Raw genomic sequence first — 72,089 nt, 5'->3', positions numbered from 1 at the left:
GAACTGGCGGCACTGGTGCCGACCGCTAGGTTAATTTGGTCACAGCTGCTTCAACGATGCACTTGGAGGGGTAGCCCTTGCCCAGCTGCCACCGAACGAGTGAGGAAGCGGATTAACTCCGCTGCGAGTAAGCTGGTGGTCGATTTGGGCGGGTGCGTGATCCCTCACCCTCTTATTTCATTCCGGGCGGTTGGATTTTATAGGGATGACGGGGTTCATCTCTCGCCAGTTGGGAATGATGTGTGGTTGGATGCGATGGTGTCCAGGCTGAGGGTGTGGCTTAATTTGTGAGTGGTTGGCGGCGAGCGTAAGGGCTCGAATGGCGGTTAGGCATTGGTTAAAATTGATTGGTGGAGGGGTATGGATTGGCTGTGCCTGCCCCTCCAATGCTGCTGCTGACGGGTATTCCGTTAAAGGAATTCTGAAGCTTACCATCCCCTTTGTCCAAACCCTGACGGCAGGGTGCGGGCCGCGTAAGCTTCAAGGAACATGCGCGGAGTAGCTGAGGGCCTGTGACGCAGCTCCAGCTGACTCTGTCCCGTGTTCCTCCGGGACTGACTAGGGAGTCAGTGCTGTCCCCCATGGCGGGGGGTGACAGATAGTCATAACCAATGCCTAAGCAACCACTCTCAATTTGTATGCAAATAAAGTTGTGGCCAAAAATTATGCCAAAAACCTTAAACAAAAATTACGTGTGATGTGTGAGTTATTGGGGAAGGGGTTTTGGGGGACCTCAACACGCAAATAGCACACATATATCAGTTTCGGTGTGCCGCTAAGAATCTTAAAATCCAGTCTGCTGCCATTTCTTTTTTTAGCAAACCCTGCTTGCCCAAGATCCGTGTGCAGCTTTTGTGCTCTGGTAGGCTCTGGAGGGCTGGCATAGACTTCAATCATCTTTTGGTGTTGGCCGCAGGCCTGTCACCTTTGAGCTATTATGTAAAATTCACAAAAAAACTAAGATCTGTTTGCTGGTCCTGGTATGAGGCATGGTTGTTCTCTTCCAATTATTCTATCACAATAGAATGGGTGAGGTTGTTTTTAAGGAGGTCCATGGGAGAGTTCCTAGGGGTCTGCACTTAGAGGACATATCTTTGGGAGAGGCGGAATTGGTGGTCCAGATTAGTCAGTTCAAAAGTGGTAAGAGGGCCCTGCTTAAGTTGCCTGCAACGGTGCATGGAGGTTCCTGATCTGTAAAAGACACCAGGAGGTATTTACAGATTAGGCCTCCTAGAGTTTATCCGTTCTTGATACATGAGGATAGAAACCCTTTAGCAAGGCATCAATTCACTAGGGTTACGTGGAAGGCTATTACGGCCTGTGGCTTGCCAGCACTGGAATTTGCTGCCCATTCTTTCAGGATTGGTGCCGCTACGACGGCAGTTCATTGGGGCCTTTCAGTGGACAGGATAAAAAACTTGGGCTGGTGGAAGTCCAATGCCTATAAGGGATACATCCAGAAAAGCAAGTAGCATGTTGTCCACCTCCTAACATGTTTTGTCTTTTCCTTTTTTTCAGTGCTGCCAGAGTTGCACGTGTGGATCGTGGGTCACAGCATCATGCACTGGGCCAGTGTGTGAGCAGTGGAGACTGGCTTTGGGTGCCAGCTCGGCTTACCTACTCAAGTCAAGATTTCCTGGGTGTCCAGATGTGGGATGCACTGGAAAGAAGTTTTACCACTGGTGAAGGCTCGGGTGAACACTTGGGGTCCACCTTCTGCGTTGGTTGTGCAGCTGGGTGAAAATGACTTGCCACTGCTGAAGGGCATGGACTTGAGGACTTGCATTAAGAAGGACTTGGAGAAGCTGGCAGCAGTGCTCCCAGATACCACAATATTTTGGTTGCAGTTCCTGGTGTGTCAGGTTTGGCACAATAGTTCATGCCCAGCTGCCACCAACAGAACCAGGAAGCATGTTGACCCTGAGGTGTCAAACAAGGTGTTGGCGCTGGGTGGCAGAGTGATTCGCCACCCTGGTATTACCTTCAGTGATAGAGCCCTGTTTCGGGCTGATAGTATGCATCTTTCTGATGGCAGAAATGATGTGTAGATGGATGAGGTTGTTAGAGGCTTGAAGGATCGGTTACAGGTATGAGCGTATTGGCGGCGAGAGTGGGGCTCATGTGGCAGTTAGGCATTGGCTTATTGTGATGTGGTGGAAGGGAGGTGCGGCCATCATCATCTCCTGGAATACAAGGGTATTCCAGTAAAGAAATCTGCGGGTCTAGATCTCATCCGGAGTCCGCTTGAGGGGTTAGGGCCATGACAGGACCCAGCAGGAACCCCAGGGTGAGCATCAGTTGGTTGCCATTGACGGAGCTCCTTCGTTTGGTTGTTTACCCTTCCAGATTTCCTGCAAGGTGGGCAGGAGTCAGATATAGTTATTGCCAATGACTAAGCCAATACCACTCACATTGCTGTAATCAATAAAGTTTTGCCCTAAAGTTTTGCCCATTAACCTGAAACTAAAATTCTGTTTCAGTGTGTATTTATTTATCCTTGGGGGTGCTCTGGGGTCTTGATGCACAATTGGGATTAATTGGAAGCCTGAAGATAACTTCCTTTTGAGTTCCTAGCACAACTGGTCATTACTGGATTATCCTTTGTAAGCAGCAGTGTGAGTGAGCAGAGCTCAGGTGTATGCCAGCACCCCATTACGCTGTCCGCTGCTGGCTGATGTCTAAGTTTGAGCAGACCATGTACCTGTCAATCACCTGATCTTTTAATTTAAATTATTATCACTTTGGCTGTGAGAGTTTCCAGTAGGGAACAGACAGACACAACTAAAGAAAGCCTTTCAGGTGCAGGCTTCTTAACTCCTGCTAAACAGCAGTGATGCAATTGAGTGGAGGTCAATTGAGAGCCACTGCACTACTATAATGTCTATTACTGCCATTGGGTGCACCCAGTTCCACAACCTTCGTATGTAAGCTCTAATGCACATGATGGAAGAGCACACTTCATATGAAGGGCAACCTAAGTTCTTTCAGCTGAACACTTATGGAAGCTCAAAATAGAAGTTCATAATGAGAAAGTAAAAGTAGAAGTTCATGAGCAGAAAGAATTTGCCAGTGTTGCAAACAGATGAGGTGGGGGGAGAGGACAATAAAAATAGTTGTGATGTTACGTATATGAAATTTAGGTATGCACGACAAGAAAAAAAATGAAAAAGTATCTTTGCATACTAGAAGTCAATTAATTTTTGGAGCCTTTTTCATCTTCTTTGTACAATATTGTGCCTCAAGGGGCATCCTTCAGCAAATATGAATTAATTCAAGTGGCACCAACATGGGGAGAGCACAAACTTCCCTGGAGCAAAGATTCTCAAGAGATTTTGCAATGGCATCTTTGTTTGCATATCTGAGAACAAGTAAATCTGGGGAATGCAGTTTGCTGATATTATACTGGTGTGTGTGTTTTGGAGTTTTGTTGTCCATGAAACATTGCCACTTCTTTTCATTTACACATTGTGTACATTTCACTGGCAGAAATTAATGAATGAGACAACCTTAGCATACAAGGATTGGGTGGAAATACTCTGATGCGATATCACTATTCTCCTGATCATCTTGCTTTTCACATATATTGAGGATCAACTGGGGCAGAACTGGGCTGGCTAGGTTGAGTTTTTCATCTGCTCAGCTCCCTTTGTGTCCTTCGCTTTCTGGATTGATCCAGCAAGCTCTTATATTCTTATGCATATTAAAAGAACTAGTAGGGAAATGGACAACATTTGTTTTGCACAGCACCATGGGACTGGTATGTTCTCCAAAGAGAGAACCAGAAATAGCACAGGAAAGGAGGATGACATCACCTTCTCCACCTCCTCCTGACAAGCCATGCACCGTCAAATAAATATCACCGTCAAGCACATTGGCACTCTAATCTGAGAGAAACAGTGGTGAGTATAATCCTTATTGATCTCCTTAAAGCGAATGAAGGCTTGAGCTTTCAATTCTGAAAAGATTGCAAAATGACTGATGTAGTAGTTGGTGTAAAGTGGATTTTTCTTTTCTTTTTTTTAAGTATCATTTCTTTTATATATAGGAGAAGGCAACAGAAAACTTGGAAAAACTGTGCAGAGATATATTTCACGCTGGAATATGGACAACTGACATTTGACAACTGACAAGAAATATGATAATGGAGTAAGCTCAAGTGCTACCATAACTCTCTTTTGTTCACAGCAACAATGGTGGTAGGCAGATACTCCAGAATTCTTCAGTAACTATGGCATTTCTGACAATGGGAAGCTTTTAATGATTCAGGGTGCAGTCTTTATCTTGTCACCTCATTAGATTGGCTGGTTAAACAAATTACCCACTGCATATGACACAAATTAAGTGAGAGATGGATGCTTCTGGGTTATCTTTGCCAAAAAAATTAAATGAAATAAATTATAATATATGGTAATACGATCACTAGAATAGAAATTACTTATCCAAATGGAATTTGTCTTGTCTTTTTTGAATAGGATAGAAATTAATATGATTCTGCCTGCAAATTGAGAAGTATAGCCATTTTTTGAGTGTTTCCATGGGCCATGTTACTAGAAATAAATAAAATAATGTTTTGGATTTTTTTTCAATTCTCCTTGCAGGTTTTTTAAATCTTTGCTGTTTCAGTATTCTGGCAATCAGTCTTCATTCCTGAAACTTAATTCATTCAGATTAATTCTTCACTGCTCTTATTACCTAATGTGAATTGCTATGCTGTTGTTCAATTGAAAAAAATGGAGAGCAGCTTTCAAAACACATACACTTGCATGATAGTTTTTTGTCATATATTTCTGATGGAAAACCTCCAAATATTTGAAAACTGACAATTTTTTATTCCAATATACTTGAAGAAAGCTTCCATTTCCATGTTTTACATTACTAAAGTATTTAGCAAGAAATAGAAATGCCTCATTAAGAATACACATAATACAATCTTTCAAAATATCCACACTGATTTCATTTTTTGTTTTATATGAAATTTCAGATCAACTTCCTAGAATAGTGGTTCCTTTACCCCATCTAGTTAATTCAGTGTGATCTCTCTCTCTCTCTCTCTCTCTCTCTCTCTCTCTCTCTCTCTCTCTCTCTCTCTCTCTCCCCCCCCCCCCCAAATGTTACATGTTTCATAAAATGGTTTATGTACATTTGATGGCAAAATGGAAGACTTCTTTAAAAACGGCACCATTTACATCATGTAGCACATGGCTTAGAAAGTACCGGTATATGTATGCACCCAGTCTTTGTTGCCTTTCTCCCAGTCTTTGAGGGTGGATAAATCATATTAGCTGAAGATATGTGAGTGCACATACTATCCCCATTAGGCTTCATGTCATATCAGAATGAAAGAACACATCAGCAGTTAATAGTGTGCATGCATGGTTCTTGATGTGGATAAATGTGTAGTTGTGAACTAGCGCAATATCTAAGATGATATTTTTAAAAAATAGAATGTCCAAAAATTTGTAAGCTCCACTAACGCACAACTATTTAACTTCTATCTGCAGAATGACAGAAATGAGAGAAATGGCTAACCAATCTACTCCAACAGAGTTCCATCTCATGGGGTTTTCTGAAACTCGTGATATGCAGATTTTGCATTCTGCAATATTTCTCTTCATTTACTTAACAGCCTTAGTGGGAAATTCTCTCATCATCACAGCTGTTGCCCTAGACCACCACCTTCACAGCCCGATGTACTTCTTTTTGATCAACCTGTCATTGTTTGATGTTTGCTCCATTTCTACTACTGTGCCCAAATCCATCACCATTTCATTGACAAACAACAACATGATTTCTTTTGCCGGATGTGTCACACAGGTCTTCTTAGTGGTCACATTTGTTGGTGGCGAGCTTGCTTTGCTCACTGTTATGGCTTATGACCGTTTTGTAGCCATCTGTCACCCACTACAATATACCTTAATCATGAATTGGGATGCCTGCATGCAAATGGTAGCTGCTTCCTGGATAAGCAACCTGATTCATGCAGTATTGGAAACCAGTTTTACTTTCGTGCTAAATTTCTGTGGGACCAATATCATTGGGCAATATTTTTGTGACATTCCTCAATTGCAAAAGATTTCTTGCAGTGATACAAACGTGAATCAAATTCTGATTTTTGTCATTGGGTTTTTTATTGACTCTTTTTGTTTTGCATTCATCTTTGCTTCCTATGGCTACATCTTCTCTGCTGTGCTGAGGATCCCATCTGTCCAAGGCAGATATAAAGCTTTTTCTACCTGTACTCCTCACCTGACTGTCTTTTCTTTATTCATCATCACAGCTGTGTTTTCATACATGAGACCGAAAGCACTTTCTTCCCCCACAGTGGACTTGGTTTCTGCTGTATTATATACAGTTTTACCACCGGTTCTTAATCCCATTATTTATAGCCTCAGGAACAAGGACATCCAGCTGGCAGTCTGGAAAATACCCAGAAAATTAAAACAGCTTGTAGCATGATTAATCAGTTCCAAATTCTTTTTTTAAAAAATGTTAAACATGGAAACACTAAATGAGGATCTGAGGTCTGCCACGTAAACATAGATATACCCCTTTATATTTTGAAATAGGACCTTCCTCAATATTAACTATTCATCATACTGAATGGTTCTTTTGTCATTTCCATAGATTTTGTGAGACATTTTATATGTGTAAGTTCTATTAATTATTTATATATGGGACACTATTACAACTGTGAGAGAATTCTAGAACAATAACTTGGTGTTCTTTAGGTGAAGTTTAGACACTTAACAGGGGTTCTGTATTTAAACAAAAATACAAGAGTTTTCAGGAATCCTCTATTCTCCCAGGAGAGCTACAATTACCAGAGTTACCTGGGGAGAGGGATTGATTTTTAAACAATTCATGTATTGTTAAGGTGGGATAAGATGCAACAGAAGCATCCCTGGTTTACACTCCCCCATCCACCCACATACATGCACCATGAATTAACACTCGAACAAGGTTTATTGGAAAATACAGAAAAATAGATGTGATACAGAATATTTGATTTAGCAAAACAAAATGAAAACTACACAGCAAAAGACAATTCAGTTTTTAATCCCATATCAGCTCTTCTTTCAGCTCCAGCAGCTTTATTGGCCACCATTTACAATCAATGGAAAAATAAATTCCTCAAGATGGACACTGTACTTCACTGGGCATCCTGTACCATAAATGAATTAAATTCAAAAGGAAAATCTATGTCTTATGGTTTCATAACTAAACCCACACAACACAACAGAAACTTCTCCAGAGCAACAATTCCCAGAAGATTTTAGAAGGGGCTTTTTTTTCCTTAGGAGAAGAAACAAATCTTTGAACTGAAGGTGTATTCTTATGTATTATATAGATATTTTTGTGCTATGTGTGTGTTTTATATTATTCTTCACCATTGAGAATGTGATGCCATCTTTCTCCCTTCATACAGTGCACCTTTGAGTTGTATAAATAAATAAATGACTGAGATAACCATTAGCTTATTAAAGTTCTCAAATCATATTAACCATTTACCCATAACTGTTATACCTTGAGTCTTTTTTAAGAGTGTGATGGCAACCCCCCCATTTCCCTCCTTTCACATACATTGAGGAGGAACTGGGGCAGCAGTGAGCTGGCTAGGATGAAGGCCATCCATCCTCCTCCTCCTCCCAGCCCAACCATCTTCCTCTGTGTGCTTTGCTTTCTGGGCTATCCCCTGGTGACAGAATTGCATCCATTCCTCGCCAAGGCAATGATGGATTTTTTTTCAGTATTGTTACAAAACAAAGCAAAATTGATCCACACAAGTAAGATGGCGCTCCCGCCAAAACAAGATGGCGCTCCTGCCAAAAGATCCGGTACCCCTACAAGAAGAAGATACAAAATGGCAGTCGGGTCACTTTGTGGGGGAGGGGGCAAGTTTCCAGCCCAGAGCAATTCCCCACAGACCGTAAGCAGAATAAAAGGCAACCTCTCAAAGAGGGGACTCTCTGCACTAAAAATGAAATCAACTTGAATTTCTAAGCCCCAATGCTGCAGCTGCAGCCAGGGAATGAGTGAAGCCATCCGGCTGAACAGAGGCAGCGGCAAGCTCAGAGGTCAAGGGGCCGAAGTCCCATAAGGCAGAAAGCCTCCCAAGTGGAAAAGGGAAAGGCAAGGCAAGGAGGGGAAATTAAATCAAGGGAATAATGAGTAAAGGAGAAACTGGGGGGAAAGGGGGAATAAATAGAAACAGATTCACCAAGCGGATCATCAAAGTAGATCGTGCTCTCTCTCGGCTCGCAGCGGACACGTTGCTGGTGTTCCGATGCACGCACCAAAAGAAGAAGCTCTGGGTCATGTGCGTAGGTATATATAGGTCCCTTGATCCGTTTAGCCTGCATCCCATTGGCTTGATTGAACCCTGCATCAAGGGACCTACAAATAAGGTGTTGTGGTTATCTAAACATACCCACCCACGACACAGGGTTAGGTTGCCAGCTCCCACCGCAACACATACCCTCTTTAAGGGAGGACCTGATTTACATTCCATTGTCCTCCAGCTGAAACAGTTCTTGCCAGGAATCACACAACAATCTGGCACAGTCCAGAACACACTCTGAGGACAGTTCAACACAGTTTGCACACAGTCCAGGGACACAGTCTGGGCCCATAACCATTGTGAGCATTAAATGCCCATTTGCAGATAGAGAACTCAGTCCTTTACAGCAGAATGCAGCAGAAACAACTGTGGTTGTAATAGTAACATCAAAGGTTTTATTTATAAAGCAAATAACAAAACAAGATGACTCTCAAATCCATCTTCCTCAGCGGAGGAGCACAGCAGAGCAGAGAGAGGGAGGAGACATTTAAATAGTTCCCATACTCATACATCAATTAAGTAATTAAAGGCAACCCGCAACATTACAAAATGTGAGAATGAGACATTACAATACACTTATTATCCTTTTCTTCCTGGACTTTCCCCATGATGGCACATCACTGAATCAATCTAGAGCATGACTGGCACTTTTTGCAGCATTACTCTAGTAATAGGATTACTATCCCTCAGTATCAAACAGTGCTGCTAACTTGCACCGTTGTGTTCTTTGATCATTTGATCTGAGCAAGATTGATTATTCCTCCTTGTCAGCTGGCTTGTTTGATAATCTACATTCCACGGTGCAAATATACAAAATATGACATATTTTAGGTAGTAGTGAAGAAGCTATGGATGCCCTCCCAGATGGAAAATCAAACGGAGTGTCTGGCTCAAATGTTAATTGCTTCCTGGATATGCAATCCAGTTTTAGTTTCATGCTAAATTTTTGTGGGATTGAAGTCATAGGACAATATTTTTGTGACCTTCCTCAGTTAAAAGAGATTTTTTGCAGTGATACATAGGTTAATCAAGTTCAACACTCTAACTGCCACAATATATACAATACTTTATTATGATAAAGACAATTGCACTCCTTGTTGTGTAAATCAGGACCTGCAAATCATTATGGTGAGGTTCTCCAAGGAGTGATTCTCTGAAACACTACGGAAATTTAATGATCTTCTCCATGGACCTACTGTCTGAAATACTACAGACAACAGGGAAGCACAATTTATTCCTCCTTCTCATAAAATATATATCTTCTACTAAGGACTACACTCCAGCGTCTAGGCATTTCCTCCTTCCAGAGAATGATGAGGTGAGTAGCATCCCATTAGTTCATCCTCAGAGGAGACTAGGGCTTGGAAGGTGTCCTATTTCAGTTCTGAAAAGACCTCAAAATGTTTAATACAGCAGTAAGATTAATGCAGACATAATTATTCTATGATAAAAATAGATTACATTTATAAGTAAGAGAAGATAATAATGTCGTGTTTCAAAATTCTGGAGATTGGGTTTAAACCCTCAGCTCTCATCAAAGCAACATGATATTTCACTGGTTGTTCTTATAAGCTACAGCTAGCAGTTGATTCTACTTTCTCATTATTGACTAAACATGTAACCAAGATGGGTCTTTCCTGAGATGCTCTCTATGTGCCCTTCCAACTCTAAAATTCTATGAGTACTGGGGAGAATCAATGGTGCCATTACATCATATTGAGATAGGGGGGAAACCCCACATACGATTGCCTGCATATTCCCTCAAGCAACAGACTCTCATTAACTCTTTCTAATCTTAGGTGCCACAACCCTTCTACTGGTGTTGCTAAAACAAAATAAGAGAGCTACTCTTCTAGAACTTTTTAAAAGAAATATTTCAAAGAATTAAGATGGCCAACCAGTCTACAGTGACAGAATTTCTTCTGATGGGGTTTTCCAGTGACCCAGAAGAACAATTTTTTTACTTTGTGATATTTCTCTCCTTTTATTTAATAGCCTTAGTGGGAAATTTCCTCATCATCGTTGCTGTTGCCCTAAACCACAAGCTTCACACTCCTATGTACTTCTTTCTGGTCAACCTATCATTATCAGACATTTGCTACATCTCTACCACAATCCCCAAATCCATAGCTGCTTCTTTGTCGGATTACAGAAAGATTTCTTTTGCTGGCTGTGTCGCACAGGTTTTCTTCATTTTCACTTTTGGAGGTTCTGAGCTTGCCTTGCTCACTATCATGGCTTATGATCGCTATGCTGCAATCTGCCATCCTCTACAGTATGAGCTAATCATGAACTGGGATGCCTGCATCCAAATGGCAGCTGCTTCCTGGATAAGTAACCTAATCCATTCATCATTACATACCATTATCACTTTCAGGCTACATTTCTGTGGGTCCAATATTATTGGGCAGTATTTCTGTGATATCCCTCAGTTGCTAAAGATTTCTTGTACTGACACAAAGGTTAATCAAATTTTGATTTTTGCCATAGGGATTACAGTAGCTTCATTTTGTGGAGGGTTCATCTTTGTTTCCTATGGCTACATCTTCTCTGCAGTGTTGAGAATCCCTTCTGTTCAAGGTAGATATAAAGTTTTCTCTACCTGCATCCCCCACCTGACTGTCTTTTCTTTATTTATTAGCACAGATTTGTTTTCATATATGAGTCCTAAAGCACTTTCTTCTACAACAATGGATTTGCTCTCTGCTGTATTGTATACGGTTTTGCCACCACTACTGAATCCCATTATTTATAGCTTTAGGAACAAAGACATCCAAGAGGCTGTATTGAAAATACCGAAAAGAATTAGAAGTCTCCTAGCATGATTGCTCAAGTTGTGTCTCATACACATCACATTTCCTGTGCATTGTATAAGAATGCAAATGTCCGTGAAAATTGCATAAAAATGCATTATATTGCTTAACAGTGCACTGCACATAGATGGGCAAATTTGCATATAAAATGTGCATATTAGGAAAGTTTCACACAAAACAACTGATGAGTTTTCATTAGGACTTAAAAAAAGAAGTATGCCAGTATGTAAATGTGAGGAACTGGATCTAATGCTGAGAAAGTGAAAGAAAATGAAATTGACACATTCACCCTTGCTCCTCCCAACCTGCTAAATTACGTTTCTTTTTGAGTGGAGGTGTTAGAAGGGAGGAAGGGTAGAATAAGTCTTTGCACAAGTAATGAGGTCTCTGAACCACATTTGCATCTGATACTCTGTCCTCAGTTTCTTGCATAACTGTGGCCCCTCTTCCTTCACTGTTTTAGAGGTGTGTTATTCTACCACCATACTAACTAGGTCATGCATGTAGGGGAGCAAGATGCATTATATTGGTATTTCTTTTTTAAAAGAGCTATTTCAGTACAGTTCAATGAGTGTCATAATACTCAATGTGTTGATTATTAGTAGTATTAATTGTTGTTTTGAGTCCGTATAACACACAAACACAAGTTCTCTTTGGTTGCTTTATGTTGGCTTGAGGTTTAGGTACAAGTTTTGATGGGCTTTTACCTAGGATTCTTGGTGCAGGATTCATGTGTAGGTTCATTTTGTTTCCTATGGCTACATCTCCTTTGCTGTGCTGAGAATCCCTTCTGTTCAAGGTAGATATAAAGTTTTCTCTACCTGCATCCCCCACCTGACTGTCTTTTCTTTATTTATGAGCACAGCTGTGTTTTCATACATGAGACCTAAAACACTTTCTTCTACAACAATGGATTTGCTCTCTGCTGTATTGTATAATGTTTTGCCACCACTACTGAATCCCGTTTTTTATAGCTTTAGGAACAAAGTGTCAGAACACACAAATTTAGCAATAGTCACTTATTGTGTAGATTGAAGGATTGCTTTTCTTCATTGCTTCCACACACAACAAACGAATTATATTTTATCATATTTAAAGCTACAGCTAGATATATTGCCCATTTCCAAGGAATATCTTTTAAAATTCAATTTAATTATAATTAATTATAAGTTTAGAATTATTTTAATTATAATTATAATTCTTGTAAATTCTACTGGAAATATGCTATAGTGTGGACTAAATATTCATCTAATAAAGCTAGATAGATACATGATAGATAGATGGATAGATGGATAGATAGATAGATAGATAGATAGATAGATAGATAGATAGATAGATAGATAGATAGATGATAGATAGATTGGATTAGATTAGATTAGAATGAAGCTCTTGCTCAGATTATGTACTTCCCCTGGCTTCTGCAATAAAGTTTCCAAATGCAAGAATGCTCACAAAATTAACATTTTGGGTGGAAATTCATGGCAAAGAATTAAAAAATGTGTATTTTACAGGAGCAGGGTGTACAGAAAGTGTACAAAATGGATAAAATTTAGATGCAAATATTTTGTTCATTTTTTTAAAAAAAAGATCAGCAGAAAAAGAGGATGGACTTGACTGATCTGTGCATTTATTTTTAAACATGAAAACTGAAATTACTGCACCCTCACTCATTTAAAGGTAAAAGTAATAATACTCAACCAAAAGTACATATTTTTCACAAGTTTTATATTTGCTTTCATTTTTCATCTCTATTTTTATGCACTCTATCTAGAATTTGGCAAGTATGATGCCCTGAGGGAGAACACCTGAAAAGGCCATTTGTGCAAATAAATTCTTGGTGTAAAACATTAATGATTATTTCATATGTTTGGTAGAAATATTAATCTTGTATCCCCTGGCATTTGTACAATGGGATTCCACAGGGTACTAGTCTTGCCTCTGTGCTATTTAATGCAAGCTGTTTGGTGTGGTCGTTAGGAGTTTCGAAGTAAGGTGCCACCCATTCACTGATTATACACAGCTCTACTTCTCTATAACATCTGACTCAGAAGGGACAGTGAAAGCATTGGATCAGTATCTGGATGCTGTAATAAACATTCAGAAAGCAATGTGGCTAATACCTTCAAAATTAAAAAGCTTCATTGCATAATTGAACACATCAACATTCTCGTAAATATTATGTCTGGAAGGACTGAATAAGTGACTGAGTTTGATATTTTTGGGGGAAACCTTATACTGAGCAAGCCCAGTCTCAGCTATTGTGGTGTAAACCACATTAGATGCAAAGTCCATTCAGAATCTGTGCTACTGCTGCTTAAGACAGGCAGAGCAACACTTGTTTTTGTCTCACATGATCCTTTTTTTCTACTAAATTTATGTCAAATTTCCAGGTAACATGATCCAGATGACCATGGGTGGCTCCATCCTAAGTCCTACATCTCTGGTCCAGCTATGGTCCCAGAACACTCCCTTTTGAGGATTTATGTTGGTTTTATGATTCACCATGCTCAGCTCAGATTACCTGGTCCCAGCTCAGCCAGAATGGTAGGGATAAGCCAGTATTCTTCTGGCAAAGCAGGAGATGGGTAGTCATGCTGGGTTTAGTTGCATAAGGAACCTCTTGTCTCAACTGTAGGTTCTAACCCTAGTCATCCCAGTGGATCTTGCTGTAAGATTGCTCATTAAACTGGCTACAATCTAGAATTTCTGGTGGGGAGACCAGTCACACAATACTTAGGTAGCTTGTAGAATTCACTGGATGTGGTAATGGTCACCAATTTAGAAGGTCTTAAAATGGAAGTGGAAATTAGAATTAATGCTGGAGGATGAGATTATCAGTGACTGTCATGCTCAATACTCATCAATGGCTATCATTATGCTACATTTAGGTTTAAAGACACTATTCTGCTGAATTGTTTGTGTTAAATGTTTCAAATGTATTCATTGGCAATAGAGCCCAGGTTTCTTCAATAAAGAGGTTGAATTATGGCATATTTATTATAAATAGTATGTTTACCTTGATTCTTGTGTCTTATATTGCTTTAACAGTCAGGAATATTATTTCTGTATTGAATTCAAGGAAACTCAAGGAAATATTATATTATATTAAATACAATAAAATAAAATATGTAAACACGAACACAAGCAAACAAGTCTTTTGATAAAGAGCTCCAGGCAATCCCGTTCCTTTGAAAAACCTATCATCCAGAATTCACAATACAATACAATATAATACAATATAAGCTATGATGATGGACTCTATTTTAGAAAGCTTCAGAAGTGATCTTGACGCATTGATAAATAGATGCCAATTTATTAAGGGATCACAATCAGAATAGATATAGAGGAGTAATATACTTTTTAATAACCAAATTGGTGGGGAGTCTCAATAGGATAGGGCTATTGATTGATGACTTGCTTTTGAATTCATCAGATGTATTTAGTAGGGCTGTGCAACTGTTAAATTATTCTACAAGGTCACTGGCAAAATAGTGGAGGATGCCAGAGTGTATTATAATTCTAAGAAAAATCATTTGATAGTAGAGAGCAGAATATTGCTGGAAGAATACTGAAGCTAATTGGACTAGTTTGTTTTTTTTTTGACCAATTCATTTATTGTAAAGAACAATGAAAGGAGCAGAGCCTGAAAATGAGAGTTTGTGTGTATTTAATTGAAAGCTGCTTTAGAAGCCAATATTAAATAAATTGATTCATTTTAGAACAGGGTTCCTCAACTCTCTTGTTTCAGACCACTAGTTGTCTGTGAGCTTCATTGAAGTACTTCAAAATGTTTCTGAGAAGAATGCTTGTCATCTGAATTCTATGGCATTGAAAATGTAATATAATAGAATGGAAGATAAGAAATAAAAGGAATAAAAATACAAATAAAAACATACAGCATTTACCACAGCACATTACAATTGCTAAAAGAGCATTGGGGGGGGGGGAGTTGTCCACCAAGACCTACACACATTTTCAAGTGTTTTATGGGGAATAAACTTTGAGAACAACTGTTTATAATAGTAAGTACCCCTTGAAATCAGATTAGTCCAGAATACTTATTGCTTGATCAGTGGAGGAGTACAGCAGAATCAAAATAGTTTTGGAAAAAGAGAAGAAAAGATGGTGGCAAGCCAGAAAAAGACCATACCTCCTTCCCTGGCCAAGATGGAGCCCCACGGGGAGGACACTCAATGGACAGAGTTTTCCACTGCCTTCCAGCCAGTACCTGGCAATGAAACCAAACAACAAGCCCTTTGGGAAGGAGGTGTGAGGGCTCTGACAGGGCCCTAGAATCCACCCTCCTTTTTCCCAAACCCTAGTAAGTGCTTACTGGGCTTTGAGAAGGAGTCCTCACATCTCCTTCCGTGGTCAGGACTCTCCATGACCAAGTGAGAAGCTGTCATGGCTGAAGAGTTTTGCTGACCATCCTGGCATTTTTGTTGCTCTTGGAGGCCATTGTTCAGGTTATTTGTTCAAGTTAGGTAGGAATTGTAAGTTAGCAGAAGCTTCCCTCCCCATATGGCCGGCCAACACTAGTTATTTGCAAAAACTGTTTGAATCTGCCTCCAGGATGAAGCATCCCTTGCCTCTATGATCTACACTCCACTGAATAGAAGGGCATTTCACAGTAAGTCCAACTTTGTTTTCTCAGCTGAGTTACTTAAGCTAAATAATTTTTTAAAATGAGAGTGAAATGGTTTAATCTCTTAAGCATGATGTGAATGGCTTTTTTAAAAAAGAAAAGATTACATCTTCTGCCTCTTTTGTTAAATTAGAGAAAGGATTGTAAGTTAAGACATTGTAAATCTCCAAGGTACAACTCCATGATGCAAGTTATGGATCACCTTGGTGATTCACAACTTTATGACCTCTATTGGGAGCAGGGATGAAACACTCTGCTGTTCAAAGCACATGCTTCTGCAAATAAAATTTAGCCTCAGGCATACATGCACTGCCATCTTCAAAGAGGATCAACTTCAGATTGAGGTGAGCATTTTAATAAATTATGTCCAGAATGAAACAAATGTCTGATCAAAATTTAATGATGCTAAGAGTAGAGCCATTTAAAAAGAAATCGTTTTTGTTAGCCATGACTAATGACTGTCACATTGATTGCAATAGATCTGCACTAAGCATGTCTAAGTCTGGTTACAACACTACAAGTTCAAGTTTTCACTTCTAACCATGGTATAACATGTCTGAAACTTTAGTATTAATCTGATAATATTTCATCACTATCACGATAATGCATTTCTCAAGTTATCACCACTTTGCTTTTTCTGATAGGGAAAAAATGTAAAATTTGTTTGCACACTCCTATTGAAGAATGACAACAGCACTGAATTGTATTTTTAACTTTCAGGAAAGCAAAATCACACACACACACACACTTTACATTTAACGTACACAAGTCTGATTTAGGATTTATTTTTGGCATAAGAAGCATTAAATAAATTTGCTTATAAGCTTATACAGTGGTACCTCAGGTTAAGTACTTAATTAGTTCTGGAGGTCCATTCTTAACCTGAAGCACCACTTTAGCTAATGGGACCTCCTGCTGTTGCCGTGCCGCCAGAGCACGATTTCTGTTCTCATCCTGAAGCAACGTTCTTAACCTGAAGTACTATTTCTGGGTTAGCGGAGTCTGTAACCTGAAGCGTATGTAACGTGAAGAGTATGTAACCCGAAGTACCACTATATCAACATTAGGCATAAATTGAGATTTTCATTGTAACATTAAAAACAATATATGGTGTGAGTGAGAACCTCTGGTCCTCTCATCACTCCAGTCAGGATGGTCGATGATAAGGGCTGATGGCGCTTGCAGTTCAAAAAATTATAAATGGTCATAGTTTCTCCACCCCTGATATAGAGCACAATCCTTTGCAGGTTAACTCCTACACAAGCCTCTCTGTCTTCAATTCTGCTTACTACCAGGTAAATCTGCATAAGATTAGACCTTGGGCTGCAAGCAAATGCATGTTTACTTGGGAGTAACTCCCACTGAAGTCAAAAGGTTTGGGTTATATCTAAGCACAGGTGTCGGCAAAGTTTTTTAGGCCTGGGTCGGTTCACAGTCCCACAGATGCCGTGGTGGGTTGGAGTGCAATTGTGAGAGTGCATGCACGCATGCATGCGCAAACGCTATTTCTGGCCCTCCTTCAGGCATGGAGGAGGTGTGTGCAGCTTCCCATGTGGGAGCTAAACTGCCAAAGCCCAGCTATGCCAGGAACATTCTGATGTGGCCAGAAATCTTTTTGATCTGAACCCCTTTCATTTTAATGGATGTTGCTTAAATGGATGTTCTCTTAAATGAAATGCAAATCTCTGGTCCTTCTTGGCCAGCAGTATCAATTGTCCTAGTTGCTGCCCATTGGTGGCCAGGAAGAGAATAGTCCAGCTATCACTCAGCATGATACTGATCAAGCCCCTTAAGGCAACTCACTGAGCATAAAGAGCTGTTTTGAAGGATTTGATATTTAACTAGGTTTCTTGAGAGGTCTGATTATTTCAAAGTGAAACAGCAATACAATATTGGACTCCCAAATTCCTATCCTTTGTTAAAGATGGAAATACCCTGACCACCTTCAACATCAACCCTATGTTCATTCATGAATCCACCCAGCTTTCAACTATCAATGTCTTTTACAACAAGCCTGGCATAATAAACTGTATCTACTTGCCTCATGTAAGTCAGCTATGAATAAGCCATGGGAAATGAGTTTTACAAAAGTTTGTGGCTTGCACCCTAAACAATCATACCTCTTTCCCTAACAAAAGAAGCATATAACATATACAGTTAAAATGTAGCTACAGTTAGCAGTTAAGATGCTTACTACAGTCAATAAACTAAAATTCCCAAGCTTTCTGAAATTACTCCATTTTATTTCTGAAGCTTTTACCGGTAATTCCATTTCGTTTCATGTTTTCAACATTATTTTATGATATGTATTATGTTTCCTAGTCTATTTTTACATCACTCTGACTTTTTTTTAATTGTACAGCATTTTATGCAGTATAAAGTAAACATAAAATAAATAAATAAATAAATCTGGTCACCAGATTATTTATTTATTAATTTGACCAGTATGGGACAAAATAAGAATTTCCCATAAACAATGAAAACATACCAATGTTGGAGCATGTTTCACTTCTAGAGGAAGAGAATTCCAGTTGTTTGCTCATGGCAGTAAGCCTCTTAATTTTTAACTTCAAAGTTGTTGCAGTTAAAACACCTTCACACAAAAAAGGGCTCATCCACACTCACCTTTGCTCCACATTTGTAGGCACAAGCTTGCGTTTTCCAGCTCCAACACTTTCCCCGCGAAAACCCACTCTTTGACACTGACTCAGAGCAAACGCCATTCCATGGAAAACCCAAATTGCTGTTTGCTCGGATACAGTATAAGAGGGCAAGTTTTCCTGGGGAAAGCAGTGGGGCAAAAAAAAGGGGGGGAGTTCCTCACACACAGACTCAGACACATAGAACTGTGCCAAGAAAATGTGTGGTGAAAGGAAAGTGTGGATGAACCAAAATATAGCTTTAAATGACAAGAACTTTGAAGCTTTCAACATCTGTGCCTTGATTTCTTTATGAAAAGAACTGGGCCCATTCAAGAGCAACGGGTTGAGATTGCTATTTAGTGATGGAGTGCAAACTGGTATTTTCAGCAAAGCACGAGAAAGATTCTCGTCTAAATCCCTGGAGCACTGGTGCTAATCATTGCAGATGAGCTAGACAGATCCATGGTCTGAACTGTTGCGTGCTGAGGTCCCCAAGACACCCCTACCCAATAACTCACACATCACACATTATTTTTGTTTAAGGTTTTTGGCATAATTTTGGCCACAACTTTATTATCATACAAATTGTGAGTGGTTGCTTAGGCATTGGTTATGACTAGCTGTCCACCCCGCCTTAGGGGACAGCACTGTCTCCCTAGTCAGTGCGGAGGAACAAATTCAGGGACAACTGGAGCTGCGACACAGACCCTCAGCTAATCCCCGCATGCTCCTTGGAACTTACACGGCCCGCACCCTGCACCAAGGGTTTGGACGAAGGGGATGGTAAGCTCCAGAATTCCTTTAATGGAATACCCGTGCAGCAGCAGCATTGGAGGGGCAGGCACAGCCAATCCATACCCCTCCACCAACCAATTTTAACCAATGCCTAACCTTACAAGTTGTGACGATTTGCTACGCAGTAGGCAAAACCCAATTGGCACACACTAATCAGCCAAAAGGAAAAATTCCTACCAGGCCCCCGCACCAATGCGGACGACCCCATGACAGGCATAGCAAGGTCAGAGCGAAGCCCAATCAAGGGAGGGCGGGCGGGAGATCCGGTGTCCACAGCGAAAGAGAAAGAACAAGCTGTCGACCTTGCTTAAATAACCTCTGATCCCACCCCTAAATTGGCTACACCAATTTTACCCCAGTAACACCATTCACCAATCTGGTCCAGCCCTTGATCCTATCTTGCCTGACAACCAAAAGGGGTGTCTTGTTTGGCCCCATCCGCAACCCGTGCTCTCCCTTAATGAGAACACGCTTTATCAGATTTTTATTTTTCAACCCAATGCTTTCATGGGTTAAAATGCTTTCATTTGTATCCATTTTAATCCAATTGTAACATTCAAAGCTACTGAGTCTTCCCCTTCCTTCTTCTCAGCCAGAACATGTGAGTACTGATAAACCGTTCCAGAGGTTATTAACACTTAGTGGCTTCATTGTTAGCATAGTAGCTGATATTTTGCTGCAGAGTGAATAATCTGTGGCCTTCCACATAATTTCATATAATGGGGATGAGCACGGGAGTGGATGAGAGCTGCTGTCAACAATATCCAGAGTGGAGTAGGTTGCACACACTTCTATGGTCTTTTGCTGTATGATATCATACAACTTGTGCTCTCTCTTAAAGTTTGTTGGGGGTTTTCTTTTTCTTTTTTTGGTAGCTCAAATAATAACTTACATTCCATAATATTATGTCACCTGTTTTACTCAAAATTCTTAAATTATACTTGATATTTCTAAGGGCAATAAAAATGACAATTGAACTTCAATATGCACACTATGATTCTGTAATCATGAACAAATGCTTCCCCTTTGCAGAATCTCCATCTTAAACAAGCTTACTGTTCACTCCACAGAATATCAGAAAGAAATTAAATGAACAACCAAACTACTGCAACAGAGTTCCTTCTTATGGCATTTTCTGATGAACGTGATCTGCAGGTTTTGCATTCTGTGGTGTTCCTCTTCATTTACTTAACAGCCTTAGTGGGGAATTTTCTCATCGTGACTACTGTGGCCTTAGACCACCACCTACACAGCCCCATGTATTTCTTTTTGACAAGCTTGTCATTTTTAGATGTTTGCTATATCTCTACTACTGTACCCAAATCCATAGCCATTTCACTGACAAACAACAAACTGATTTCTTTCGCTGGATGTGTCACACAGGTCTTCTTAGTGATCACATTTGCTGGAACTGAGATTGCCTTGCTCACAGTCATGGCTTACGACCGTTACATAGCAATCTGCTACCCACTTCAATATAGTCTAATCATGAACTGGGAGGCCTGCATCCAAATGGCAGCTGCTTCCTGGCTGAGCAGCATGGTTAATGCATTATTGGAAACCACGGTCACGTTTAGATTAAGCTTCTGCCACTCCAATATTATTGGGCAGTTTTTCTGTGATTTGCCTCAGTTACAAAAGATTTCTTGCAGCGATACTAAAGTTAGTGAAGTTTTGCCATTTGTCATTGGGCTCATTGTGGCCTCCTTTTGTATTGTGTTCATCTTTGTTTCTTATGGCTTCATCTTCTCAGTTGTGCTGAGGATTCCATCAGCTCAAGGCAGGTATAAAGCTTTCTCTACCTGCACTCCCCACCTGACAGTCTTTTCTTTATTTATAATAACAGCTGTGTTTTCGACCTTGAGACCTAAATCACTTTCCTCCCCTGCTGTGGACTTGGTTTCTGCTGTATTGTATACAGTGTTGCCACCGGTTCTGAATCCCATCATTTACAGCTTCAGAAACAAGGACATACAGAACGCAGTGTGGCTAATACCTAAAAAAATTAAAAGTCTCATTGCATAACTGAACACAGGCACATTTTTGTAAAAAATACATCTGGAAAGGCCAAATGAAAAACTGAGTTTGTACTTTAAGGGGAACATCCTAAGCATAAGAAACTGAAATAAAGCAAACCCAACATACGCTAAGTCAGCATAAAGTACATTAGATCCAAATGCTGTTCAGGAGCACAGCTAATGCTGGTTTAGATGATATGAGCCTAGCAGAGGGAAAATAGGCCATTAAAATAGTGTTTGAGTCACAGTATCATTTTTGCTGACTTAGCTTATGTTGGGCTATCAGGTCACGTGACTGAGCTGACCATACTTACATTCCAACCAAAGTCCTTTATCTCTAGTCTGCAACCCCCATCCTAATAATAATAATAATAATTTATTATTTATACACTGCCCATCTGGCTGGGTTTCCCCAGCCACTCGTTTTAGGTACTTACACCAGCTTAAGATACACAGGGCTTGGCTCAGGCTGTTAGGTTTAGCCTGAGGTAATAACATAGATGCACAAAGAGCCTCCTGGCTCATCTGGAGATCTGTGGGATCCTAACTTGACTCATCCAGGTGGATGTTGCTATAAGAGTGCTCCCTAAAAGGATGCATGCCAGAACTCCTTCTGGACCACACAATATATAGTTAACCTATGGAATGAATGTGCACAAAATATGGTGAAGGAAACAACTTACATTTCTTTTAAAAGTCTTAAAGGCAGTATGCCACTGAATTGGAGAAGGCAGTAGGTATTTCTATAATCCTCGTTCAAGTAGCAGAAATTCATTTTGGATACATTTGTGGGCTTTCCCCCTCTGTTTTTTCCCCAGTCTGCAGGGATACTATGATATGCATCCTTGGTATATGTTGACCTTTCTTCAACTCAAACAACATGGCAGAAGGAAACAGAAGTCATTTATAAGCATTGGTCCCATATTTGAATATAGGTGATTTTCCAAATTATTGCAAATGATATTAATCGTTCAATGAAGCATAATGCAGGTGACATTGCAGGTGTTCATAGAAATCTCCTGAATAACATTGAGAATATTTCCTGTACTGTGTTGACTTCGTCCTTCTCATTCATACCACTGTGTCAAATTTGTACTTTTCTGGATCCTTGATTTTTGTACTCTTGTTTTTTGCTTTCACTTATGACAAGGCAGAGCATTTTTTTCTTATGAATTGTTTGTATTAAATATTGCAAATATTAAATATTCATTGGCAATGTAACCACCAGGTTTCATCAATAAATAGGCTGAATGAAAAAATATTTATTATTTGCAGTTTATTTATCAAGTCCCTTCTATTTTATTTTTTTGTTTGAATAGCCAGGGTCTTTTTTATTATTATTTGCTTTAGCAAACCTGGGTTTGTCACTCAGTGAACACTTGACATGGAGCTTGAGGCAATCTCAGCTCTATTACACCAAAGTATGATTCAACATAAGGTATCATGATGACCACTATCTTGTTGTTTAGTCGTGTCCGACTCTTCGTGACCCCACGGACCAGAGCACGCCCAGGCACTCCTGTCTTGCCTCCCGCAGTATGGGCAAACTCATGAGCTTTGAGAACACTATTCAGTATGGACTAAGGCTTGTATTGAGACCTATCACTTGTCCACACTTCCACTTGTCCCGTGCCTAGGAAGCATGAGTTCAAGTGGTTTTCCTCTTGTCCTTTGCTTTCTAAGCATGTGCAGTTTTCTGTTTGCCTTGCCACTTTCTATGTGAAAACCTGCTCCTTGACACTGAATCAGATAAAATGCCAATCTATGGAAAACCCAAATAATGTTTGCTCTGATTCAGCAGTAAAGCTCGGGTTTTCCCAGGGAAAACAAATGGGACTTGTCCCAGTGGGACAAGTGAAAGATGGGGAGGCGGGGAGAGGCATACATTAATAATTCTCATATAATTGAAAGGGTAGCAGTGGGAAGCAGTGGGAGAGTTTTCTAGCAGTGGCGTCACTCAGACCCCATCCTTTGCAGTTTGTGTCAGGAATGAGCCAGCTCCTAGTGAAACTCCACAGCCTGCTGCAGAACAGAGTTAGATCTGCAGCAGGCTGAACAGTGCCCAGTGCAACTCCCACAGGCATTGGAATGCCAGTTGCCAAGGGAACGACAGAGAGCAAGCCAGAACACAGCCAAAGCTCTCTGGAAGATCAAGTAGGCACAAACAGGCAAGGAGATAGTTTGTCGGAACAGGAAGATGTTGGAGCTAAGACAATGTCCCATTAAACTTTAATTAGTTTAATGTAAATGCCCAGTGCACTTCCTTCTTTAAAAGTCTCACCACGGCAGAGGATTTCGCGCAGCAGCTAAGAAGGGCAGGAGAGGCAGCATCTTCCCAAAAAGGAGTCCTGGAGCATGCGGTTTGTAAATCAAAAATAAGGTTTATTTACAAAACACCAAAAAACAACCCTGGCGACGAATCACACATCTCAGCAAAACACACACCCAAAAGGGAGAAGGGGAAGAACAAACAAACAGGGGGACTATTTATACAGACTCATGTTCCTGGAAGCCTAATGACCTCCAGCTGCTCAGTGATTAGAGCGTTTCTGCTACTCTTTTAACCCTTTGATAGCAACACCCCCTCTCGCTCGTAACACTGAGCTGTACCAACCTTAATACAAATTTAAACCTGAACAGAAACATTTATGAGATTGCGGACTCAAAGCTTTTGTAAAACCGTCTGCGAGATTTTCTTGGCTTGGACAATACTTTAGTTCAATTAAACCTTGTTTTACACTTTGGCATACATTTTGATAACGGATATCCAAGTGTTTTGTGTGCGCCTTGAATTGACCTGATTTAGCTAGTTTAATACAAGGTTGATTGTCTTCCCACACTCTGATAGGTAGGGAACATTCTCCAAACAATTCTTGTACCAGTTGCTTATAAAATTCCAGTTCTCTACATATATCTGATAACGCATTGAACTCAGATTCAGTTGAACTTAAAGCTATAAGTGATTGTTTTCTTGATCTCCAACCAATTAGTGCATTTCCAAATTTTATCGCCATTCCTGACACTGATTTTCTATCTGGTCCAGCATCTGCCCAACTGCTGTCGGCCCAACATTCAAGTTGTGTGCTGCCCTCTGCTGATAGTTTTAAGCGAAAGCTTTTGGTAGTTTGGAGATACCTTAAAACTCTTTTTACTCCTTGCCAAGCATGCATTGATGGTTTTTCAGCTTGTCTACACAGCATGTTGACAGCATATGTTATATCGGGCCGAGTCCACTGTGCAATGTGGAGTAGACTGCCTATCGCTGACTGGTAAACCCCGGGATTACAGAACTCTGCCTTTTGCTCAGTTTGAGCATCCTTTGTGTAACTTAACTCCATTGGGGTTTTAACACCAGCACAGTTGTTCATTTTAAACCTTTCCAGCAACTGCTGGATTTTAGCTTCTTGGCTAAGCCAATAGTTACCATTTTCATCTTGCTGAATTTTAACTCCTAGATAAACAGATACATTGCCTAGTGATTTTATCTGAAACCTTTCTCCAAGCTTTGTGGCAAATTGTTGTGCAAGTTTATCATCCTTTCCACTGTATAATAAATCGTCAACAAATATCAAAACTGCTTCTTGTTCACATCCCGAGCCTTTTAGATAAAGACACGCATCTGCTGCGCTCTTTCTGAACCCCATGCTCTCTAGAGCATCGTTTAAGCAGGAATTCCAATTACGGGCGGACTGTTTCAACCCATAAATGGATTTGTGTAGGCGCCAGACCTGGTTTGGCTTGTCTCCTTCAAAACCTGGTGGTGGTGTCATATAGACTTCCTCCTGTAAGTCTGCATTTAAATAAGCCACATTGACATCAAAATGAAACAGCTTATTTCCCTTCTTAGCTGAAGAGGCTAGAAGCATTCTTAATGACTCCGATCTTGAAGTAGGGGCATAGATTTGAGAATAGTGAACACCTTTGCGCTGCGAAAACCCTTTTGCAACTAGTCGGGCTTTATATTGCAACTCTTCAGTAGTTGTGGGCTTTAAACGATATACCCATCGACAACCTACAGCTTGTTGCCCTTTCGGAAGCTCTGTACTTGTAAACACACCGAGAGACTTCATTGAAGCCATCTCTTTTTCCATTGCTTCCTGCCACTTTACGGCTTCTGAGCTTGGAAGCTGTTGTACTTCCATATAGCTTTCTGGCTCACACTGTGCCATATTTACGTATACACTTGTCACCTTAAACCGCTCTGGCGGCTTGCCCTTCGTTGCACGACTTGACCTGCGCAATTGCTCCTCTTGTGCCCCCTCTGACCGTTGGCTGTCAGAATCTGTCTCAGACTTTATGTCTGGACGTGCCTCTAGGGATAAAGACCTCCGTTTAGATACCTCCCTTGGGCTTGGTGTTGCAGGTGACCTGCTTTGCTTTTGCTGTCTGCTAGGCCTACTGACTGGCGAAGTTGGAGCACTCCTAGATTCTGGCTTTTCTACCTTAGGAGAAGAACCTCGTGCCTGATCAGAATCTGCATCTGAACCATGTGCACCATCCCCTTCTGGCTCATCACTCTCTGGACTTTCTTTCTCAGCATGAATGCCTAAATCATCTCTCAAAATGTCAGGGTTAGCGTGTAAGTGAGTCCATCCGGACTGCTCAGAAAAATCAGCGCTCCTACTGAGGACCACTCTTGTAGTATCCCCACCTGGGTCCACAAACCTCCAAGATTTGGCATGTGGTTCGTACCCGCAAAAGATGAGTTTCCTAGCCCTTGGACTTCCCTTTTTCCTTAACGCTTTTGGGATAAGTACATAGGCTTGAGATCCAAACACCCGAAAGTAATTAACTTTGGGCTTCTTCCTATATAAAGCAAAATAAGGCGTAGTATCAATTACCGAATTATATACTCGGTTCAGAATATGAGTAGCCGCCTGCCAGGCTTCCGCCCAGTAACTCTGAGGAAGTTTAGCATCAAACAACATAGAGTTTGCCAACTCTTGCAGAACCCTATTTTTACGTTCGGCCACGCCTCCTTCTTGGGGGGAATAAGGTGTAGACAGACGATGCTTAATTCCCTTTTTCTTAAAGAAATTCTGCAACACAGACCCGGTAAATTCTGACCCTCTGTCTGTCTGAAAAGCAAGTACTCTAGTACCGAATTCAAGTTCTACCGCATGAACCCAATTTTTAACTGTTTCTGCAGTATCTGCTTTTGTTTTGAGAGGAAAAAACCATGTAACCTTTGTTTTGTCATCCGAGAGACAGTGCATACTTCGAACCTCCCATGCTAGCAACAGGCATTGGGCCACATAGGTCCATATGCACAAGTTGGAATACTTTGTCAGATTTCCTATCTGAACTGGGATAGCTGCATCTATGAACCTTCGCACTTTTGCATGCAGTACAATCCAAATACTTATTACATTTGTTCAATTTGCACCCTTCTGATAATTCAGGTTGCCTTTTAACATACTGAAAATTAATATGCCCTAAACGGCGGTGCCATAAATGAACACAACAATTATGGGTAGGCGTGTTCACACAACCAGCATGAACCTGTTCAACTTCATCTGGACTTGTCTCAAAATAATATAACCCATTTCTGCATTCCACCTGCAAAAGAGATACGTTATTCTTTGAAATAGTGCAAACCCCATTTTCAAACACAGTTTTAAACCCATTTCTATCAAGTTCTGACACAGACAAAATACACCCCTTCAGTCCCTTTAGCACGTAGGCATCAATTTCTGTTTGCAAACAATTTAAGAACACTGTGCCTACAGTCTCTAAGGAACGTTTAGTTGAATCTGCCATTGTCACAACTTTAGGGGTTTGCAAATGTCTGCAATTCTGCAAACGGACACTAGATGGTGCCACCAGGTGGTGAGATGCACCACTGTCGATCAACCAGCGTAGATTGCTGCCTTGGCCACGCCCTTGCATCAACGCCATTGCTGAAGCCATGTGCTGTGTGCTGTGGGAGTAGCCACGACCTCCTCCTCTTCTTCGACGTCCCCTGGAACTCCTTGTCTGGTAACTAGGGGTAACGGCCTTGTTGCTGTCTTGACCAGGTTCACGTGTGCAATTCCTGATTAGGTGGGAAGGGGAACCACAGCGAAAACAGTGTCTAGCTGCAAAAGCATTTACTGTGTGCTCAAACTCAGCATCAACACTCTTAGGCACAGCATAACTCCCCTTTAAAGACAAACCTCTTTCTCTTTGCCTTTTATCCTGTTCATCCGCAAGCCGAGAAGAAATGTATTCAAGGGTTAATTCAGTTGAAGGCATAGCTTCCAAAGTTAGAGCTAGAGTCTCATAGCTTTTATCAAGAGAAGACAACAATATGTATGACTGCTGCTCCATAGAGAAAGGAATGCCCAGCTGCCTTAGTTGATTAAAGGCAGACACCATTTTGGCAATATGTTCTTTCACACACGCTCCCGGTTGGAGACGTAAATCAAACAAACATCTTGTAGCATGGATCTTGGCCCCCGCAGTGTTTCTGGAATTTAACCGCTGCAGAACCGTCCAGACCTCATGCGTGTTCTTTAACTCAGAAACATAAGGCATTTGCTCTGGTCCCACTGCCAAAACTAGTAGACCTTGGGCTTTCCTGTCGCGTTTCTGTGAAGCTGCTGCTGCTGCTTTGGCTTCTGCAGACGCGTCTGCAGCTGCCTGTAAAGGCGGTGCTTCAGTACAGCTCCACAACTCTTTTGCTTGCAACCAAACCCTTACTCTAGCCTTCCAATCTTGCCAATTTTTCCCATTGAGTCGCGTAAACGGGACAGTAAAACTTTCCTGGGACTCTGCCATCCTCCCTGGGGCTTAGGAACGATACTCACACACCTGTAGACCGTCTCCCAGCTGCTGAGGTGGCTCCTTGAGGAATCAGACGTCTTCCAGCGAGTACAAACTGCGCAGTGCCTCTTTAAAACTTTTCTAGGCACGTTGCAGGACTCAAGCTGCTTTGGAGGCTTTCGTTGTCGGCAACCGCTTCTGTCTTCACTCCAGTCCTTGCATAAATCACTCTGAACTGCTCTCCTTATCTCCTTCTTGACGTACAAACATCCATAACCTGTCCCATTAAACTTTAATTAGTTTAATGTAAATGCCCAGTGCACTTCCTTCTTTAAAAGTCTCACCACGGCAGAGGATTTCGCGCAGCAGCTAAGAAGGGCAGAAGAGGCAGCATCTTCCCAAAAAGGAGTCCTGGAGCATGCGGTTTGTAAATCAAAAATAAGGTTTATTTACAAAACACCAAAAAACAACCCTGGCGACGAATCACACATCTCAGCAAAACACACACCCAAAAGGGAGAAGGGGAAGAACAAACAAACAGGGGGACTATTTATACAGACTCATGTTCCTGGAAGCCTAATGACCTCCAGCTGCTCAGTGATTAGAGCGTTTCTGCTACTCTTTTAACCCTTTGATAGCAACAGACAATTAGTCCCAAAAGCTGGTGAATGGGAGGGTTGTTAGACAGGAAGCAAAACAAGAGATGTGAGAGTCGTAAGTTCAACAGCTTCTGTAGATCCCAGAAAGACTCTTTAGAAGGGGCATCTTGAGTAATGATGCCGGAGACTTTGTTAGAGCCATCTAGAGCTATTTGTTGATTTATTATTATTATTATTTTGCAATAAATCCTCCTTTCTAATTAGCTGTGCTTACTGTGTTATCAAGCTGGGAACCTGGACTCCTGACAGTTTGTTATCTCCCCTATAATTAACAGTCACTAATCATTATCATTACTTCTCATCTCCTGTGGCTTTCCAGAAGAAAAATCGATAAGAAAGCCTATAAAAACTCCTATACCATTGAGATCAAGGAGTTGTGCTCCAGGCTCTCTCTGTTGTGTTTTTTGTTTTTGTTTTATTTTTGACTGAGAACAGAGTGTCTGTCTGTCTTTTTTATGTTATAATTGAGACATGACAATTCAAGTACTAGTATTCTGTTACCAATGGGGGGGGGGAATTATCTTCAGGAAGCCTATTGACAGAATAATCCATCATAAACTGTAGCCTCTTCCATGTAACAAGCTGCTGCTATAGAAGGACACAGGAGAGTTTGTGTCTAGAGACAAGCCTTGCTGTCAAAATGGTGAGACCAGTGGTGTTGCTGCTTCTGCTATCTCACATGACATTCAATGTTGATACCATGAAGTGCCATATGAACGATCCTCTCCATATTCCACATGAGTGGTATCAATCAGGTAGCCTTCTCATTGGTGGAATTGCTTCTCAGATAATTTACATTTCTTCAGATGTTTTCTTCAGCAAACACCCTTCCCAGGATGAGTTTGATGTTCAAGTGTGAGTAATGCAAGAAATAGACTTCTCAAACAATGTATGTATGGGATGAGTTGCAGCAAATGAGTTTAGAGGGACAGGGAATGCACACAACCTTCTTTCCTGACCACCATGTATATTATGAAAAGGTCCAATGTGGGCCTGTTAGCATGTTTGTCTGATATATTTGAAAGCCTCTTTGGGATCAAGATCCCTTACTTTTACTTTTCAGGAAAACACACTTGCAAGCCCCCTTCAGATCATCATGCTAAATATATAAATGTCAGTGCTGAAGTGGTTGCACACCCAGCCTCCTGTGGAGAAGGGACACCTCGTTCACACACCAACATACTTTTGTGCTTATGTGTCTAGCCTGAATGCCCAAAGAGGGCTCCTATCTTTCTCAATCACTGACTTTTTAATTCTTCTGTTGTCCTCACTTCTTCACAGTATATCCACATTTCCTCCTCCCTTGATGAAAAATTCTTCCTGTCTTGGAATGAGAGGGTCATGTTTTCTTTACATACACCACATTTGCATATAGGCAGGCATAATATTTATAAGGTACCATAACTCTAAAAAGAATATCAGAAATTAAAGCCTAAATAAATAAGTAAGCAGAAAGCCTCATGTTTGAAAATGTTGCCTGCAAGGATATGTGGACATGAGGAAAATCAGACATGAAGATAGCAAAGCTGATGGAATAAGTTATATAGAAAGTAGTGAACTTAGATTTCAAAAGGAAAGAAACTAAGCACTTGTCCACACCAGAACAAAATTGTGGATATTTCCTTCCATTAAATGTCCATGTCTCTGTCTTTATCTCGAACATTTTGCACTTTGCAATGATTTTAAAGACCCACAGTAAAAGAGGGAAAGGTCTGGGACAGCACTTAGATGTGGAGGTCATCATATGGATGCCCTTATACTAATAGGGAGACAGGCTGGTGCAAATCCAGATTTTTCTCCACTTTGGATAAACATGAAAAAGATGTTTGAAAACACTGATGGGTGTCAGATCAGGAGACTAGCTTAAGTAGAAAAAGATGAGAAGTATTTTGTTTGTTTTTCCTTCTCCCTTAAATGGCCCTCGCTAGGAATGACAATATAGTATAATTTATTTCAGAAAAGTATATTTTTATGCATTTTCTTTTAAATAGAGCACAAACTAATAGTGGGCACAGTATTCATTGTAGTTGTTTAAAGCAGCAAGTCAATAGAAAGCCAAATAAATCACCATATATATCTGGTTGAGTAGAGGTGAGCTCTCTCTCAGGGCATTTCCATGGTGGGTGGATTGGAAATAGTCACTGATGATGCACATTGTTTGCATATAAAAGGTACAATCCTAGGCAGCACCACTTGAAAGCTTATCAGGTAACTAAGCTCACAGAAATCATTTTCTAACACCTTGGAGGATCACCTCTAGGTAGAGAAGGAAAACCAAACCTCTGATTCATAAAAGAAAGCACCATACATTCATTGTGACTAAATAATTCAATGCAGCTTTTAAGTTGTACTTCACCAATTCTCTCAGTGTTGCACTGCTCTACCATCCATCTTGTTATCATTTGATCTTTCTTCCTCTGATCACCATTTTGGTTTTTCTCTGACGTTTACTGCCCTCCCATTTAACTCTAACAAATTTATGACATTTGTGTGTATAGACTTGTCTTAATGAAATGTAGTGTGAGCCATCGCAGTGCGAAAGTGATTCATATGAATTGTAGAATCCTCTTGTGAAAGAGAATCTAACTCCATTTGCAGAGTGGTGGCAAAGTTATACCAGCACATCCTAGCCTTGGCGTTTGCTGTGAATGAGATCAATGAGAATCCAAAGATATTGCATAATATCACGCTTGGTTTCCACATCTATGACAGCTATTACAGCCTGATGATGACCTATCGTACCACTCTGGACCTGCTTTTCAATTTGCGTAGATTTCCCCCCAACTACAGGTGTGACTTGCCAAAAAACCTGATGGCTGTCATTGGTGGCCTTGGTTCAGACATCTCCTTTCACATATCAGACATATTAGGTCTCTACAAGATTCCACAGGTAGGATTTGTGCATGGAGATTGGGGGACTTTAAAAGACCATACAGAAAGAGAGGCATGGTTCACAGAAAAACAAAATATTGTGTGATAATTATAGAACATGTCCTGATGAGGCATGTCTTCAGACAGACTAGGAAAATAGGTGCCATGGAATAGAATCTGACATCTTGGAAGTCTTCCTTCTTACCCCCCCCAAAAAAAAATTGTACCCCACAGTCTGCTTTTATGCTATTGCAATAGCTGCTGTTATTTCAAGTTGCTTTATTTTACAGTGATAGTGCATTGTTTTCATGGAAATTCTTTTACATTCAAAGCAGTCTCATGCACATCTCTACTAATGCATGGCTCGTGATGGGGGAGAAAATTTGTTGATTTGTATTTAACAGCAAACTTACCTAATCTGCACTTTCTGAAGCCATATGCAAACTGAAACACAGTCATCTTTTGAAATTTGCACGTCTGCAAGTTTTGCAATGCAGTTCTTCAGCAAAGCAATGTGTTCAAATATGCCTATGCTAGAGCAAAGTGCACACATAAAAATGCATATATTACTGAAAGTTGCTTACAAAAATGATTAATTAAAGGGAATTTGCTTTTTAAAAAGTGGATATATTAGGCAACATTGCACACAAAAATGTGTATATTAGAGAAGTCACTAAATTGCTGATGAATTTTCATGTGGACTATTTTTTAAAAAAATCTGGTGAGGAAATGTGAAGAACTATTATTAAAAGTAGGAAAAAAATAGGAACTGAAACTGACAGGTTTTCCATCACAAAGGCACCACTGAAATAAGAACATTTTAATTTTTTTTATAGCTGACATATGGCTCCTTCGCCCCAGGGAAAAGTGATACAATGCAACTATTTTCCTTTTACCGCATGATTCCAAATGAATCTCATCAGTACCTGGGGATTCTCCGATTACTTCAGCATTTTGGATGGATGTGGGTTGGGCTATTTGCTGTGGATGATGATAGTGGAGAACAGTTCTTGCAGGTGTTGGAACCAATGCTTTCTCAGAATGGCATCTGTTCAGCCTTTGCAGAAAGAATTCCAAAGCAAGCATCTTGGCATACAGGAAACCAAATGAACACTATGGCCTTCAATATTAACCAACATTTGACAAATAGCACAGCTAATACATTGATTGTCTATGGAGAAACTATGATCATTTCATGGTTAATTCTTATAACAGATATTGTATATAAAGAAAATATGATGTCTTGGAGAAAGCTGTGGATCATGACAGTCCAGATCGATGTTGCATTAACAAGCATTCAAGCCCAAGCAAATTTGCAAGTGTTCCAAGGTGCTATTTTGTTCACACCACACTCACACAAGCTTCCAAGCTTTAAGGAATTTCTTCAGAATATAAAACTTTGCAGGACACAAGAAAACAGCTTTTTCAAGGACTTCTGTGAGCAAATATTTGGCTGCTCATTTCCAAATTCCCAGGATCTGATGGAGGATGGTAGTGAATGTACAGGGGAAGAGAGGCTAGAAAGTCTTCCTGGATCTCTGTTTGAAATAGCTGTGACTGGCCACAGCTACAGCATCTATAATGCTGTTTATGCTGTGGTGCATTCTTTACATGCAATGTATTCATCTAGATCCATTCACAGAATAAAAGGAAAGAAGAGAAGTCTTCAAGATTTTGGGGCTTGGGAGGTAGCATTTCTATAATGAATTTTCTGCTGGTTGCATTCAGTGATAATCCTATGCAGAGTAGACCCATTCAAATTAATAGACATGACTAGTTTAAAGGTAAAGGGACCCCTGAGAGTTAAGTCCAGTAACAGATGACTCTGGGGTTGCAGTGCTCATCTTGCTTTAGTGGCCGAGGGAGCCAGCGTTTGTCTGCAGACAGTTTTTCCGGGTCATGTGGCCAGCATGACTAAGCCTCCTCTGGCGCAACAGAACACAGAAACCAGAGCAGCACACGGAAACACTGTTTACCTTCCCACTGGAGCAGTTCCTATTTATCTATTAGCATTTTTGGGCATGCTTTTGAACTGCTAGGTTGGCAGGAGCTGGGACCGAGCAACGGGAGCTCACCCCGTCACAGGGATTCGAACCGCCGACTTGATCGGCAAGCCCAAGAAACTCAGTGGTTTAGACCACAGAACCACCCGCATTCCTATGACTATGTTTATGACTAGTTTAGGTACATTCATTTCAATAGGTCTACTCTGTGTAAAGCTTAGTTGGAGACAACCATTTGTTATCATGAAAAGCTCAATTTAAGTGAGATAATATCAAACATCCAATATCCTGTTGATCTGTGAATAACTGGTGAAATGGTGGTGTGCACATTATTTTTTGATAAACTGTTATGGTTTCCAATTTTGTCTTCCTGTAATTCCATTATAAAGTATATACTCCAATATTATGCTTAAACATAGGAAAGTGCCGGTAGTGGTGAGTGGAGATGAACAGGTGTTGCTCACCTGACTTCCATACAGCAAGTTCCACTGCTACGTACTAAGATGGGGAGGCTCAAGGCATGGTGAGCTTAATGTTATGTGAGCACAGTGCCAATCCAACACTTCTGCCACCATGTTTGCATCATGTTGAGCTCCTCTCACCTTGCTCCTCCCCTTTTCCACCTGGGTAAGCAGCAGCAGCACTTGCAAACCATACCACCCAACCTCCACCACCCCAATGACCTTTACTAGAAACTTAGCACCACTTGGGGGAGAAAGAGTATATAAGTTCAAGTAATAAGTGTACATTTCCCAACTTCCGCTATTGCAGAACAGCTGTTGCTGTTGTTTAGGCTGCACTTACATAAAACTTCAAACAACTGTAATCAATGAAAACATTGTAAAACCGAGCATGGAGGTTCCAAAAATATTCCAAATGGCCTTTTCCATTGTTGCTCCATAGCTGAAGATTGCTCATTCAGGAAGCTTCACCTGCCACCCACTTTATTTTTCTTCTTGTACTAAAATACATTTTAATTTGCTCATATATTTTAGAGTCACCTTATAGAACAAGGATGGGAAACCTGTGCCCCTCTGAGTGCCATTGGACTCTAACACCCAAATAGAGTCATTGCAGTCAAACTTGAATGTTGTCCACCACTGTTTTAGACTAGTTGAGATAATATGTGTCTTTTTATTTTGGTCTTGTGTTGCTGCTGCTTTTAATAATGTTTAGGGTAATAGTTGGGAATAGGATTCGAGTTTTTTGTTGTTTGGAATATTCTTGCTTTCATCCTCTTAGAGGCTCTGTATAAAGTTTCTTTAATGCAAACACACCAAACATATAGGTAATTACCCTTTTGTTTCATTTTTACCCATTTCAACTAGCTCCACCCATTTCTTCAAGGCGTTGTGTTTAATAATTCTGCAGAAGAAATTTTGTCCTTTAATGATAAAAGGGAAATGGAAGCTGACCTTGACATAGTGAACCTAGTGATTTTCCCAAATAACTCATTCCTTAGAGTGAAAATTGGAAAGTTTGAACACAAAGCCCCAGTGGAAGATAAACTTGTCATCAATGAAGATATAATTGTGTGGCATGGACGGTTTAACCAGGTATGAGTTTTGGGGTGCTTTGGGGAGCTACTTTCCATTCTCCATATGGGTGTGCCAATGTTTGAGACTATCCTTTGTTGAATAACAGAATCCATGTAATGGATGATAATTTGTCTTGATAAATCCAGTGCTTTGTACTGCATCCAGAAATAATAAAAGGTAATGGTAAAGGGCCCCTGACAGTTAAGTCCAGTCGTGAACAACTCTGAGGTTGTAGCTCCCGTCTCGCTTTACAGGCCAAGGGAGCTGGCATTTGTCCACTCTGCAGACAGTTTTTTTTCCAGGTCATGTGGCCAGCATGACTAAGCCGCTTCTGGTGCAATAGAACACCGAAACCAGAGCAGTGCATGGAAACACTGTTTACCTTTCCGCAGGAGCCATACCTATTTATCTACTTGCACTTTTTGGCATGTTTTTGAACTCTTAGGTTGGCAGGAGCTGGGGCTGAGCAACAGGAGCTCACCCCATTGCGAAGATTCGAATCGCTGACCTTTTGATCAGCAAGCCCAAGAGGCTCAGTGGTTTAGACCACAGCGCCACCTGCATCCCTTCTTAGAAACTAAAGAGAGGTGTAAAAAAAGAAAGCTGAATATATCAATCTCTGCATGGAAATAGTTGTTTCCTCCAGTCAGAAAATGGGGCATGTGGACGTTCTGCTGTGACAAGCCAAATACAGAGATGAGGGAGATGAGGGAAATGCACACACATTGGCATCTGGGAGCATGGTCATGGGTCTATAGGTCTATACCACATCTTTGCAAGCCTCTATTGCCATTTCATAAACCTGCCCAGTCTACCCCTTTATCCAGTGCAGGGTTTTCAGTTACTTTAGGACCACAAGCTGGCCAAGTTGTGCATCCTCCCCCCAATATACTGGATGCTAGGATAGGGGTTTAGCGGTAGATGCAGAGAAATGTGTTGATGTGTTTGGAAGGTGCTGGAGAAGTTAATGAGAGAAAAGGGAATAGATGAACACCATTTGGCACCTTTGAAGGTGAAGAATGTTTCCAGAAGACAGCTACTCTAGGTTGTTGGCCCATATGCTGGACATGTAACATTCTTAAGATACAAGTGCCCAGAGTAATGGGGCACCAGGAACAAGAAGGCCTCTCTACTCACCAGAAGGGAGTGGCCAGTTCTATACCATACGCTTTGCCATTGTCAAGATATTTGACCAAAGGTTGAGGTTTTAGGTTATGCACTTCTCATATTAGTAATAAAATGTAGCCCCATTTTAACCCGTTTCATTTGTCTCAACTCTTTATCCCTGAGTCTAGTCACAATAATTGCCTTGTCTTTGGCAAGACTGTGGATACGTATAATAAAACATATTTAAGGGCCAAATCTTGTCTTTCTAGCATCTATAGTCATGCCTGTTTCTATACAATAATGCACTAATATCTTCTCTGGAAACATAACTATTGGGCTCAGTAGTGTACTATGTAATAATGTTCATTATAATTTGATTTTTCTGAGTCAACAGCTTATTCATTTTGTTGTAAAAAAAAAAGGTGATTATTTTCCTCTCATTGATTCCATCATATTCCTTGCTTTGTTTGCTGATAGGTGCTGCCTATTTCTTTGTGTTGTGACTCCTGCCACCCTGGTTATCAGAAGAAGAAAAGAGAAGGGGTGAAGTTTTGTTGCTATGATTGTGTTCCATGCCCAGATGGAGAGATTTCAAACCAAAAGGGTTAGTGGTGCCAACATTTGCTATACATACCACCATTTTATCTAACAGACCAATGAATGGTTGTAAGTACTTGGTGAGAGCGTTAAGTTTGTGCCATCTTTCCAAGGTGTTACAATAAGTTTACTCCACCTCGAAACTGGTTCAGCAATCTGAGTACTTAACTTGCTTCAAATGCAGTCTTTGTCATTGAAAGCATTTCACACATTTATCTGTAGGTCATCAAATGATAAGAGAATTTATGTGGTACATTGATGTGTGAATCAGACTTTATCTGACAATATTATTGGGAAATCTAGAATTCCATGATTAACTGTAATTGACCAACCCAGACAATTAGTCAAGAATCATGTATTGCCGTCACAGACTATATTGTCAATGTGTGTAGAAAGAGAAATCACTCCAACATAATGAAAACAAGGCAAATTGTCATGAGTGTCTCCAGCTTAGAATCCATAAATGGCAAACATTGCACCTGCTTCTATCTGCATTCTACAAATACCTTAGAAACCCTGCTTAGAATGTCCTGCAACAATGAATACATGCAGAATTATGTGTGTGTTGTCACCCTATGTATTTATTTATTTATTTATTTATTGCAGAATATTTTTAGCCTGCCCTAAATCCATCTCAGAATGGATTGCAGCAATTAAAATAACAGTAATAACTCAAATTAATTAAATACGAGTGTGTAAAAAAATTTAAAAACTATAGCAAAAAACCTAGCAGCAGACTAATTTATATATTTATTTATTCTAGAGTTGCTATTCCTGCTCAAGGCAGCATTCAATAAATGAAACAGACAAAAATGCACTTGAGGATTTGCTAAAACACAAAGTAAAGAGTTAAATGTGCATTAATCAGTATAAAGAGCTATCATAAAAATAATATTATTCAATCACTTCTAACAATGATAATAATAATCACTACATACTGTTATTCATAAGCTTTCTGGAATATAGGTTGGTAGATCATAAGACTCTTAGGCGGAATATATACACATATAAAAAGCGTTGTGAAAATATTTTTTTTAAAAAAAAGTTTTGAAAAATAAATTAAATTTAGCATATTTAAATGCTGTCACCATTTAGTGTCCCATGTGTATATTGCACTTTACAACACATTTAAAACATTTTATCTGCAACTGTATAGATGAGTCTCCAATCTTCAAATTGTGGGTGTGAGCCCCACATTGGGCAAAATATTTTTGCATTACAGGGGGTTGGACTAGATGACCCTTGGGTCCCTTTCAACTCTAAAATTCTATGATTCTATGTTTAATATTAAAATGTATTTTCACACAACCAATTCTGTAAATGGAATGAAAAGCTAGAACTCTCTGTGAGCAGCAAATCCACCTCAGAAGTAATTGTGATATTTCCCCCAAAGTTCTTACATGAGTTGGCACTAAAATATTTTTCTACCCCCCAGACATGGACAATTGTTTCAGATGCCCAGAAAATCAGTACGCAAGCAAAGGCCAAGATCGATGCATTCCCAGAGCTGTGAGCTTTCTGTCATATGAAGAACCATTAGGGATTAGTTTAGCTTCACTCTCAGCTATTCTTTCCCTGATCACAGTTTTGGTGCTAGGAACTTTTATTAAGCACAAAGAGACCCCCATAGTCAAAGCCAACAACCGGGATGTCACCTATACTCTTCTGGTCTCTCTCCTGCTTTGCTTTCTCTGTTCTTTCTTATTTCTCGGAAAACCAAAGAAGGTGACCTGTCTTCTACAACAATCAGCTTTTGGCATCATCTTCACAGTGGCTGTTTCTTCTGTGTTGGCCAAAACCATCATTGTGGTTTTGGCTTTCAAGGCCACCAAGCCAGGATCCAGCATGAGGAAATGGGTGGGGAAAACAATGACAGGTTCAATTGTTCTTTCCTGCTCCCTTGTTCAAGGAGTCATTTGTGCAGTGTGGCTAGGAATCTCTCCCCCCTTTCCAGATGTTGACATGCAGTCACTAGCAGGAAAGATCATCATAAAATGTAATGAAGGATATGTCAACATGTTTTACATTGTCATGGGCTATATGGGACTTCTGTCTGTTATAAGCTTCACTGTGGCTTTCCTAGCCAGGAAGTTGCCAGATAGTTTTAATGAAGCCAAGTTCATCACTTTTAGTATGCTAGTGTTCTGCAGTGTTTGGGTGTCATTTGTACCAACGTACCTGAGCACCAAAGGCAAATACATGGTGGCTGTGGAGATCTTCTCTATTTTAGCTTCCAGTGCTGGGTTACTAGGCTGTATCTTTTCTCCCAAATGCTATATTATTTTGCTGAAGCCTGAGCTGAATCACAGGGAGCAGCTAAGAAAGTGAAATAATGGAAGCAACCAAGAATCTTAGGGAAAAAAATGTATGTACTATGGTATATATTGAGTTGGGACAGTGGTCCTACACTAGGATTTGAAAAGGGGGCAGTGGTTTTACTGCAGTGCTACCATATATTTCAATCCAGTCCATTTTATTTTTATGAATGTGTTCCACACAGCTAACACAAAGAATACATGGGGGATGAAGATAGAAATTTGTCATTATTTTATCAGTAACTGTTCTTAATTAATATATATTATTGGTTCCTGTTTTATTTGTAACATAGGCAACCATCCAGCTCTGTAGTCCTATTGTTTCTCAATCAGCTGTTTATATAATGAAAATTTTCATTGAATCTTGCTTTTTGTATGATATGTATTGACACTGACTCATAAATGATTGCAGTGAAGATGCATTTTGTTGTTTTCCTGGAGTGGTGCTTCTTGGAATGCATTATGTCACAATACGATATGCATCTACTCTGAAGTCAGTCCCATTCAGTTCAATGGTTAATAGTCCCAGGTAACTGTCCATAAGAGTGCAGTCTTAATGTAAGAAATGAGCATGTCACAAAGTGTGTTTACATTGTTTACCAAGATGTTATAAAGATGCATTACTTTTTCCAGAAACAAATCAGCAAAATATTATACAATTATTTAATTAGTTGAAGTGTGACTTCCTACAAGGTTGCAGAAATTTCTGAAATTTTATGTTGTCCCCTAAAATGGCTGGAATTTTCAGTGAAGATTAACATTCACCAAATTGCAAATGTCCATCACACCATTGCATTTGTCAACACATTTCACCAACAGCAAAGCTTTCCCCTTAAACTGAATGGAAGTGGTTGGTCATAGAATTTTTCTACAGATATGCTCTAATGTCTCTACAGAGATAATGTGTGCACTCTAGCTGGTGAATTGAACACATTATTATTATATTACTGTTTATAACACCCTTTATCAAAAGATCTCAGGACCAGGGATAGCACTAAGAACACATTTTATGGAGCATCAATAATAAAAACATAATAAAAAGCATAATAAAGGGACGCGGGTGGCGCTGTGGTGTAAACCACTGAGCCTAGGGCTTGCCAAACCGAAGGTTGGCGGTTCGTATCCCTGCGACGGGGTGAGCTCTCTTTGTTCGGTCCCAGCTCCTGCCAAACTAGCAGTTTGAAAGCACACCAAAGTGCAAGTAGATAAATAGGTACTGGTCCGGCAGAAAGGTAATTGGAGTTTCCATGCATTGCTCTGGTTTTTCCAGAAGCAGCTTAGTCACGCTGTCTACACACAAACGTTGGCTCCTTCGGCCAGTAAAGCAAGATGAGCGCTACAACCCCAGAGGCGTTCGCGACTGGACTTAACTGTCAGGGATCCTTTACATTTTTAAAAAGCATTATAACAGGCAGCATAATACTAAAATAATCATATTAACACATGACTGAGTAGAGTTAATGATTTCAAATTTATATCTAAGCACTGAACGGTAATTTCAGGTGTGGAAGGAAATGATTTTCTTTAGGACCGCAACACACAGGGAAGAGAAGGTTAATATGTTTCATCAAATGTCAAGGTCCTGATAAAAATCAATCCCCCCAGTTTGCCATTAGCCCTGGAAGGAATGTTTCCATTGTCATCAATGAGAATGTTCCTTTATAAGCCAAAAGCAACTTGGGGAAGGGAAACACTGGGGATGGGTAGGAATGTGTAGGTGGGGAAGGAGTTAAAACTCCCCTCCCCAAATGTAGCAGACCTCAAATCTGCCATGCTACTAATTAAATACAAACAGACACACAAACACACAATGATTCCTAATACATATTTCGCATCACAACTAGTTTGGCAGTAAGAGTCATGTTCTGTTCTTCAAAATAAGTGTCAGTGGTGTTGCTCCAACTTTTGCCCCATGATTACTTTTTTTTAGTGGGAGAAATAGTGTTTGAGAACTGCATGAAAAAAATTAAATAAGTCCACATTTTCAACAACAGCTTTATTTAATTCCAGACTTCGGTTTGAAAAGTGTGACCTGGGTAGTTTCTCAGTAAAAAATGTTTTTTAAATCTGATTGGATAAATTATGTTAGTTTCACTTTGGTCCCATTGATACCAATGTGGAAAATCAGGATGCCACTTAAATCCACGCACAGAGAATAAAACTAAATAATATATTATTGGAAGTGGTCCTTAGTCTTAACATATTTGACAAAGCAGCCTTGATCTCTTTATTTCTCATGCTGTAAATCAGTGGGTTCAGCAAAGGTGGGACCATGGAATATATTACTGTAAAAATTAAATCTAAATATGTTGCTGTATTAGTCATGGGACTCAAATAGGAAAACAAGCCTGTGACCATAAATGTGGAGAATACCATGAGATGTGGAAGGCAGGTAGAGAAGGCCTTTTGTCTTCCCTGTGCAGATGGCATCCTTAACACCGCACTAAAAATCTGTACATATGTCACAAGAACAAATATAAAGCAGCCTAACCCAATGAGAGAAAACAAGAGCAGAACTCCAGTTTCAATCTGATTTTTCTTAGAACAGGAAAGCTTTACTAACTGTGGGATTTCACAGAAAAACTGATTGACAACATTGGAGCAGAAAGGAGTTGCAAAAGTGCTGACAGTGTGCAAACCTGCATAAAGAAACCCAGTGATCCATACAGTAAGGATCATTTCAGTGCAGGCTCTCCTGTTCATCACCACCTGGTATTGCAGTGGATTACAGATAGCAACATACCGATCGTAGGCCATGACTATGAGGAGGAAAAAATCAGTAGATAAGAAGAAGGTGAAGAATAGGGCTTGACCAACACATCCGGAATAAGAAATGTGTGTAGTATTCATGAGGGAATTGGCCATGGATTGGGGGATAATGACCGAAACCTGGCCCAGGTCCTGCATGGCCAAGTTCATCAGGAAGATATACATTGGGGTGTGCAGGTGGTGGTCAAAGGCTACTGCAGAGATTATTAAAAGATTCCCTGTTACAGTTGCCAAATACAATACCAGGAACAGGATGCTATGTAGTCTTTGTAATTTCTGAACTTTTGAGAATTCCAGAAGCAGAAACTCTGAAACAGTAGTTTGGTTAGATATGGCTTGATCCTTGCTAACATCCATGCTATCTGTAAAAAGAATCACAAGTGGTATCTCTTAATTTCAACAGAATGTTGTAATAATATAATGCTGTCTAAGAAGTGCTTTAAGAGACAAATAAAACAGAGCTAGAAATAGTTGTGCCTAATCATTGAGGCTAACTGAACCTCCAGTGACAATGAAGTATGTCCAAACTATAGACCTCCTCCTTCCAGAACAAGCCATTCCCCAATCTCCTAGACTTGAGAACTCAGAGCACATATCACCTCTGTCTTTTCAAGATTCAGCTTCAATTTATTGGCCCACATCCAGCCCATCATTGTATCCAAGCACCAGTATAGTGCCTGAACCACATCTCCTGTTTTAGATGGAACAAAGTGATAAACCCAAGTGTCATCAACATACTAATGGCACAAAACTTCCTAATTATGGCTCCCAGCAGTGTCATTTGCGTCCAATAAGGTCATAATGAGATTTTCTTCACTTACATTTGATCTACCTTGCAACTACCTACCTATAGGTAAAGGTAAAGGGACCCCTGACCATTAGGTCCAGTCGTGACCGACTCTGGGGTTGCACGCTCATCTCGCTCTATAGGCCGAGGGAGCTGGCGTTTGTCCGCAGACAGCTTCCGGGTCATGTGGCCAGCATGACTAAGCTGCTTCTGGCAAACCAGAGCAGCACACGGAAGTGCTGTTTACCTTCCTGCCAGAGCGGTCCCTATTTATCTACTTGCTCTTTGACGTGCTTTCAAACTCCTAGGTTGGCAGGAAACTACCTACCTATACTTCTGCTCAAATGTAAACCAAGGAGCTACAAGAATTCTGCCCGTTGGAAAAGGCCTTTGTTATTTCTTGGTTCCATAGATCAACAATGGCTTTGGAAGGAGCAGCTATTGTTCCCATAAGTCTTCAGAAATTCACCAGAAACCACTACTCTTGGGGGGTGCACATTTTAATAGCCCCCCCTTCCAAGGGAAAGAGCTACTAAATTATTTAATCTCAACAAGAAAAGACATGACCACGATAAGGGAAAAGATGTTTCAGATCATTCCCCTCCTGCATTGTTATCAGGACCAAATGCAGAATATGTCCTGATGCATGTGATGTAGTAATGACATATTGGAACAGGCCCATAGCTGCCATAGTGACCATGAAGCCCTGAACCAGCACCAACAATCTAGTCTTTTTGATGGGTATTGAATTCCCCCAGCACAATCATCCTAGAGGTCTCCAGCTCCAAATCACTTCCATTAACTCAGGTAGAGAAATTGCTGGTTGACTGCCACTGGTTCTCTCCACCCAGCCAGGTGGGCAGGGTATAATTATCATCGCCAACAACATCATCATCATCTTCATAACATGCCTAAAACAAGAGCTAAACACAGTCAAAGTCAATTTGTCTCCCCCCAAACAGTGAAACCTCTAAGACCCCTTAGATTTATGCTGTTAACCCCACACAGCCTCTATTTGCACACCAAAGGATGATTTGTATCTCCCCCCACTTGAAAATCAGCACTTCCCATCACCCACAGCAAGTCATTTCTGAGGGGGGAAATATCTGAGGGAAGGAAAACTACATTGGCAAAAAATACTTTATATTTGTGGTCAAAGAATGGAGATAGTTAAACAGTCAAAGGAAAGTGAGGAAATGAGGCATAAAAGTTCTGAACATGATGAAACTGTTTCTTGCAACTGAAAGACATACAGTGGTTAGCTACGTATGCTTACTTTGTAGGTAAGGATTTATCCACACTTAACTTTCCTCCAGTCTTTCCAGGCACAATCTGCACTTTAAAGCTCTGAGCATTCTCCCCCCCCCCCAGGAGTATTCCCCATGTAAACTTGCTCTGTAAAGCTGAGTAGGAGCAAACAGCAATCCATGGAAAAGCCAAATTGCCATTTGTTGCACTTCAGCTTTAAAGAGTAGATTTTCATGGGCAAAGCTCAGGGGCAAAAGAGAGAGTGCTTGGACATGGAGCTTTAAAGTGTTGGCTTGTTCCTGAAAAGATAGGGCAAAATGTAAGTGTGGATAAGTTCTAAGTTCCAGCTAATTGTGCATGAGACTACAACAGAACCAAAATGGGAAAGGTCTGTTCCATGGAAACCAGATACATTGAAAATTAATGATTTTTCAGGCTTTACATATGATAAGCATCCTAGCATCAAATTAACTAGAAACACAATTAATGTACACAGCCATACTGTATTTACAAAAGTTGCATAAACTCCAATTAATACTCAGAAATTTCACTAGCCATGTAAAAATATTTTGATTTCCCATTACATTCCTTATAAATTTTGCCTGAGGAGAATCCTAGAATTTATTTTGAATGCTATGCTTGCAAAATCCACAAACAAGCAAGTGGTCTATGGAATGCTACTAAGAAATGTTGGAAATCTTAAGGAAACCAATTTCATCTTCCCCACTGTTCCCCACTAAGTTTCTAAAAAAAAAAAAAAAAAAATTCTCTAGAGGAATCCCCAAGTTCACTGAGAACATAAATCTAGTTTGTAATTTTGAAGGCAGCTTTTGTTTTATTCATTGTGGTCCTGCATTGTACAATACATTGTTTTTTTCAGTAAAAGATTTCACATTTTTCGTGAAGAATAAAATACCAAAAATATTCCAGTGTCCAGAAAGAAGGGTGTGTGTGGACAGATTCAATGCAGTATTTTCCTAAATAGAAACTTTAGAGAATATATATGTGAGATCAATTAAGTAACTCCTATGGTGTTAAGTAATATTTTAACTATATAAATTAATTTTTTCTCTTACCTTCAAAAGCACTTTCTCTTTTTTTGACTTCAGCCACGTATTTGGATAGTCATTCATGAAAATATATGAAAATCAATCAGGCTTTGATGCCAGTAATCACCTCTTCAACATGGGGAGGAGATTGTGCTAATATCTGTTTTGTGTTCCTAGAGATTTGCTCCCTGGAGGTCACAAGAGACTAGCAATAGAGACATTCAGGTAATGCATTCAACTTGTTATTTGGTTCAACATTTTTTTGAAAAAATGGAGGACAGAAGATACATAAGGGTAAAGGTAAAGGGACCCCTGACCAGTCGTGACCAACTCTGGGGTTGCGGCGTACAGCTTCCGGGTCACGTGGCCAGCATGACTAAGCCGCTTCTGGCGAACCAGAAGATACATACCTATTAGCTAATTTTAGTTTGCTAATATTTCTGCCTATGTTTGTATGCATTTGCAGGCATTCCTCAGCAGACCTCTAATTTCCCCATCCTACCATGCTGCCCCATTGACTGCTGCTGAGCAATCTTTCAGCAATGGGTGGAATCAGAAATGGCCACTCACCCAGTCCCAGCAGCATACTTTTGTAAAGAGGTGACCCACCTCAGTGCAGGTTGTGGCAGGAACTGTCAAAATATATTGGGCCTCTCCACAGCACCCCCACCCCCCATACCATCTGCCCCATGGCTTCAATATGGGAGCCATCAGGATGACCTGCTCTGTGTCCGCCTGGGAAACACTGCCCTGTGCTGCCTCGGATCCAGTCCAGAATAAGCTCAGAGTGGGGCCAATGTTTAATTAGGGGTTTCAAACCCTATTTATCTATATATATTCAGGAGATGGGTGAAGGAAAGTGAACTTGTATCTCCTTCGCTCCTCCCACCCAAGACAATGTTGTCAACCCCAACCAGGACTGACCCCTCTACTAGTCACAATTGTGGTGAAGGTGTTGATTTTCACACTGTACTGTACATATGTATGCCAGAAGGAGGGGCTATGCAGCAAATGTGATGCCAGTCCTGGAGTGCAACTCCACTCCCCAACTATGTGTTGAAAGGATGAGGATGTCTAGGGGATTGGGAACCTTCTTCAGTCAAGGACCACATTACATCCTGGACCAGGACCAGATTGCACTGCTGGACAGGGCCAGAGATAAAACTAGATGCAGCGATAAATATGAATTCTACATTTGCAAAGTAGGCTAGATTCTATACACTCACACTACCCTCTCTATTCTCCATCCTGACAAGTGAGAGGCATTAACAGAGCTCAAGGGCACATTTCAGTTAGGCAAAACAATTCAGGAAGGTGTGAGGCAGGCATGGGGAGGTTGTGTGACTGGTGAAGATTTGTAGCCTGTGGAGTGTCCCAAGAGCCATGTAGAGGAGACTAAGGGGCTACATTTGACGCCCACAACTGAGGATCTAAAGCAGGACAGTCCAGCTTTTCAAACCAAGTGGGACACAAGAGTTGATACCGAAACCACAGACCACACACTGAATTAAATTTTCATGTCATTAATTAAAGTGTTCACAATAGAGTTAATACTATTTAATATATGCCACACACAATTTAATGGTTTAATGTATTTATTCATTTATTAAATAAATTTAATCTGCAAACTCAGGGTGACTCCCTTACCAATAGATAGATGCAAAACACAAAAATGTGGGAGAATCCAGGATCAGTGTGTGTGAGAGAGAATCCAACCCCTGAAAGATCTGAGCATATAGAACAGGAGTCAAAGTAACCACAAAACAATTACCACTACATTCCATCCCTCTCATGCAGTTGCACTCCTGACTATCCCTCTCCCTGTCCATCCTGCTGGGGGTGAAGAGAAGAGGCAGAAAGTCACAAATCCAAGGACCCCTTTCCTTACTGATACATGTGTGTGTGCTTTGGGTGTAAGAGACATTAGAGGTGGGTATCTAAAAAAAAACCCCTTGCCAATCTGTAAACAAGAGCCCATGTTTGCTCTTCCCACCAGGCAGTTATTTTCTGCACAGCCAATATCTACCTAGCCTGATCGCCCCAAACTGTCATTCCTTGCCAGCCCACTGATCCCCCCTTTTCTAGCCCCCAGCCAGGTCATTGACCTGTGTGAACAGGAGGCAATGAGGAGCGCCTCCAACTTACCAGAAGCAGCACTCTGGGGACTTGGGGGCAGCTCTCACCTAGCTCTCTGCTTCCTCCTTCCTGACCCTGGTGGGTGGGGGGCAGCACCAGATTTAGAGGAGTGCTACCAGTTCACCCACACAGGATGCCCTGCCTAGGACTCCCAGAAATGGCCTTGTAGGCTACATGTTGGTACACCCCAATCTTGGTATAAAATCCCCCATCTTCATTTGGAGTACCAATGCACGTTGCACTGTTTTATCTCTTCATATATTTTGACTATGGCAAGCTTATTCTAGTCACACTTTCCCATTTCTTTATAAAGGCTATAGATAAAACATTTCACCTCATTTTTTAAGGAATGAAACACAATAGAAAACACCTTTGAGTGTGTTGCACCTGCCCTTTCCCAATGACCTTTTGTCTCTCCAGTCTTCCCATTCCTCCACTTCTGGCTCCAATCCCACATCTGCAAAATGGAGATTGCATATCAAAAGAAGTGCTGGGATGTGAAATCATAACACAAGAGGGAATTTGTGGCCACCCAAGGGTCATTCTGAATGCTGATTGCCATATGTACAAGTTGTGACATAAAAAGAAAACAAAAAACATTATAACATCCCTATAATGACATACACAACAATGAGTTAAAAACAAGTGAATCAGTGAAAATTTACAACACCTGCAAGAATGGGTACATAGGTAAGCTCCCATGAATGAAATTACTTTTTATCTATTGGCTTACATTTCCACAGCAAGAATTTATAACTAATACAAATGTTGAGGAATACAGTGGTACCTTGGTTCTGAAAGTAATTTCTTAAACCAAGGTGTGCTTTCCAATAGCAGTGGCAGACTCAATTTACAAATGCAACACACTCAACAGGAAGCAGAACATGTTCTTCTTCCAAGGCAAAGTTCACAAACCAAAACACCTACTTCTGGATTTGCAGCATTCTTAATACAAGTTATTCATAAATTAAGTTGTTCTTAAACCAAGGTACCAGTGTATAAGCTTTTAAGGAGAACATTGTTATGAATTTTAACATGTGATAATTTACCAGTCAACTGGCAGTCAACACAATCATCTATATTAAATAAGCTTTAGATCCTCCTGATTTCAATTGGAAAGATTAAATCTGCAGTCCGATACACAATAGCCAAAAACTCTAAATGTATTCAATGAGGTTTATTTCTGAGTAATATTCAATTATATTCAATTATATAAGTTCTAGCAGTGAGCTAGCTACATTTGCCCAGTTTGGGAGTTTATTCACTCTAAAGAAGGCTTGGCTTGTATATTGGTCCTCCAATTTTTGTCTGCCTCTGCTAGCATGCTAGCATGCTAGCATGGTAGGGAGGATCAAAGCTTTAGTACAACATCAGTCTAAAGCCCTATATGGCTACAATCTTTACCTGAGAGTAATTCCTATTGAGTTCAGTGTTGCCTACTTCTGAGTAAACAAACATATGAATGGAAATTTTGGGCAAGGCATATAGACAACAGAAACTGTTTTTTAAAATGCACTGGAGAACGGTTTTTGCTGAAGGATTGGGGGAGAAATGTTAGTAATCAGTTTCCAGAATGCCACTTTCAGTTCCTTGTTTCTCATGCTATATATGAGTGGGTTCATTACTGGTGGCACCATGCAGTAGAACATAGAAACCAGGAGGTCAAATGCTGATGGGGAACTGGAACTTGGTCTGAAATAGACAAAGGTGCCACTTACCACAAACAGGGAAATAACAATAAAGTGAGGCAAGCAAGTTGAGAAGAATTTTTGCTTTGCTTGGCTGGATGGGATTCTAAGAATAGCTCTGAAGATCTGAACATAAGAAAAAATAATTAGAGAAAAGTAAATGAAGCCAAAAGAAGACCCAAAAATCAGAACCCAAATTTCATTGAGATATGAGTCAGAACAAGAGATTTTCAGCAGTTGTGGGATTTCACAGAAGAACTGATTGATGACATTAGAACAGAACTCAAATCTGAATGTAGCCCCAGTGTACATAGTTGAATAAAAAACTCCACCAATCCATGCACTGGCTGCCATCTGAATGCAAGCTTTTTTGTTCATAACAGTCTCATAATGCAGTGGATTGCAGATGGCAACATAACGATCATATGCCATGACACCAAGAATGATGAAGTGGGAGACCATGAAGAAGACAAGGAAGGAGACTTGGCAGATACATCCAGAGTAAGAGATGGTTTGGGTCTTCATCAATGAATTTGCAATGGACTTGGGAACTGTAACGGATATGGAGCCAAAGTCTTGGAATGACAGGTTGGCCAGAAAGAAGTACATGGGTGTATGAAGCTGGTGGCTATAGATGATGACTGTGATGATGAGAAGGTTTTCTATGAAGGCCACCAAATACATCATGACAAAAATGATGATGTGGAATATCTGCAACTGCTGGATTTCAGCAAATCCATGAAGAAGGAATCCATTCACTCTTGACTGGTTAGACATTGTGCTTCTCTGATGTTTGTTTGGTACCTGTGAACAGAAATATAGCACATTACTTCTTTCTTATTCAGCTGTAACTATCTTAGAGTTGGAGTGATGTTCTCTTAACATCTCCCTATGTGTTCTAACAGTGGTAAGCTTCAGCACTGAGTTTATTCATGTCACATTTCTAATCACACCCTGAAGGTTTAATTCTCATGAGTCTTGTACAGCTCAGCAACACTGAATCAGACATGTATTTTGAGAGTTGTGCAGGTGGTGAACTTAGATTGTCCGTGATCCAAAGTGGTGTTAGAATTTATATAAAGGACTTGGGCCATAATAGTTAACTAGGTCACCATTCACCTTATGGACTTGAAAATGAAAAGTAGTATTTAAGATTATGGCAACCCCTCTTGAACTTCTGGTCCTGCGTACAATATAATAGTGTGTTGGAATTATTTTATGAACACAGCAAGGAAAGCTTAATGCAGTTTTATTTCGACAAGAAGCAACAGTCACTGGGGAGTTCACCAGGGTCGATTTCACAGATGTATAAATTACACAGGCTTATATAGAGCCCTTTCCTTATCTTTATACACATGGATGTAGAAATTAAGTGACATTCACAGAGGAAAAGCAGACATTATCAGAGCTGGATACCTGGTTCAGCAAGAACAGGAAGGAACTTGTTATCAGGCTAGCTCAAGGCTGAGTTATTCCTGCACAAATATTCTTGACACATTCTTAGCACAATGTGAGTAAGCTGATTCTAACAACATTTTTAATGCAATCTGGGTAATGGGAATCAATGGATTCCCCTTACAGCGGTCTTAAAAATACTTGTGTTTTAGTAGGCATACAACAGACTCAACATGGTGTGACTCCTGGAGACAGATAACATTAGGCTGGTGCTTGTGGACAGCATCAGCTACCCTTTTACATTTGCTTGGGTCTCCCAACCCTCATACGTTCCATTGAAGTATCGTCATATTACATTTAGGATTCACCTAAAGGATGAATCGAATGCAGGTCGCCGAATGCAGTATTCCATCCACTATGACCATCAGATTGAATGGGAAGCCTCATCTATATGGAATTTTCACTTTGTGTAGATACCCCATTACAATGCTGAGTAGTGGTGGTGCCCTAAAGTGCCTCCACGTATATTTTGTAAAACAATGGTCTTGGAATCCTGGAATTTTAGCACTTTGACTCTCTATTGAGTAATTCCTCTTAATTAAGTTAAAGGTGAATCTGACAATTATATCCTTGGGCTTTACAGTGGAACTCATATTTAAGGAAAACAGATGAGGCACATGCCCTAAGTTCTTCAAGGCCAAAGAAGACCCAGGTAACTACTGACCAGTGATCTTGACATTGATACCAGGAAAAGTTCGAGAACAGATAATTCAACAATCAGTCTGTGAGGACTTTCTCAAAAACAAGCCATGCCAGACAAATCTCATTTCTTTATTCCTTTTTTCTTTTCTTTTTTTGATGGATTGAGTTTCAAGCTTGGTGGATCAGGGGAATGCTGTGGATGTAGTATAACTTGATTTCAGTAAGACTTTTGGCAAAGTCCCCCATGATATTTTTGGGAAGAAGCTGGTAAAATGTGGGTTGAGTGGGGTAATTGTTAGTTGGATTTGTAGCTGGCTGGCTGACCCAATCCAAAGAGTACATCTAATCTTGGAAATAAATGACAAGTAGGGTGCCACAGGGTTCTGTCCTGAGCTCATTGTTGTTCAATGTCTTTATAAATGACTTGGTCGAAGGAATTAAGGGGACGCTCATCAAGTCTGCAGATGACAGCAAACTGGGAGGGGTTTCTAATGCCATGGAAGACAGAATCAGGATTCAATATAGCCTTAACAGATTGCAGATCTGGGCCCAAACTAACAAAATGAATTTCAGTAGGGACAAATGTAAGGTTCTACATTTGACAGGAAGAAACAGCTGCACTAAATCACTGGATTGCCAGTAGTACATGTGAAAAGGACCTAGGGATCTTAGAAGACCACAAGCTTAAGATGTATCAACAGTGTGTTTTAACAGCAAAAAAAATAAATCTAATGCTATTCTAGGCTGCATCAGCAGAAGTATAGTGTCCCAATCAAGGGAAGTAATAGTATCACTTTATTCTGCCTTGGTCAGATCACATCTAGAATAGTGTGGAGTTCTGGGTTTCACAAGTTAAGAAGGATCATGACAAGCTGGAATATGTGCAGAGAATGGTGGCCAAGATAACCAAGAGTCTGGAAAGGAAGCCTTATGAGGAACAGTTGAGGGAGTTGGGTTTGTTTAGCTTGAATTAGAACACATTATTGACATGGATAGACTAGACAATGGAATTCTTAATTTTAAGGCAAACATTGATTTAATTGGAATGAAGTTTGGCCTATTTATCCTCCTCACCTTCATTATCATCCAACTTTCCTTTCCATTCAGTGTTGCAATCCATGGTATCCCCCAATTACTCCACTTGGTTTGGGATTCAGCTGAATTAGGTGTAAAAGCATCCTGCTAGTCTTATCTAAGGGGTTTCTATTTGCAAAAATTCCATTAAGCATAATTATTTCAGTTAGAGTCCTTTATCCTCTTTATAGATCAGGCTGCCTCAAATCCATGTTTTACATCCTCATTTTAACATCTCCTAAAGTGATCACCTGCAATTCATGGTTGACTTCAGGAAGCAAATTAACTCCATTATTCTCAAACCCAACTCCTTGCAAAATGTTCATTTCTTTTTAAACAGTCCCATTCCTTCACGACAAGTCAGGGGGTAAAAAGATAGAAATGTTGGGGATGGGTGGAGCTTATTGCACTTATCTCTCCTTGCTCTGTTTGTTTGCAGGATTTACAGGCGAGTAAAAATAGGACTTATAATATAGTTCCTTATATCTCAATAAAAAGATGTTCAAATAGAAGGTCAATGGAAGCATGTGATTGCAAAGAGCAGTTATTGTGGAACAGTCTTGAGAACAATACACAAGTGAGTACCAGAATTTGTGGCTGCTATTCAATGAAGAATTAAACATACTTTAAACCATTAATGTTAATTATGAATTTATATATTGTTGTACATTTAATGTATATATTTGTGTTTGCTACCTTGGTATAATCCCTCACCAAAAGGAGGGGTATAAATCCATTAAATAAATAAACATCCTTATGTACACTAAATATTCAATTAGATAGTGTTATGTGTGTTTGCACATAATGTTATGTGTGTTTACATAGTGTTATGTGTGTTTACCCTCTGACTTGCCGTGAAGGAATGGGACTGTTTAAAAAGAAATTTATACACCACTTGATTGTAAAAATCCTCAGAAAGGTTTGCAAAATGTCAAATCTGTTTTTCAAAAAGAAATAGGAAGTACTTGGCAATGCTATTCAGGGCCATAAAATCATAGTCAAATAGTAGAACAAGCTGAGGTACACATAGGAGACATAGAGCTCCAGATCGATCTGCCAGTTGACGGTGACTTTGCAGTTGTGGCACACCTGGGAACGATGCAAAGCAATGGCAGAGTAGCTGTGGTGGTGTGGCTGGTCTTTCAACAAAATGAGCAAGGACAATGTGGTCTATGATGAAGTGAAGGGTGGAGGCATGCATTTTCCCACTCTGGAGACATTGGGGGACCTCCAAGAACAAATTTAGAAGGGCATGAGCATGCACAGGAAGACAAGAAGTAGTAGAAGTTCCTTTATGTAGACAACAACCAATTGATGGATTCAGATTTAGTTTTACTTTGGTCCCATTGAAATCAATGTGAAACATCCATGTGACACTCATATTCATACTTAAAGAAAATGACTATATTAATTTCTATATTAGAAAACTAAAACAAATTTATTTGAAGATGTTTTCAACTTTAACATATTTGACAAAGCAGCCTTGATCTCTTTATTTCTCATGCTGTAAATCAGTGGGTTTAGCAAAGGTGGGACCATAGAATATATCACAGTAAAAAACAAATTTAAATGTGTTGCTGTATTAGTCATGGGACTCAAATAGGAAAACAAGCCTGTGACCATAAATGTGGAGAATACCATGAGATGTGGAAGGCAGGTAGAGAAGGCCTTTTGTCTTCCCTGTGCAGATGGCATCCTTAACACCGCACTAAAAATCTGTACATATGTCACAAGAACAAATATAAAGCAGCCTACCCCAACGAGAGCAAACAACAGCACAATTCCAGTTTCAATTTGATTTTTCTTAGAACAGGAAAGCTTTACTAACTGTGGGATTTCACAGAAAAACTGATTGACAACGTTGGAGCAGAAAGGAGTTGCAAAAGTGCTGACAGTGTGCAAACCTGCATAAAGAAACCCAGTGACGCATGAAGTAGAAATCATTTCAGCGCAGGCTCTCAGGTTCATCACCATCTGATATTGCAGTGGGTTGCAAATAGCAACATACCGATCATAGGCCATGACTATGAGGAGGAAAAAATCAGTAGATATGAAAAAGGTGAAGAATAGGACTTGAGCAACGCATCCAGCATAAGAAATGTGCCTAGAATTCATGAGTGAATTGGCCATGGATTTGGGAATAATGACTGAAACTTGGCCCAGGTCATGCATGGCTAAGTTCATTAGAAAGAGGTACATGGGGGTGTGCAGATGATGGTCAAAGGCTACTACAGAGATGATGAGAAGATTCCCTGTTACAATTGCCAAGTACAATACCAGGAATATTACAAAGTGTATTATCTGAAATTCCCAAACTTTTGAGAATTCCAGGAGTAGAAACTCTGAAACAAAGGATTGGTTAGCTATAGTTTGGTCTTTGCTTTGGTCCATGCTTTCTGCAAAAAGAAACAGAAGTACAAAGTTTTAATGACAGCAGAATATTCTAGTAATATAACACTTCAGCTTGGATAATTTAACATTTCATACTCCTGGAGGTGGACTCCATTGTCTCCAAGACAGATGGATGCCAACCCCTCCCCCCAAAAAATGGTGCATTGGAATCCCCGATCTGGACCTTGTGTAGAGTAGAGAAGAATTTGCTCTCCAACATAAGAATGAGTTTCAAATTTTTACTGGAAACAGTCTTAAAATAGTTGCAAAACAAAAGCTGCAATTACAAAATAACACATTGCTCTTGCCTGCACCATGAGTTGCGAAGGACATCAGCAGCCTTCAGAGCTCCCATGGATGTGACTTCAGCATTCTGGGTGATGTAAAATAACATCTGAAGAATTTTGAGGGAGATAAGTAACAAACTCAACTGTAAGACAAGAAACAATGCCTAGGTTGAGTTTCCAAAAAGTTTCCACAAAAGTTATAGTACTGGATAGATATTTTGGGTGTGGGATTAGAACAGCTAAGGATGTCTACTAAATACCAGCTTGAAATGTAGCTAGGTCACTCTTCACAACTTGGATCAAATGTGGTTTGGGAGGAAATGCAGGAGTTCTTAAAAAATGACCAGAGACATGTGGCTTGTGGCTTATGCTGTGTGTATACCACCTCTCTAACCAGTGATAGGAGCACACAGAGAAATGGGGACTGTGCACACAGCCTAACCCTGCACACCAAAGGATTTTAAGCTTTCTCCTGTTGAATATCAGCACCTACTATCCCCCACAGGATGCCATTTTTGAGGGGGACAATATCAGAAGGGAACAAAAGTACACTGGGGAAAATACTATATAAATAAGCGCTTAAAGAATTGTGAGAGAAAAATTGGAAGAGTGAGGGTAAAAGACCTAAACACATTGAAAGTGGTTCTTACAACTCACTGACATACAGTCCTGTCCTACTTATGTTCAATTTGGATGTAATTTTCAGTTAAGAGTGCATGGGGCTGCAGCTGAAGAGATCCACAATGTGATAAAATCTGTTACATGAGAACCAGGCACTTTGAAAATAAACAGAAAGTTAACGATTTTTTCAGATGCGGCAGGTAATAAGTATTCTGCCATCAAAGCATCAGAGAAGCCACAGTATATTACGAAAGGAGCACAAACTCTCTTTCCTCCTCAGAAATTTCACTAGCTTAGTTAAAACCTTTTGATTTCCCAATACATATGGAAACTTTCGAAGAAATTTTGGAAGGCTTGCGAAAACTCATTCAACCTTTCCTTAAGTTCCTCTTCCTACTTTCCTCGGATGTTTTGTCACTGAAGAAACCCCCAAATTCACTTCAGTTTGAAATGTTAAAGGCAGCTCTTGCTTTATTGATTGTGGTTCTGCATTATAGCCAACACAACACCCTGTTTTTAACACTTAAAGAACTCACTTTTTTGTGAAGAATAAAAACGGATTCCCTTGCCCAGGAAAAAAACCTCACATTCATCAAGATTTTCTTATAAACAAACAAACAAACAAACTTCAACATTTTCGAATTCAGGACCTGCTTTTAACCCACACATAAAGTTGAAAACAATTGATTAATCCTGTACTATACATTTGCATGGTGGTGCTGCTCCTGTTGCAACCTATACTGAATCAGGCCATGACCCATTAGTTGACAACCAGTGATTTAATGGATATACATGTGATATCCATTAAGTAACTCCTGTGGTGTTAGGTAAGGTTTGAACTATATGAATTAATTTAGTAATATTTCTCTCTTACCTTCAGATGTGCTTTCTCCTCTAATGACTTCAGCTGTCTGTGCATTTGGATAGTCATCCATAAAAGTATATGAAACCCAATCAGTCCTTGATGGCCAAAAATATATATTCAGCAAAGGGAGGAGGGTACAGTAATATCTGGTTTGTGTTCCTAGAGATTTGCTCTCTTGAGTTTAATTCATTCTTCATTAAATTGTTTTTCCATTGGTATATAATTTTATGGTATTACTCCAGAATAAAATGGTGTTATGAGCCACCAAACCTTGGAAATACACTTTCCCCAAAAGGTTTCCACAATTTTGGCCACTAGTGTAACTACAGAAATTGTAGGAATCACTCATTTCACAACCCCCTCCCCTCTACTGGTATTCCTTGGCAAAATGTATTTTTAAAAAATTAGATGCAAAGCTCCCACAGCTCTAACAGGACAGCACTTAACCCAGCGATCCCTAGGACTCTGTATGTCTGCTTCACTGTAAGGACAGGCATACCTCCCCTTCCTCCCTATTTCTGGTTCTGTAGGCTTTTAGAATAATTAGAGATCTTTTGTTTTTTAATCTAAATGTGTATGTATTGCAATGTGCTACTTGCTAGATTGCAACTTTGCTATCTAAAGCAGCATTTTTATATATTCTGTCGCTCCTATTTTATATAATAAACCAAGCTTTCTGTGTTTCTTTGTGTGAGAACTTCTTGTGGGTATAAGATTAGGGGTTAACACACATCCATCACAAGAACACGTCATAACTCCAGCAAAAGATCCTAAACTTTTCAGCTGTATGTAAATAATAATAATAATAATAATAATAATAATAATAATAATAATAATAATTTTTATTTATACCCCACCCTCCCTGGCCAGAGCTGGGCTTAGGGCGGCTAACACCAGTAAAATTACAATAAAAACATAACAGTCTTTATTATTATTATTATTTGAGAGGAAGAATGCAGTACCTAACCATTGATGCAACTAGGCTATGATGGCAGAGTATGTTTATGTAAGAATGCCAACACCAAGTCAGAGGAATCACTTTCTGACCATTGACAGATTGTAGCTACATCCCACCAGTGCCAGACTTTGGGATTCAAAATTTCAGTGGCACCATGTGCAATGCCAAAATTCAGCATCTCCCACCTCTCAACTTCTGTTCTTCATCATGGCTGTGGCGTCTTCTCGGCTTGACACCCAGTGTGTACGAACCACTTTCACTCCCCTAATTCCGCCTCTGATCCCACTGCCTTAAGGAGTGATGGCTAGGGCTGGTGTACTGAACACTCCTGATCCATGAAATCAGAGGAATGACTATGCTAGTGTTGCATGCGCTCCAGTCTCTATGTGGCGAGAGATTCCAGGGGTGCCAAAGCTTTCCCAGGTTTGGTTTCCTTGGGATGAAGTCACTGAAACTTGTGGTGTTTTCAGGATATATGGTTTTATTTTTATAAATATATACAATCTGAGCATAAGATTGGAGGAGTCACAGCATTAACACTCTGGCATACAGATGTAAAAATTGGAGTTTGGCTTTTGCTGCCCAACTCCCCAAGGGACTCTGAATCCCCTAAGTCCATGATTGGTTAGAGAAAATGGATAGAGGCTGGATCCAGTAGAAAGCAGGGCAGATATTTATTTTTCTGTTGCAACAGAATTCCCTCCCCTCCCTGAACAAATGTGTGCATCCTTTAAAGACTTTTGACATGGCCCAACCCCCTTAGCCCAAAGATCATCCCAATATCATCATATATACATCATAGGAGGTGGTCTACAGTAGAAATCCTGTCTGCCAGGTTACCTGATAATTTGTTGCTGATTGCACTACCTGGGCAGCCTGGTCATTGTGATGGTTAATATTTTAGTTCCTGTATCCAGGTCACAGGCTCACCCTATTCATACACAAATATGCCCTTAAGACAGAATTTGTAAGCAAAAAGACAATGAGAAGGCTTTCCCCATTTGCCTCCCTTACTATAGAGGAATATTTCAGGTCATTGGGAGAGTCAAAATGATTTCAGGATTGCTCTCCTGTACTATGTCAGACACATGGTTTATATATTTAGATATGTATGCATTTATGAATATTTATTCTATATTTAGAATTCTTATAACAATACCTTGCTTCCCCATTATGTCTCTATGGGTCTGCAAAACTATAGCTTTGGTTTCAGCACAGTGAGCATTTCCACTCTCTGTCTTTCTAGTTTTCCGTTCCCTGCCTATTCTCCTTACAAGATGACCTAGTCTCCATTCAGGTGAGAGGCGAAGACTTGCACCCTTCCTCTGGAAGCACCATTAGCTAGTTGTTCCTATGGAAACATGTGCAGCTCTTTAGTCATGCATATAGGGTGTTTAATAGTCTTAGCCAGGTCTCTTATCTTAACAAAGAGACTGACGTGATCCCTCTGCTCGATTCCAACATTACATACTGTATATCAAAATTACAGCCTTGTTTTGTTTGAGAACCACAAGCATCAGCTAAACAAAGCCTCCAATCCTATAGCACAAGATATTACACCTGTATAACATAGAAGAACAGAATTATATCTGTTTGCATTTTAACAGAAAGAAACCTCGCATTATATCAACATCAAGGGAATTAGAAGCGAGGGCGGGGAGTGGGGATCTGTGCAGATCAGGCCTACATCAAGATGTTAGAATGTTCCATTCTTATTCAGATGAATGGTGTATCACACCAATTTTAGGTGAATTCCAACACGTGTGTCATTAACTGCTCAAACCAGGTTGATGGAATGTAGAAGAAAATGATTGAAGCTTATATTTTTATTTGAGCAATGAGTGACTGATTTTTATATTCAGTTGTAAGTTATCTCATATTTCTTTCAATATCTAAGAAAGAACCGATATTATTGTTTCAGTGTGAGATATATATACACACCATTCATGAAAATGCACTAGATTGCTTAGCAAATTTAAAACGGAATGATTGATCGATTAAAAATGGCTCTTTCTTTAAAACCCTAAGCATACTTAAATTACAATAGGATTAATGCTTTCAAATAGTTCTAAAATTGTTGACATTTTCCTTCTGTAACAAACAAGAGAAGATATTTAGGACTGTGATGGACAAAGCACACATTGGCCATGCTGGCTGAGACAGATGGGAGTTGAACTCCAACAACATGGGAACCACATTAACTTCCCCTACTTTGATTGTGTATCAAAACATTCATATACTTTAACATTGTTACATTCAAAACCCTGCATAAAGAATGACACCACAAATTGTATCCTTGGAAAGCTATTTCAATCCTAAAATCTTAGACATAGCGACCTTAATCTCCTTATTCCTCATGCTATAGATCACTGGATTCATCATGGGTGGGATCACGGAATATATGACAGCAAAGACCATATTTGTATGTGAGGAGGCATGCTGTATGGGTCTTAGGTAAACAAGTGCTCCACCAAACAGGAACATGGAGAAAACAACGAGGTGGGGAATGCAAGTTGAGAAAGCTTTTTGCCTTCCCTGTGATGAGGGCATTCTCAGAACTGTAATGAAGATCTGGACATAGGTTACAATTATAAAAATAAAACAGCCAAATGCTATAGCAACACTTAAGAAAAGAAGTGCATTTTCAAGTATGTATAACTTTGAGCAGGAGATCTTTACAAGCTGAGGGACCTCACAGAAAAACTGATCAACAATATTGGAGCAGAATGTCATGGCAAAAGTGCTGCCAGTGTGCAGCATAGCATAGAGAATACCACTGAGCCATGCACTGCCCGCCATCTGAATGCAGGCACCTTGATTCATAATTGCCTCATACCGTAGTGGATTGCAGATGGCGACATACCGATCATGTGCCATGACAGTGAGGAGGGTGTAATCTGATGCTGCAAAAAGCAGAAAGAAATAAACCTGAGTGACACATCCAGAATAAGAAATCACCCTAGTATTTGAAAGGGAATTTGACATTGATTTGGGTATTGTGACTGAAACTGAGCCAAGATCAGTCACAGCTAAGTTCATCAGGAAGAAATACATAGGAGTGTGAAGGTTATGATCAAGAGCTACTGCAGAAATGATGAGAAGATTTCCTGTGACAGTGGCCAAATAAAAAAGCAAGAACACAAAGAATTGTGTTATCTGCAGTTCTCGAACATTAGAAAACTCCAAGAGCAGAAATGTGTTCACAGAAGTTTGGTTAGACATCTTTTCATCTCTGATTTAAATTGCAAAATGCTCTATGGAAGGAAAAAAAGGAAGAAAGTTGTTAACATTATTGCATTGTCTAAAGAAGAGTTAACCTCAAGTGCTATTAATTCAAATTGAATTTAGTAATGTCCGTCAGGTGAGATTCAAAAAAGCCAGAGAGCAGAATGTGTTGCAGTAGGTTTCCTATTACTATGAAGTTCTCCTCTCACATAACAATAGCTAAGGAGACCATAAGTTGCTCATGATAACTAGAATGTGTGAGATAAAGAACATACAGTACAACTGTGTCTCCTATAGATCCTGGCATACAGTATATTGTACTTTCATTAAGCTTACATTAAATATGAATTACTTGAGAGAAAAAGTCTTCAGAAAGATGTAATCATTGTGACATAATACGTAATATTTATATAATAATGATATATATGAGAACACATAACAGAGCAGGAGTGGCTGGTGTAATGGAGTTGTGCCTTGCTGCCAACTTTTTGACAGTGACATTGTTGCCACTTGCCAGCAAAAAGTGACTCTGCCAGTGAGCCCCCCCCCCCAAACGGACTTCCCCACTGTCCTGCCCACCTCCCCATTAGCCTAGTAAGCAACAGCTCAATAAAGACATCTGAAGGAAGCCCTGTTTAGGGAAGTTTTTAATGACGAATGTTTTAATGTATTTTAAATCTTTTGTTGGAAGCCGCCCAGAGTGTCTGAGGAGAGCGAGCCAGATGGGTGGGGTAGAAATAAATTATTATTATTATTATTATTATTATTATTATTATTATTATTATTATTAATTGTACCACCTTTCCAAGTTAGTCATTCCTGGAATAGAGACAAAACCCAGAATGGTAGTAGTTGTAATAAGCAAAAAGCTTTCTAACAATCCTTAAGGTAAAGGGATCCCTGACCATTAGGTCCAGTCGTGACCGACTCTGGGGTTGTGGCGCTCATCTCGCTTTATTGGCCAAGGGAGCCAGCGTTTGTCCGCAGACAGTTCTTCCGGGTCATGTGGCCAGCATGACTAAGCCGCTTCTGGCAAACCAGAGCAGCGCACAGGAACGCCATTTACCTTCCCGCTGGAGTGGTACCTATTTATCTACTTGCACTTTGACATACTTTCGAACTGCTAGGTTGGCAGGAGCAGGGACCGAGCAACGGGAGCTCACCCCATCGCAGAAATTCGAACTGCCGACCTTCTGATCAGCAAGTCCTAGGCTCTGTGGTTTAACCGGAGCTCTTATTTGCAAAGAAGAAGAGAAGCCAGGATGATGTGAGGTTTGGTGCCAAAAGCCTCCTGAAATTTTATCTGAACCAACTCTAATATTTACTCCAAGGATGAGGCACCAGTGGCTCTCCTGTTATTGTTGTTTACCAACTCTCAGTAGCCCCAGGCAGCATTGCCAATCGTCAGGCATGCTGAAACTTAAATTTTTGGAGGGACACGGGTTTCTTCTTAATCCCAGGTATGGAGTTTTACAAACTCCAAAAACATTCACCACATGCTTCCCCACTTTTCCTTGCTAAATTTGAAAACAAACAAACAAACAGAAAAAACACCACCTTGATTTAATATAGTTTCAGTCTTTGCTTTTTTTACCCTATGCTCTCAGGCTGAGCATTTTTTTAGTCAGTATTTGTGGTTCTAAGAAAGAACCTGTCTTATGGTTTCAGTGATGTGATGTGATGTGGTGTGGTGTGGCGTGTGTGTGTACACACACAGACATATACATACACAGATAGAGAGAGAGAAAGAGAGAGGGGGGAATTCAGATATGTAAAGGTAAAGGTAAAGGTACCCCTGCCCGTACGGGCCAGTCTTGCCAGACTCTGGGGTTGTGCGCCCATCTCACTTAAGAGGCCAGGGGCCAGCGCTGTCCGGAGACACTTCCGGGTCACGTGGCCAGCGTGACAAAGCTGCATTTGGCGAGCCAGAGCCGCACACGGAAACGCCGTTTACCTTCCCGCTGGTAAGCGGTCCCTATTTATCTACTTGCACCCGGAGGTGCTTTCGAACTGCTAGGTTGGCAGGCGCTGGGACCGAGCAGCGGGAGCGCACCCCGCCGCAGGGATTCGAACCGCCGACCTTTCGATCGGCAAGTCCTAGGCGCTGAGGCTTTAACCCACAGCGCCACCTGCGTCCCACCTATTCAGATATGACCTAGAGCCAATAATTTTGTTTTGAATCTTATTGAAAACAATATTCTTATTTAAGAAATGATATGTGGATTTATATATACTAACATCATACTTCTAGTTAGCTTTAGGCTGAGAAGATGATCTGCTTTACTCCTCAAGTCCTAACCACACCACACCATAGAAAAATGGAGAAAGAATAGATTAATGGATGACAGAGCATGAGGCAAAACATGAAAACTTCTAATGGAATAGCTTAAAAGAATGACTTACTTTTTCATTCATAGAGTCATTTCCCCTTACCATGAAATTCTTCTCTATGCACTCAAGAATATTGTGCTGGCAAATGCTGTAACTATAATGTTTATGAGCCAGCCACAAGGTTTGCCAGGAGCATCTAAAAATACTGGCAAATGAAGGAGATTTATGTTGCTTTGGGGCTTGGGGTGTCTTGCTCTCAAGAGTCCAGCATAACTACGTAGATGAGGCAAATGTGTTCTTGACGTCTAAAAGTTTGCTTTGTGTTTCCAAAAGAACTTAATTAGTAACAAATGAGCTGAGTTATGATGAAGGAGAAAGTATGATTACTCATGTGAGCTAAACCCATCTCTTTCATTACCTTCTTCTTTTTTTCCTGTTTGATTCACATACTCCAAATGGCCACTAATCACATTTTGTTAAAACAGTGAAAAATGATAAAATGCGCCTGTCTATCTCTGTGTATGACCAAGGAGAAGATTTGAATGGAAGGTCACTTTATTGGTTTTAGGAGTCTGAAATCAAGCTGAAGGAAGTGGAGGAGACTTAAAACAAATAACTTCTTAAGGAAAAAGAAAAGAAAAGGTGGACTGAAAGTAGCCTAAATGGCTGAAGACATACATCATGTATGTGGGACCAGTCTGTGAATAAATATCAGGACACTGTCCCCTGTGCTTTCTATGACTTTTCTGGCACTGTGTGGGTTAGGTATGGCAATAGTTCTCATCTAAGGGCCATCTTAGACCTTTCTTTACATTGAGATGTGGAGCACCAGGATCCCTTGCTCCAAAGCTTGATTGCTGCTAGTCAGAGGTCCCAGTGGGTTAAACCCTACAGACTTTTCTTGAACTTTAACAACAGCAGCAGATGCAGTCTCCACTCCTGCAGGTTTTCAGACACCCACGTAAAGAGGTGAGCCCACCCCAGTTCAAATTGTGGCAAAATAAATTAGGACTGTTGGCACCTTCCCAATCGCCTCCATGGCTTCAATCTGGGAAAGTGCCAAGATTACATACCGTGGGTCAATCTGGGGACCTCCACCTTGTTTCAAATCCAGTCAGAAGTTCAGGGGCTAATGCTTAATTAAACATGTAGTCCAGAAAGAGGTTGGGGTAAGGAGACTTTCTTTCTCCTACACCCTTCCAACAGAGGCTGAGGGTGCCTCCCCAAAGGATCAACCCCTCCACTCAACATATTTTCAGCTAAGAGAGTGATCCTGCAGGGTGCATGTGATGCTCCAAAAGTGTCTTTCCTTTTCCCTTCACTCTGCAAGTTCAAGGCCTCCGCTCAACAGACAAAAGGGCTGTGTCAGGCAGGAAGTTAGTTGGGCCTACCTTCTTTCAAAAGACACCACCAGCTATCAAAAAGAGGCTCTGGCAGGGTTTTCCTGACCTGCTTGCCTCTCCCTCTGACAGCCATGGATCACCCTAAGCCACCCACCTTGACCCATCCTAGCTTCTGATTTGAATCCAGAATGTCCCTATTTCCCCTGCTAGTGCCACCAGCTCCAAGCCCGGGGAGGAGGAGCCAGCCCTTGTGCCGAGCGGTGGTGGCGGCAGCAGTGGTGGCTGTCAAGGGAGTTGCCTCTCTATCGACACCACTGTGGGCCTCCTCCTTTGGGCAACTCGTAGCAGGTGCTGGAGAGCAGGTGAGGAGGAGGAGAAGCTGCTGCCACTGAGCACCAACCTAGCTTGATGTGCCAACTCTGAGATGCAGGCAGAAGGCAGGGCCACCCTGGGTGGGGAGGAAAAGGGAGTGCAGCAGAGTGCAAGGAGTCTTTCTTGATTGGTTGATTGATTGATTGATTGATTGATTGATTGATTGATTGAAAAAATGCTTTGTGTGTCTGCATCTGAATTTGCTCCCTTCTAAAATTTATTTATTGGTGTGCGATTTTCTTTTTGTAAATCTACCAAAGAAGAAAATGAGTAAAAATGGGATTAATAGTTTTTTTTTCCAGGATAGTGTACGTTGTGTCCCATTGTTATAGTGGCGGTGGCGCCTGCCATTCTTCTGCTGGGTCAGAGCCAAAAAAGGGGAGTTGAGGGGGAGTGAGAAATGTCCCTATTTTTACCAGAGGCATGTTGAAGGGTATGTGAATCCAACTTGTCCAATGTCCAAATAGGCCCAGTTTTGCTCAGGCCTTGGGCCTTGACTGAATCCAGTGCATAACCCTAAAATAAATCTTGTTCCAGTAAGAGGCAGCAAAGTAAAAAGAGAGAGTTGGCTTCAGTGTGTGGCCACCCATTTTGGGCTGTCTCATTGACACTGAAGGCTGCTGCTGACCAGACTGCAGCTAATTAATTACGGCTTCCTGAGTCTTCCTTCTGTATATGCAGGCAAATGAGTGTACTCATTAGAGTTTTCAACCAATCCTGGCTGTACATAAGGATATACTGTCATGAGGGCTGACATGAAAGTGCTGGGCCCCTAGAATAGGCTAGAGGCTTGAAATGCAATGGACTCACATAAAATAACAGGGAAGTCTCCCTGGCTTGACTCCTTCAGCTTGAGATGTTGCTGGATGCTGAGCTCCGACTCCACCTCTCCCCTCTAGCTTCTCACTCTGGAGCCTTTCCCAACAGATGGAAACATGGGGATGATCCTGTCTGGGCTCTGGGCCTGTCTGGTCTGCTGCTCAGCAACACATAGGACTCTCTAGATCTGGGTTTAAGAGGAGGAGAGCCAGCAGGACTGCTGCAGGACGGCCTGTGTACTCTCTGATTCCTCCCTGTTTGTGTCTGTGTTCACACTGAGATGCTCAGCCTCCAGCCCTGTCCTGGAAGGGCCTTCTTCTGACCTCCCTACCCCACCCCCTGATCACTTCAACCTCCTGCTTCCATCATCTCATAGCTTGTTCCCCAGCCTTTTCCCAGTTGTCCCAGCACCAGGACTTGGGATCGAAGCGCTCCTCTTCCTTGACGTCCCTGGGGGGCTCCTGGCCGGGAGGTCCCCACCTGCTCATCCAGCCAGTCCCTGACGTATACATAGTTTTAAAAACGTGTGTGTCTTTCATGTGCTACATTTTATGTATACAGTTAGATTTAGTGCACTAGCTGGAAACAGATCACTAGCCTCAAGAGCATGATATTCATTACTTTGAATGATGCCACACCTGACATGATTGTAATCTTAAACTTTTTATTGGTTCAGATCACTGAATTATTCAAATTAGTGGTTAAGAAGAATTTAGTGCTCATGTTTGCTAATGTAGTCTCATGTACCTAAAGAGACCCATTATCAGAAATATAAACGAGACTGTTAACATTTATTTACATATGTTGATTGGTTATTTGTGTTGCACTCCTGGGACCAAGTCACAAGAAACACTATTGCTGATTTTTTTCTGGACTACTCAGTACAAGCTTCCAGGGACACAATTGCTAATTTGGGTTGTGCTCCTGAGATCAAACTCCCAGGAACATAAATACTGTAGTAATAATTCTAATTCCCCATAGTAAAGGCGTCATTTTGCAAGGGTATACAAACATTTTCAAATGTGAGGGTAGACAAACAATTTCACTGCCTCAGAAAGAAATGGAGAGTGTGATTTCTTAACAAAGCTCATTGAGTGGATCGCAGAATACAGAACACCCTAAAGTAGTGATGAAATTGCATCTGGAAATATATTATCTACTAAGAAAAAGAGTAAGGCATTTGCATTTTTATAATTTTAGTTATTGCCTGGGTAGTTTCCTGAGATCTGAATGCAGACAATAGTAGTATCGTGCTGGTTTATTGTTCTCTCCTAATATCTATATATACTGTGCTCAGCATACACAATGGCTTGCTTTGCATGACATGCTAAGACAAAACTTAGATTTGTGAGGTTTCACAATTGTGCAGCCTTCTGGAAAGACACCTACAGTAGCTGTGCTCCTCCCTGGTCCTTATACCAAGCTTTCCCTTAGCATGTCATCCAAACCAGGACTAGTGATTAAGCTCTCTGTTCAGTAACCACCAGCAGTAACCAAGAGCAAACCTTGATTACAGATCCTAATTTGTGAGGAGAGAGCTTAATCACCTTGGCTTAATTTAACACAGTGTAGCTGCAAAAAGATTTGAGGAGGAGTAGAACAGTTGTGAGCTTCTCTCCGGGAGCCCATTCATTTGTATATTCTTAAAATATAGAGGACACAAGGAGACGGGGACAACAGAGGACGAGATAGTTGGACAGTATTCTCAAAGCTATGAACTTGAGTTTGACCAAGCTGCCGGAAGCAGTGGAAGACAGGAGTGTCTGCTGTGCTCTGGTCCATGGGGTCATGAAGAGTCGGACCCGACTAAACGACTAAACAACGACAAAAACATATTCTGTGTGCAGTGTGCATTAAGGTTAAAAATGGGCATTAAAAAAAAAAATTAACCCAGTTAAATTCTGTCTGGTCTTAGCTGGGAAGGTGTTCCTGAAAATTTGGCCCAGAATAATGATACAAGGCATTTGGGTGAACCATGAGAATATGCCAAATCATAGCTGTCAAGTGTCCCTTATTTGAAGGGACAGTCCCTTATTCCAGCACCATGTCCCGCTGCTGTCCCTTATTGATGGATGTCCCTTAAATGTCCCTTAAATTTCAAAGGAAGCAGCTCCTCTCCCTCCCTCCCTGCCAGCCAGGGAGGAGGGAGGCTCCAACTGTGTTGCTTGGCTGTGTTGCTCACCCAATAAGAAGACTAAGAATGACTGGGGGGTGGAGCTTGCATGCCTTGTGTGTGGCTAGTTAATGCAAGCTGAGGGGTTTTTTGAATGCTGGACGCCATTTTGTTGCACGTGCTGCTGCAAACTTTGCAGTGCAAAGCTAGGCCGGGGAGCCATCTTATGCTGAGGCTGCATAGGCCTTGTGGTGCATGTGATTCAGATTCTATTCAGTTGAACCTCTGGTTACAAAGTTGATTGGACAGTGTTCTCGAAGCTACCAGCATGAGTTTGACCAGACTGCAGGAGGACAGGAAGACTGGAGTGCCTGGAACAGGTGAGGCTGCAGGTCCCTTATTTTGGCTGCTGATTCCTTATTTTCAAGGCTGCTGGTCCCTTATTTTCAAATCTGTAAGTTGACAGCTATGTGTCAAATACCTTGGTGATAAGACAGGCATATAAGGAATCAGACACCTAAGCTCTCCTGGACTTAAGTTGTTATTGACATAGTCACTTAATACAAGAACCTTGAACTTGATTTGGGTAGCAAGTTATCTTGTGAGACTTAAGAGCTAGTTTTTCAATTTTAATATTGAATTACAATATAAAAATGTGTTTTGTGAGTATGGAGATTATGGAGAGAGACATCTTACCTCTGCAGATTGTTTCTGCTGCATTTAGCATATGCATAAAGTATAGCAAGGAAAGAGATAGAACATTTATGTTTTTACAGTTTTGTAAACCACTGTGATACATTTTTAAGATAGAGTTTAGTAAATATTTGTTATCAGAACAGGATTTAATCAATGTTCATCTCTCTGTTTTATTTCAGAGGCAGAAAGCATTTTAGTTATGAATGCAAAAATCGATAACAAATCTGCTGTGTCTGAGTTTCTACTCCTGGAGTTCTCAGCAATACGAGACATGCAGATTCTATACTTCCTTCTGTTCCTAGTATTGTACCTGGCAATTATATTCGGCAATCTTCTCATTGTCTCTGCAGTAGCGTTTGATCGCCGCCTTCACACTCCTATGTACTTCTTTCTGATGAACTTGGCCATCCAAGACCAAGGAGCTATTTCAGTCATTATCCCCAAATCCATAGCCAATTCTCTCATGAATACCAGATACATATCTTATGCTGGATGTGTTGCTCAAATCCTCTTATTTGTTTTCTTTATCTCATCTGAGTTTGCTCTTCTTACAGTCATGGCATATGACCGATACGTTGCCATTTGCAATCCATTGCAATATGAAATGGTGATGAACAGGGCAGCCTGTCTAAAATTGATTGCTGGTGTGTGGGTTGCTGGTCTGCTCTATGCAGTTCTGCACACTTGTGGAACTTTTGCAACTCCATTCTGCTCAAACATTGTCAATCAGTTTTTCTGTGAGATTCCACAGTTACTTATACTTGCCTGCTCTAATCTATACCTAGCAGAAATTGGAGCTTTAGTAGTGAGTATAACATTTGTGTTTGGATGTTTTGTCTACATTGTTGTCACTTATGTGCACATCTTTACTGCAGTTCTGAAAATCCCTTCTGTTCAGGGAAGGAAAAAGGCCTTCTCCACTTGTATACCCCACCTTGTTGTCTTCTCCGTGTTTTGTTTCACAGGATGTTTTGCTTACCTTAGGCCTCCCTCTAAAACTCCATCTGACCTGGACTTTGCATTAACTGTGATGTATAGTCTTGTTCCACCCATGTTCAATCCAATAATCTATAGCATGAGAAATAAGGAGATCAAAAATGCTTTATCAAAACTGTTGGGTTTGACGCAATCTTCTCTAGATATATCTTCCAGGATTGTTCTGAAAAGGTGAACTCTCTCTGTGTAAGTATAATTAAAGGGAGTTCCTGAAACACATCATCATTGCCAGTTACAGCTTCCAGAAAAATTTAGATATGCAGATTCAACATCTGCCCTGTGTCACATGATCATCTTGCATTTATGCAGCTCAGTTGGATCATTCACGCTTTTGCTTTTCAGATCACATGCCTTGTTGATGTACCCATTTATGTACTTACTTATAGCCCACTGATCTGTTGCCTGATCCTAAAAGTGGCCTGCAGCAGGCTGAACACATTTCAGCAGACCTTAATCCTCTGATTTATGGATAGTAAGAGGTCATATTTCTCGTCTGCTCTATCCCCCAACAGCATGCAAACAGTGATTTGACCAGAGTATTCAGGATTTCACAAAAGTGATGACACCTAGATGAACATATTGGGGTGGGGGGAAGGAATTCACAGATTTACTGGAATGTGAATTAGCATCTCAACAAGAGAAGTGCATGCAGTTTGGAGGCAGTCAAAGAAACAAACACTGTCCTCTGATAAGGAAGTGTCACAGTGCTTGCAAAAATACAACCTACAAAATTATGTTGCCATCTAAGGCAGGATTAGAAGAAAATACAGGACAACGCAGAGGCAGACTTTGCATCACTACTGTAATAAAAACAGACCGGGTGCAAAGGAATGGACCACTCCCTTAGAGACAAATGTGAGGGTATAAGAGCTGGACACAGGAGCACAGGTAAATGTGATTGTGATGGACAGACCTTGAGTCAGCAACTAGTCAGAGTTGTTTAGAACAAAAGCCAATCTGGAGTAACTGGTGAGTCAAAAATGCAGAATTTGACAGTTAAGCAGATAGAGGGATTGCATATTGGCTAGAAAGGGATTGTATGTCATTTAGATAGGAACCTAGGGACACATGGACATGCCTTGATTGGGATTAGGAATTAGTTAAACAGGGATTACCAATTTGATTCCCTGCGGGGGAAATAAAAATCCTAGAAGGGGCTGTGAGATTTTTGCTAGGGCAAATGCCAATTATAGGTGAAAACTGTCTAACCCGAGAAGAGATTTCAGTAAGAATGCCGACTGGGGTTTTAAAGTTTTCTGTAAATAGTGTCTGCTTGAAACTAGATATTGTGCCTCACATAAATAAGCATGTCTAAAATGAAGTGTTGTGCCTTAAAAGAGTTATCATTAAACTGGAACCCACAATGAGTTTAAATACATTAAAAGTTTATTTTTCTTCCTTCTCACTACTTTGACCTCTGGGTTGGCAATAAGTGGACACAGGGCACCCTTCACATACCTGTAAGTAGAACACCTGGCTGCAGTTTAAATAAACACACATTACCACAAAGATTTAAAACTGTTACTTGGGAAAGTTGAATTGTTTAAACACCTAGAAAATGAATCATGTTGTCCAGCTCTGATCTTTGGTGAGGGACTCTGACACAGAGATCACTGGAACAATCTTTCAAAATCTTAAAAATAAAATTAAAAGCGTTGTCCTTTTAGAAAACAAGATAGAGGACAGGAAGTTTACAATGGGGAAGTAATTCCACATGAAGAATTCCTAAATCCAAAGCTTCCTAGATCCAACAGAGATCAAGTTGCTAGGTAGGTGGAGTTAGCAGACTCCAAGCAGTCTCTGTCCCTCCACTCTGCTGCTTCCTGGAACAAGCTGCAGTTGTAGCATGGCTCCCAGCTACAAAAGAGCCCAAGTGAACTGAATCTTCCCAAAATGTGATTTTACAGCCTGCATCTTTGCTAACTGAAAGATTGCATCTTCCTTACTGTTACGAAACCAAGCTATTTTCCTTTTAAGTCATTTAGAACATTTTACTTCTTTGTTTGTTTTGTTTGATTTACTTCCAATGGATGGAGATTTACCTGCTGCAGCTTTTGAAACTATGTGAGTAGATATCTTCACCTACTTGCTAAGCTAAAGTGTCTATCATGTCTGAAGTATTTTCAGGGGAAATGTTTGTTTAAAGGTGGAGGGCGGCAGATGTAAATCCAACTAAGTTTTAATGTGCTTGGAGAAATCACAATTGTATCAACTCTACTATGAGAGGTTGAAGAATCTCCCTTCCAAACCTCTTTCTGCAACAAAATTACACAAAAATAGTCACAATTGAGAATAGCACTTGAGATCTATCTTTTCCCAGGCATGGTTACCTTAGATTTTCAGGAATGATGATGACCCTCAGATTGCATCACAAATATTTAAGAAGTTTACTATATATATATATATATATTCAATGTTACCTCTAGTCCCACATACAGAGGCTTTAGTCTAGTGGGTTGGCATAAATCAAAGTGAAAATTGCAAAGGATTTGCTGAAAAAAAGTCTTCGACTAACACAGGTTCTTATTTGGCATTACTAAATTACAAGGTCACATCACTAGAAAAGGGAAGATCCCCTGCTGAGCTTCTGTTTCATGGAAAAGTCAGGACCAGACTACAATGTGTGAAACACCTTAACTCTGACATAACACAAGGTGTTCAGTCTCAGTTACATAAGAGATTGAGACAAAAATAATATCACTGATAGCTTGACAACTAAAGGTGACCTCAGATAGGCAGGTATTGCAATGCAACAGACAGCAACTCTTCTGGAGATCGAAAAGGAGAAGAAAGAATGGCAGAAGTGGGAGGAACACAGCAGAGGGGGGAAATGGAGCAGGGAATACTGAGCCAGTCGTACATCACACAATTCTCTGTATCATGAAACTAAATAAAAACATTATTCAAAAAAGAAAGAAAGAAATGAGTGTAAGAAAGTCCAGTTGAAACCAGAAGGTTCCATCAGCCAAGCACCCATTCCCACCACCCTTCTGAGAAATACTCCTCCCCACCCTCCCACTATATATAAGGGTCTGGTGACTTCTGTTTCAGAGTATCTGAAGAAGTGTGCATGCACATGAAAGCTTATACCCAGAATAACTTGGTTGGTCTCTAAGCTGCTACTGGAGAATTTATATAT

The 72,089-nt window shown here is 40.5% G+C and overlaps 6 protein-coding genes across 6 annotated transcripts; 4 read left to right on the top strand and 2 right to left on the bottom strand.

The window, feature by feature from the left end:
• Positions 1-2,117: 2,117 nt before the first annotated feature.
• Positions 2,118-11,163, top strand: LOC309355534 (olfactory receptor 14A16-like; the record flags this gene model as incomplete). The annotated part of the gene is made up of 3 exons (XM_081886476.1): positions 2,118-2,358; positions 4,046-4,196; positions 10,138-11,163. The coding sequence occupies exon 3, from the start codon at positions 10,228-10,230 to the stop codon at positions 11,161-11,163; it is 936 nt and encodes a 311-aa protein (XP_081742602.1). The 5' UTR covers positions 2,118-2,358; positions 4,046-4,196; positions 10,138-10,227.
• LOC309355512 (olfactory receptor 14A16-like) lies at positions 5,272-7,370 on the top strand. The gene has a single exon (XM_081886450.1). It carries the CDS (start codon positions 5,503-5,505, stop codon positions 6,454-6,456), a length of 954 nt encoding a protein of 317 aa, XP_081742576.1. The 5' UTR covers positions 5,272-5,502; the 3' UTR covers positions 6,457-7,370.
• Positions 11,164-20,322: 9,159 nt separating the features above from the next.
• LOC309355541 (olfactory receptor 14A16-like) lies at positions 20,323-21,258 on the top strand (the record flags this gene model as incomplete). The annotated part of the gene is made up of 1 exon (XM_081886483.1): positions 20,323-21,258. The coding sequence occupies one exon, from the start codon at positions 20,323-20,325 to the stop codon at positions 21,256-21,258; it is 936 nt and encodes a 311-aa protein (XP_081742609.1).
• Positions 21,259-41,221: 19,963 nt separating this feature from the next.
• LOC309356073 (olfactory receptor 14I1-like) lies at positions 41,222-42,211 on the bottom strand (the record flags this gene model as incomplete). Its single annotated transcript, XM_081887253.1, has 1 exon — positions 41,222-42,211. One exon carries the CDS (start codon positions 42,209-42,211, stop codon positions 41,222-41,224), a length of 990 nt encoding a protein of 329 aa, XP_081743379.1.
• Positions 42,212-48,559: 6,348 nt separating this feature from the next.
• LOC309356072 (olfactory receptor 14A16-like) lies at positions 48,560-60,277 on the bottom strand (the record flags this gene model as incomplete). The annotated part of the gene is made up of 3 exons (XM_081887252.1): positions 48,560-49,566; positions 53,689-54,105; positions 60,083-60,277. The coding sequence occupies 3 exons, from the start codon at positions 60,275-60,277 to the stop codon at positions 48,580-48,582; spliced, it is 1,599 nt and encodes a 532-aa protein (XP_081743378.1). The 3' UTR covers positions 48,560-48,579.
• Positions 60,278-66,293: 6,016 nt separating this feature from the next.
• LOC309356071 (olfactory receptor 14A16-like) lies at positions 66,294-69,125 on the top strand (the record flags this gene model as incomplete). The annotated part of the gene is made up of 2 exons (XM_081887251.1): positions 66,294-66,316; positions 68,134-69,125. Exon 2 carries the CDS (start codon positions 68,154-68,156, stop codon positions 69,123-69,125), a length of 972 nt encoding a protein of 323 aa, XP_081743377.1. The 5' UTR covers positions 66,294-66,316; positions 68,134-68,153.
• Positions 69,126-72,089: the final 2,964 nt, after the last annotated feature.

Source organism: Podarcis melisellensis (genome assembly GCF_964234715.1).
Source record: "Podarcis melisellensis genome assembly, chromosome: 13".
Classification (NCBI taxonomy): Eukaryota; Metazoa; Chordata; class Lepidosauria; order Squamata; family Lacertidae; genus Podarcis; species Podarcis melisellensis.
Note: the sequence above shows the minus strand (reverse complement) of the source record. Positions and strands in the feature narration are given on the sequence as shown.

Bases quoted from the DNA above. Each gene is read 5' to 3' on its own strand.
- LOC309355512 (XM_081886450.1), top strand. From the start codon at position 5,503: ATGACAGAAATGAGAGAAATGGCTAACCAATCTACTCCAACAGAGTTC.